At 41.2% G+C, this 72,089-nt stretch overlaps 1 protein-coding gene across 3 annotated transcripts; it reads left to right on the top strand.

Annotated features, from left to right (window-relative positions):
* The first annotated feature begins 22,694 nt into the window (after nt 1-22,694).
* On the top strand, nt 22,695-69,638 carry chl1b (cell adhesion molecule L1-like b). 3 transcript variants are annotated; one of them, XM_047025538.1, is made up of 30 exons: nt 22,695-22,969; nt 50,061-50,264; nt 50,853-50,870; nt 51,302-51,410; nt 51,677-51,867; nt 52,440-52,562; nt 52,717-52,887; nt 53,147-53,185; nt 53,365-53,476; nt 53,561-53,742; nt 53,978-54,109; nt 54,226-54,366; nt 55,212-55,323; nt 55,577-55,743; nt 55,842-56,007; nt 56,118-56,242; nt 56,616-56,717; nt 57,019-57,216; nt 57,412-57,482; nt 58,196-58,240; nt 58,304-58,415; nt 59,742-59,857; nt 60,087-60,291; nt 60,451-60,573; nt 61,539-61,718; nt 65,273-65,386; nt 65,638-65,799; nt 66,179-66,310; nt 67,044-67,116; nt 68,457-69,638. In XM_047025538.1, exons 2-30 carry the CDS (start codon nt 50,132-50,134, stop codon nt 68,659-68,661), a joined length of 3,759 nt encoding a protein of 1,252 aa, XP_046881494.1. In that variant the 5' UTR covers nt 22,695-22,969; nt 50,061-50,131; the 3' UTR covers nt 68,662-69,638. The 3 variants fall into 3 exon arrangements, with proteins under 3 accessions (XP_046881494.1, XP_046881493.1, XP_046881495.1); XM_047025537.1 differs by lacking the exon at nt 50,853-50,870 and having other exon boundaries at nt 58,196-58,415; XM_047025539.1 differs by lacking the exons at nt 50,853-50,870; nt 65,273-65,386 and having other exon boundaries at nt 58,196-58,415.
* Nucleotides 69,639-72,089: the final 2,451 nt, after the last annotated feature.

Genomic DNA, 72,089 nt, shown 5'->3' with positions numbered 1-72,089 from the left:
CCTCAACTGTGTATTTGTAGAAAGCAATATTTTGAAACTTTCGCCTCCGGCATACAGACTATTGATTTTAACACAGAACCACAAAATGCTTCTCATAAATATTAGACAGATTTTATTCCAAAAGTAAAAGCAAATCAAGATAAAATTGATTATGTTAAATTATCTATTGAATAAAGACAAAGCATCACTTTCAAGAGTGAATAAAACATTAAATATGGCAGAAATGTTAAGTTATGTTTTTTTTTTTTACTGACAGTCTATACATTGCACTGTCTCTTAAGTGAGCTCAGAATATGTTGTGTATAACTTCTATCCAGACCAAACCCATTTTTGACATTGAATTTCTTTTCTAGGGAGAAGACATTGGCTCAGATCCTCTGATACCAGTATGTTAGTTGAGCCAGTCTGATACCACACTGTAATGAAAACATGTTGCGGTGGGTCTCATGTCTGTACAGTGACAGCCAGGTTCAACACAGTCCTTCCTCCAGGGACACGACACCAATCATCCCTTATAGTACACCACTTGTAGCCCTCTTTATTCACCTATGCATCTCCTCCAGCCGCCCGGGACCCCGCACTTGCCTATTTATTTAAATGTGATAAATATTTAATTTGTGAACGTGTTGCAGAAGATCACACAAGCACTCACAAAGGACCCTCAGTTGAATATGCAATGCTGTGATAAATATTTTAGCATTCCATTTCAGCAGCCCCCATATGACTTGAAATGCGCCTCAAGCTGATCCTTGCAAGAATTAAACTTGTTTTCCTTGCAATATTTATTCTATAAAACAATAAGTGCCTTGAAGGATTGTTGCTTTCAAGAGGTGACTGTGCTTGATACTGTCCATCCCGAACGCTGAGATGGATGCAATGACAGGCTATCCCCTCTCTTTTCTCTTACACTCTCTTTTGTTCTTTCTTTTGCTCTCTTTTTCTTTCTCTCGGCTCAAGTGAGCAATTCAAAATTTAACACATTCACTTTACAATTTTTGCAACTGTACTGCAACGGCTCACATATACAGAACATCTCAATACATTGCCTCACATTCCATTCCAAGATCCCTATTTCAGATGTACTTGCTTGTATACTTACAGACAGTTCATATCGTCCAGTGCTTTTATGTTTACACATCTATTCAAAAGGCCTGTGTTAGTCTACAGCTCTGGCTAATTTTCAAGGACCAATTTCAACCCGCTGCTTAGAAGAATTTCAGAAATACTAACATTTCATTGTAGTGCAATTTTACTCAAATAATAGATGCTATGTGGCGGCAAGTTCCCCATCCAGCTGTGGTGCTCTTCCTTGTATGAGGGAATTCATCAATAAAGCAATTGTTTAAGCTCCCAGCAGGTCCCAGTGCTGTAAAATTTATGAGCAGCAGTACAAACAGACAGTGGATGGATCGAAAAGGGTCCCGGAGGCTGCCGGAAGAGAGTCCTTAGCAATAACAACACAATCAATCACACCTCACTCACGTCACACAACCCCAGCAGTGCATTCAAAACATATTCCCACATTCACATGTTCACAGGTCCATCATTATATCTCCACATGTTGGCAGTGGGTTCCAATTTTGGGGGGATGGGACACATCCCTTTTAATATCAACACATCAAGGAGTGTCTAATGATTAATTGATCGTAATTAGAATGTTCGAAGGTAGTGTTTGTCCTTGTTGTTGATGTTAGTAGCTGAATCATTTGTTCATCTTACCTTCCACCTTGTATGTTAAATGTATCAGTATTGTATTCTACAAGTTCATTAGAGAGACCAGAAGTGAGACCATTTTAACAATGAACAGATGATTTTCTGATTGAAGTCCAATAGATAAACCAAACAATTTAATTTTAGAACATTTTAAGGTAAGCAAATAAACCCACAGTGGTTGATTGTTTGACAATTTCATAAGTATTAATTTAGTCTTTGAACTCAACATGAGAGTTGTCTTTTCCTAATTCTTCATTCCAATGATTTAGACAGCATCCAGCTATCCTCTGTATGGTACTTTGAGACTGTGCAGGTCTTTCTTTGAACACATTACAAAGCACATTAGATTAGTGTTTAATCAAATTAACTCAGATTGGTCATTCTGTGCAGTTGGAATGGTTTTGGGGCTCTCTCTATCCACAGTGTCATGCTTGGAGTACCACATGGAAAGCAGATTTGCCTCTGGCATGCTCATAGCACCAGCCAGGGGTCTGCTCGTTATTCTCTCCACGCTGAAAACCCCATCCAGCCCTGAATGAGGTTGGAAAGGATCAGTGGGGTTGGACAGCAGCCTCAGTCTGTAAGGCTGTGGACAGACAGGCGTTGGATCTATGCTCCTATACTGTACTTACAGTGGGAGGAGAAACAGAGAGACAACTGGTCCATTCTAAAAGGATAGCAACTTAGAAAGGCTTGAGCACATAGCTCAAGGTGTACAGTACAGTGTGCTAAAATGCTGTCAGGAGAACATGATCAAAAACAGGGTGACAGAGAAAAGTTCACATGAACTTGAATACTTTTGATCCATAGGAAATACTAAAGTTTCTACCAGTCACTCAGTTGTAACCCCACCATCCTACTTTATTGGAGAGCAAGCAGAGTAAGTCATAATGGTGAAATCGGGCTAAACGTGTATTCTGTTTAATTTGTAATTTTATCAAAAGTCTCTCAAAAGTATTTAAATAGTGTTGTGTAAGGAATTTAAAACCTTAAACTTGAATCCCTCTTACTGTTACGAATGTTCTTAAGTAGTCAGCAAACACTGCAAAAAAGAATAACATATTTTGTAAACAAAAGCAATTTGCACTCATAGACTTTGTTCTTTATGCTTTTAAAAGCATAGAGTGGGTCTGTAACCCAAAGATCTCATTAAAAAAGTATAACCCCTGAGAATTGACAGCACTTTAAGCTGCATAAAGGCAGAAAAAGGCAGTGTAGGTATTCTGATTTGTACATTTTTCTCCAGATATTTTTAGAAATATTAGGTTTAATGCTAAATGAACAATAGAAAAAACTGTTCTTTACAATCTAGCGTGTGTCCACATAACTCACTGTTTTGTGGCAACTCTGCAAATTACACTTTACTCAATATTTTTCTGTTTACATATGCGTAGTTCACTCGCTGTCAGGGCAGCCATAAATAATGAGAAACGGGAATTGAAGTTCTCTCTTGCAATTAGTCATTTCCTTTCCTGATCTAATTTGGCTTAGTTCAAATAGTGTATCTCTGATTCCACTGTATCTGTCTCTAAAGGTCAAATGTGTTTTCGTTCTATTTCAGAGAAGAACACTTTCACAGACCAATCACAGACCAAGAGCTGTTTTCTTTTTCACATATTCACATGATGAAGTAGCATACAGCTCAGTTACAATTCAAGCTTTAGTGTTATCACATATGTTCAGTATCTGCTGGATCATGTACCACACTAGAGTCCTACCTGGGGAGTCAAACAAACAAATTGACAGAGGATATGGAAGAAGCAGCATTGTTAATCAATACATGGTTGGCACTTACAAATGATTAACAAATGCTTTATGAATGAATTATACAGTTGAATTAAATGACTACTTTAATTCATTAAAATATTTTCTGAGCTTTTTGTGAGAGCCATTATCTTTTCTTCACTGTTATTGTTGGTACAGTATATAAGACCATCATGGTGGATTATTCACTTTAGCTGGCTCCCGAAGCAGACCAAAAACATTGTTTTTTTATTGGTAGTAACCTATACAGTGGTCAACTGAATAACTTCAATAAGTTCAATAAAATCTAAAAGTAGACCGACCAAAAACTAATTGTAAACCTGAAACCAGAATGATATAATTTGAGTCAATTTGACAATTACTACAGATTTCTTATGCATAAAGTAATTCCAACAAAAAAGCCTAATTACTAATCAGTCGATGGAGATGATACACAATAATATTACACATGTTGTTGCACCCTTAACATTTAACATTTCAGAGAAGTGGCTCTCTTTTTGGCTATGTCGTTGTAATGATCAGTGATTTGACCAGTGTTTGAATTAATAACAAGACAGAAAAAAAACACAAATTATCATCCAATAAAAGTTGTATCTGCTTGGTCACTCATTATTCATCTATAATCATAGTATAGACATACTTTACTTACTTTTCTATTATTATGTACCTTAGACCAGCATGTGTCAATCTCCTTCCAACTATTGTATTCCCATACACTTGCACTTGTCTCCTCTCCATTTATTACATTATCTTTGAGCTTCTGAACTAGTGTCCTCTTCCTCATCAGTGCTTTCTTGTTTGAAGTCTGGATCACATTCAACAACGTCCTATATTTCAGACACTACCTCCTCTTTTTGACATTCACTATGCACTGTGAGATAATAATAAAAAATAAAATAGTAGTAAAAAAAATAAAATAAAAAATACAAATGTGTTTTATTGTAATCAGATCAGAAAAACTTGAAGGTGTGTGTCGCTCATCTGAACTTGAAAACAGGTTAAATTTCACCAGAACACAATATGACTATCTTCTTGGCTGGTTTGTTTCACTTCATTTACATGACATTTACATGTATGCATTTAGCAGACGCTTTTATCCAAAGCGACTTCCAAGAGAGAGCTTTACAAAAGAGCACTTACGTAATGTTATTTCCCTGTAACCGGGTAGCCCTAGTCCTAGCCCCAGGAGCTCTAGGTAACTCACAGCTGGCGCTCATTCCTTAATGAGGCCCGAGATAGTTTAAGTAGGAGTAGTACTGGAGGCAATTGTTTGCTGTGTGGGTAACCTAATGCTTAGGGCATCAGTTCCCAGGATTCAGCGGGATATTGACGGTGATCAAGTGAGTGGCAGGGTCTAAACGCAACAGCAGTCGGTACGTCTTGATTGGCTATTTATATTATTACTAATACATTGTATCTATTACTAATACATTGCATTTTCTACTATATAGGGGTTTAGAGCCAACTTCACTGTTTTTCCCACATTTTGGTTTATCTTTTGTTTTCAAGTTGTTTGGTTTGATGTGCTTTGGTTGTGGTGCTTTGGGTTGCCGTGAATTATTTTCATAATGTATTATTAATACCTTTTGATTTTACTATTGTGTATACAAAAACTTTGTATATTTTTGATACCACTGCCTCTGTACAGTTCATTTGATTGGACAGGACACAAGTCTTGGGTATAGTATTTCCAACTAAGGGTCTCTCACCCCATCTGTGAGAGTGGCGTAGTCGAAGCACCCCGCCACAGCCCATAACATCCACCACCAGTAATTTACACCAGCAAACACTTGCTTCACAAAAAGACGTTACATCTCGGAGTCATGGCCTGTAGATGAGCAGCAATCAACAGTTAAAGACTAAAATAGCAGTTTCCAGGGTGTGAGATGTAATATAGGCGACTGTATTAACACAGCACATTTGTTATACTGTAAAAAAAAAAAAAAACTCAATTAGTGTCCTGAATTGTCATAAGAAAAGGCACAAATGCTTATAAATTAGAAAGGTCTATATTGAGGTCTAGAAAGTAAAGTAAAGTAAGTAAAAAAAAAAAAAAACAGAGGCATCTTTTGAAAATAAAGTCAGTAACAGCAGAGAGAGTGTGATGTAGGGATCAGGTGACAATTGAACCTTTCTATGATACTTTTGTCATTACCACTGGTAGCAAGTAAATAGAGAATAACATGGGTCTCATTGTATTTCTCTTGAAAGCTCAACACATTTTTTTAATAGCCTGAATATAGCCTAGGAATATATATATATATATAGCCTATATATATATAGCCTAGGAATTTTGTTACCAATGTGGACGCATGACAAAGTGTTTACTGGTAATCAATCTCAGCAAAGTAAGACTGCCCACAGTATAGTGCTCAAAAATAGTATTTGACAACAGGTAGTAGAAGAAGCAATAACCAGGCTCACTGATTTGAAACAGACCTGGACAGGATATTTTGAGCTAACAAAATAGTGATCCAGCACAATTGAGTCCTCAATGCATCCCCTACATTACTATATACAGTATACAGAAATGGAAAATGTTTCACTTCAGATAGGAATATCATCACATTTTCTAAATAGACATACAGCATGCAGTGTATGTACAAAACATAAGTAAAGCTATCTTGACGAAGTTAAGATTAAACAATGTCTGACCAAGTGCTTCCTTATGCTCTGCCATAAAGTTAGAATGGGATGCCCAATCTCTAAACTGGGATTGACAAAATCATACATTAAGGTTTCATGAACTATTATGTAACAACATTGCAAAACCTATAGTTAAATCCATTTTGACACTGTACGTGGAATTTGCTTGGTAATTAAACAGTATTTCAAGTTTGTGGAAAATGTTGTTACATAAGTGTAAGACGGCAAGTAATTGTGGAGGGTTGTATGGTAAAGGGTAAGTGGGTAGAATGTTGTGTCACATTACAGTAACAAGACCGACGTTGCAATCCACTGAACGCTGATAAGCCCAACCACCCCCATACCAAGTTTCACTTGCGTACAAAAGTTTATTGCTAAACCTTCAAAAGGTTGTACATCATGTACATCAGTTCCTATGGGAGTCAGATGGCTAAGCGGTTAGGGAATCGGACTAGTAATCTGAAGGTTGCCAGATCGATTCCCGGCCGTGGCAAATGACGTTGTGTCCTTGGGCAAGGCACTTCACGCTACTTGCCTCGGGGGAATGTCCCTGTACTTACTGTAATTTGCTCTGGATAAGAGCGTCTGCAAAATGACTAAATGTAAATGTAACTGCTGTTACCAGAGAGTAGGGATTGCTCTGTAGTAACATGGTAGCTACTGTAAACTCAACGTAGAGTTGCCCTGAAATGTTTACAGTAATGTACTTTTAGCTACTTGTCTTGTGAGACTAGGTGTATAAGTAGTGAATGATTAACGGTGCGCAGTTATTGATTTACTGTTGTAAAGTGATGGTTGAGCACCATTCAACCTCAGTGTCCTGCTGTCAATGTCTCCCTAATCATATTATCTTGTAGGTTTGTTGAAAATTGTTTAGGATTACAAGTGAAGGCCTCCAGGGACACATGAGTGTGAAAGTAATGATTGCCCCACTACACATGATCCATTGAAGTATACTGTACATTGCAGTACGGTAGTTTACTGTGTATACTGTACGTTGCAGTAGCTGATATATTGTAAAGTGAGATCAGTTGGCAATTCCTCTAAATAATGCATGTGGTGAGACAAGGTAGATGTCCTAACTATTATAATTATTGTATTGTAAGTACAAATACGGATGGGATGAAAGTTTAAGCTGGGTTATTGTCCCACTTGAGAAATGATTTCATCATACAAACAATAGCTAAGTCTTTTGAGCAGTCCAAACACAACAAAGCCAAATAGTCCTCATTGGATGAGACAAGTTTGACCTCTCATGAGCAATTTTCATTCAGATCACTTCAAACATTGTTCATTTCTAAAATGCTAGACTGAACACAAGCTATAGCTGAGTCAATCGTGGTATCTTTTTAAAATCCACATCCACATCACTTACTAGGGGTAGACATGTACAGTTTCTAGACAATTTTTGATCTATAGGCTACATATGCTTTAATACTTTATTGTGTTATTCACAATGCACTGGCTGGTTGGGTGGTCAACTCACCAAATCAAATTCAAGATTTAAATTAAAGTATTAATGTATGACAGACAATATCACAATATACTTTTTTGTTGAGGAATTCTGCTCTTCCTCCTCAATTTCTCCCAGGCTGTCAAGCATCATTTTTCAAACATTGTCTGTGATACATTATGTCCAAAGGGTTTCATTTTTCACAAGCAGGAAGGTGAAAGTGATCATCAATCAGGTTGGAACAGATCAAACCCTTTATCTAAATCTGTCCCCTGTGCTGACCTGCTGTGACAACAGCCTTTCCTCTAGGCCCATCACACTTTAGGCAAAATGAAGGATGACAAACAGATGTTTTCTCTTTGTTGATAATATCCAGGGCTGTGAGGCAAAAGAAAAAACTCTGAACAGTCCCTTGTTAGCTACTGCATGAGTCATCACACCTAACCCTCCCCCCTCCCCCCTACATCCACACACAGAGAAGGAAGTTAACAATATCTTCTAGACAATGTGGTCTATTGTAACAAAAACAATCACATGTTTGTATATTTGTTGGCAAAGTTTAGTTGCTTTACTTTTATTAGAAATGGTGGAGAAATTTCCTCTCTGAAGTAATCCTGTTTCATACATATTTCAACATAATTATTTCAGAAGCTCCAGGATGGATCTTTACATTCAAATGTATGGACTAATTATGTACAGTGTGCTTTGTTTCTCTTTACCCTGATTCTGTTTAAGTGCCAATACTGGATGGTTGAACAATGAAGACCTCAGCCTTCGGTTCAAACAAATGTGAAGTATCATATATTATGCAGTGGTTACTGGGCTTCTACAGCTGTTAAACATCACCCTGGACAGAGAGACTGCCACCAAATTAATATAAAATCTGCCTTCCATTATGAATGAGGGCCAGGTGTGCCTCATTAAATGTGGGCCCACTGTCAAGAGAACCTCCTACACACACACACACCCACACACACACAACCTGCAGCCTGTCGAATACGTGTGCTGCTGCCCTTGAACTGCTGGTGACAGGAACTGGCAGGGAAAGGTCTCACTGGAACTCATAATATAGTAGCATTGCTCTCATTTACAGCAAACTAAAAGTAGCAAATTCTGTCAACAAGATTAATTATTTATATGACATTGATGTTATCGCATTTAGCTGTGAAGATATATATATATATGTATTGTATATATTTTTTGAATGTTCATAATGTTGGCCTGCACTGTATATGCCAAATGAACCCTATTCCTCCATCCTGAGACTCTTGGAGAGAAGAAACGTCCCAAGTTCATAGATTTCGTAAATGCAAGAAAGTGATCACATTTTCCAACTTCCAACAGGGGAGTCAGGTCGCTCTTGGAGAGAAGAAACGTCCCAAGTTCATAGATTTCGTAAATGCAAGAAAGTGATCACATTTTCCAACTTCCAACAGGGGAGTCAGGTCGCTGAGCGGTGAGGGAGTCGGGCTAGTAATCTAAAGGTCGCCAGTTTGATTCCCGGCCACACCATGACGTCGTGTCCTTGGGCAAGGCACTTCACCCTACTTGCCTCAGGGGGAATGTCCCTGTACTTACTGTAAGTCGCTCTGGATAAGAGCGTCTGCTAAATGACTAAATGTAAATGTAACTCAGTACGTCATACTATACAACCCTATTTGGTTCTGCAGTATAATTTTAATTGTGGCGTAAATCCGTGGCATGGAGTGCAACAGGACATATTGTACATTGCCTGTCTCTCCATCTGGAAGTTTTGATTCCACTTCCGAGACCCGTTGAGATAGAAGCCAGATGAGGATGATTCAAAGCCCAGCCGGTTGATTCCACTGGAGCGACCGACAGAGCCCAGGGAGCGTGGTGCTCAGACTGTACTCCATCTGGTGTCCTGGAGGACCCACTTCAGAGGGCTGGCGAGGGAGCAGTGTGGCCAGACCCGGCCCATCTCATTCTCTCTTTCTTGGGTCCAACTGAGGTGCCCATCTGACCCCTCCCTGGCAATGTGCCAGCAACTCTGCTGGGACTGCGGCTGAAAATAACCCACCTATTTATCATGAAAGATGCTAGCTGTGTGTGCTGCCTAGTAGGCACTTCTTTCAACTTTCATTCATTTTCAGATGGATCAATTCCTTAAATTCATTCCTGGGTTTAAATGTATTCACTATTTTAAAGTTCTGTCTTGAGAAGCAGTGGACTCCTGTCAGAGAACTGTTAACTCACTGAAGATACTTACTGAAACTACAAAGCCATCTTGTACTTCAACCTATACTGTCCTCTGTTTGCTGTCTATCATACAAATCTCTTGCTGATAAGTTACAGTATATTGTAACTTAGAAGTAGTTTCACTCTGAAGGCCTGGAGTTGTTACAGTGAAATCACTGGTCAAGGTGTCAAGGTCACCTGAGTAGAATGTCTGCTGGGATCCTTCTCAAGTACTCTGAGGGAACACCAGTGAAGATAAGTGCAGCCCCTACCAAACATACATGGTCATCTTGAAACATCAACTGAATTAAAAATCTCTACAAGGATAAATCACAAGAAAGTGCCATTCATGTGCCATTAAGAGGTTTTAAGTCTTATAGTCACAAAGTCCTATTCATGGAGACTGATTAAGTGTCTCAGAATAGCATTAGCTAATTTCCTGTTCTCTTGTGTGTTCTTGTAAACCTGCATCCATTCAATTAGCTCCAACATAATGAGAAGCATTTTAATGATACTGTTATAAGAGTCGGGTCTCATCTTTTAGTCTATCATATTTGAAATGGCTTTTCTACAGTATTCACTATATTATGCGGTGGTGCATATTCCATGCCACTCTATTTCATTTTTTCATAATTTCATTGATTGGCTGATATTTAAAGCCTCTGAGTGGGTAGCCAAATCAATGTGCCTAGAAGGAACTCAATCAGAGAGAATGCAGATGGATATCAGAATTGTCTTACTTTTGTCTCCTTAATACTTCATCAAACAGTCCGAGGTTGTCATTGTGATATTAATGTAATAGTTGTCTGTACATCTGTAAAGGGTCACATTCTGGACGTAGATTATAGGCTTTGATTATCGATGCTCTGGCAAATGTCCGAAATATTTTACAATGTTATGGCGTACTACATAATGTCATAAGATAAGAAATCTGAGAAAGTAAGTGGGTTCCTCATGCCTCATCGTGGCTGGCCTGCCTCATGCTTTATAACCGTGCCAAGGAATTCTACTGCCACAATAAATCAAAATCTCTTGGCCAGTAATTATTACCTCTAGTCTCCTAGAGGTCTGGGGATTTCAAACCTCAACTTATTCTCATTGGGCTTTGGAGTTGTGGTCATTCCATACAACAGACCCCTTCTGAAAGGCAAGTGACTGGAGAGCAAGCCTGTCAGCTTAATTGGTGTGTTTGCTGACCACATCACTCACTGCTAGCTTGCTGCAAATGAGTTCCAGGGAGCAGCTCAAGGACGAAGGGCTTGACACATTGCTATGTGTACGCAACCAAGATCAGAAAAACATATTGTCTGGGGATAATAACGATGAACGCCCTCCTGAAATATCATCAGAGGGGCCAAAATGACTGCTTTTCACAGGATAAGGCTTTGCTTTTTAAAATCTATCTATCCATCTATCCATCCATCTATCCATCCATTCATCCATTCATCCATTCATCCATCCATCCATCCATTCATCCATCCATCCTCCATCCATCCTGTACCTTTAAGCATACTGCTGTAACAAAATCCTCTATGTGCAATTTTACATTCCACACCTTGAATTTGAAAACCAGAGTTGAGGTGGCTTCAAACATTTCAACATCAATGAGTGGAACTGTATCTCCACAAGCACCTCTCGTCTATTCTCTTTGTATTTCAGGCCTGACGAAGCCCAGCTAGAAGGAAGCTGCTGAAAACCCCTGGACAGGGAGTACTGTGAACACCAGAAGAAGCCTTCCACCAGGCCCAGAAGACCACATTGACTGTATTCACAATGTCTAACATGATGAACTTGAACTATGTAAAAAATGCAGGCATTCACTACATTACAGTATTTTGATAATTTTCCATGTATGAATGTTACATGAAAAAAATATAAGAGTAAAGAAAAAATAGTTGATGGTCTTAACAGCTCCTTTTTCTTTGAAAGGGTATACACACAGAATCACATATTTCAAGAATTATATTCTCATGCCTGGCATTAATTCAGAAGCATAACTCACCAGCTGTGGGATGAAGGACTCTTGTCTGAGGTCTCAGATAAGGGTGTTATGTGATTTGTTGTGATGTTATATAAGGGCACAGAAGAGCCATGTACAGTAGCTCCTACAGTGCCTCTTCACACTTGTTGCTCTGATAATTGCCTTTTGCATTGTAATCAGATTGCACCTGCATCCCATTGGCAAGAGACACTGGCAGTTTTTCAGGGTCCTTCTCGGGACAGGGGAGAGCTGTAAATAGTGTAATATTTCTCTCAGGGGAGAAGTGAAGCATTGTTATATTCTCACGCACAATCTGGGGGCATCACAACACTATTGCTCACATGTAAAAATGAATGCCTGTCCAGGACTCTTCGTTTTACAGTACTTTTATCTTGGGACAGGTTATTCAGTGATACATGTTTTCTCAAGGGAAGGCGTATATTTTTTGCTCTGTAGCAAAGGCAGGAGAGTACCAAATGTGGTTGCCCCTTTTATAAAAGCCTCCTATGTCCACAAATACACAACAATACTGTCAGTTCCTCCATCTGCTCGTCTGGATACACTCCACTTCCAAAGCAGACGCTCTGTTTGAGGAGAATTCTTATTGTTGTGTCAAGATGCTCTTGAATGACCTGAGCTGAAATTTGTCAGCAGCATAGCCCCTTGTCTTAGCTCATGTATAGTAGAGCCTTGGCACAACAAAACCTGTTGGTATATGCTCTCTTAAAGCATTTCCAGAATCAGTGAAATGATGGTCTCTGTATTAAATGGAGGTCTTTCTCAAATCTGACACCTGCTTTACATGTACATGCCTCACATCTTTGGAATCATGTTCAGTCTGTTCCAATTCAAAAGTCCAATGCCACTGTCAACAGTGGCTTCTTTGAATAGGAGACACAGCAGCCAGTACTGTTTGGTGTACAGTATAGTTTCAATGACAGTGGACCAGCACTTCCAGCACAGCCATCACATCCAGGATTACTAAAAACAACAACCAAAAACAACACACATAAGTTATTTGAGAAGTTCACACTGTTTGACTGTGGGCAACAGGAAGATAATTAATGTCAGAACAGTGCAGTGGTACAAACAGGCTTTGGGTTCCTCTTAGGTTGACATGGTCACAATGCACCAGCGGGCATCAAAGCCCCTTCCAGGGGTTCAGTGGAGACACATTCCACCAGACTGCACCGCAGAGCCCCTTGACTGGCCCTCTAATGAGGTGGGGGACTGTCAGCAGCAGTCCCCGGCATTCCCCCAGCAAGCCTGGGCCACGCTCCCTACCCGCACCCCTTGCTCCCTCGAGGCCTGCCAGCCGCATCACACTGACTGACTGCACAGATTAATCAAACAAGGCTTTTTGCTGCTTGCTTTTCCTTTTTAAAGACCAGAGGTCCCAACAAGTCCTTCTGACGGTCTCTATAATTGGAAGTCATGTTAGCAAGGATAAAGCGGAACACAGCACACACACTTGGATATTGCCTTCAAAGAGATACAGTTGCACAGTTTGTGTGGTCAGAGATGTTAGCAGATCAAGGGTATGCTGTGTTACCGTACTGCATCAACAGATGTCTTCTACAAGGCTGCAGAAACCTAGTTAAGGACACATCACATGATTACAATAATTCTGCTCCAATGCAGAAATGGCTGCTGTTGTATAGGAATAACATGAAAATGGAACATCTGTGTCTTGTCCTTGCTTTGACATGTTTCCCCTAATGTCGCTCGGAATCGTTTCAGCCATTTTGGACATTATCCATCCCTCTTGCTAAAGGGGTGTCTGAGTAAAAAGTGAGCAAAGTTTCTTATCTTCCTATTGATGACCCACATGCCCTAGTGATTGCAGTAAAAGTACTCAATATGGGCAGAAGAGTGCAATGCATGCTGGGTCCTTCCCTACAGAGAAATGGATGCCAAATTGGAGGGCTGCTGGCAGATGGTGCGGGGTGTGAGACCGCTCTGGCATTGGTGCATAGCGTGAGATGGTGCTGGTGTGAGTAGCTGTGGGGTAGAGAGTAGAGCAGTTCCTCTTCTTTATACGGATTAGTGTTAGTGCTGAGTGTTTGTGCATGCTGTAGTTTCATGTATATGTCTATGACACCAGTTCACTGCATGCTTGAGACAGGGTCAGGCATCAACATCCTCAGGGAAGAATGTTAAATGCAGCATTTTCCCTCTAATAAGAACCCAAACAGTCAGCATACTGTATGGGTTATGCTCTATTTCTCCCCGCAGACTGTGCTATGTGTCAGATATTTATACTGGGATGAATTACTAAGAAGTCACTGACCAAGGCTATTTAAATAGGATTGCACTAGAAAGTAGGCTCCTGAATGCTATTGCACTGGGATGGTATACAGTACGCTGGGATGATACTGTGGGACTTCATTAATATCAGTCCCAGTCCCATAACTCTTTACGATGCACTGTATTTTTTATACATCCTGAAATGCACTTGAACAACTGTATCTTTACTAGGGCAATTAAGGACAAGAACCTTGCTCAAGGGCATGAAACCACTCTCTCCTGGGACTCCAACTCACCAGCGTTAAATCACCAGGCCGTTGCCCCAATGTAATATACCCTGCTGACTAAGTAAAAAAAAAAGAGCTTTAATTATACATTCAAGAGAAATTGGTGAGTCCAATAATGGTTAGACCCCAACGGCAAGGAGACTTCAAAGTGAACAGGAGTTGTTGTGTGGACTCAATTGGTCTTGTAAACAAATCTGCCACTGGTGAAAAACCCAAAAGAATGCTCTTGTCAATCAGTCAATGGCTGCAGTATATGATCATTATTTGCTTTTGAAGTCTAATATTATTACCATTTAGCCGTGGTAAATTTCAAATGTACCATGGCTACACAATCATGAACAGTCTATGTGAAGATAATGATGTGATACACATACCATCTGCACCCAATCATTCTTGAGGTTCAGTTGGATGAAATTGGAACAAATTACCATAAATTGCAGGACATACATTATTATTATTTAATCATAGTACGACTGTACATGAGAACAGCTTTGCAAGACTGTGAAATTGTGTTTTAGAGGTAAGGAACACAAGGGAACACAGTATTGGCAAATGGGTAACTGGATGTGCATATAAAAATGTGGTCACCAAAGAAGTTTCAGTTGCAGGATTAGGTTGAAGCCTTTCCTTCCTCATGCCTTTTAATATTTTTGTAAATCCTGTACTGCTAATGTAAATATAGTTGATAAGGTTGGTTTTACACCTATGTGGTGACACTTACACTTCAAGCATAGCCTTCCTGAAGACACCAAAGCAAAAACGTTGTCACTGTAGAATTAAGTCACATGATGTAGAAACAAATGTGTCCTGAAGAGGACAGTGTACTCAAAAGCAAAAAACGAAATTTGTTTTGGACTTTTAAGTTGACAGTTACATTTTCTACCAAGGGAGGGCAGCAGAAGCTAATCTTTAAATGAAAGTGTCTGGCACCTGTACAGGAACGGAGCTGAGACTTCAGGAGCTTCTTTCAACATCTTTGGTATTTTCCAATGTTCCAATGTTGTCTTCTTAATCCCAATTCATGTCATCATATTGTTGTTCACTTTTAACTTTATGGGGAAAATATACATAATGCTGTGCACACTTCCTACAGTAGTCTGCATCACATACATGTTTTTTGAGGGGCAAGATCCACACAAAATCATCATCCACAATACAGGAAGAGACAAAGGCAAAAGAAGAGAGAAAGAGAAGAGCGAAACAAGGAAATTGTGAGCGAATCATAGAGAATAGAGCCAAACAGAGAGAGAAAGAAAGAAAGAGAGAGAGACAGAGACAGAGACAGAGAGAGAGAGAGAGAGAGAGAGAGAGAGAGAGAGAGAGAGAGAGAGAGAGAGAGAGAGAGAGAGAGAGAGAGAGAGAGAGAGAGAGAGAGAGAGAGAGAGAGAGAAAGAAAGAAAGAAAGAAAGAAAAGTCCTTCATCACAGTTTCATCTAAACACAAAGAGGCGAGACAGAAACTCGATTACTGGGAAATGGAACTGCGTCGTCAGTGTGACAGTGACAGTGTGGGGGCTGTGACTCCCAGATGATACCATCAAAGTCCTCTTTTATTTGTCTTGATGAGGAAGAGATGCAGCATCCTCAGAGCCCCCGGGGGCACACTGATGTCATCTGCCTGTCACCCACTAGGACTGGAAACGCTTCTGCTGCTCTCAGTCCCACTGACATGAATTAGGGCTGTTGCTGAATTCATCAGGTCTCACAATGAAACTGGTCATGGCAGTAATAACAGACAGAATATATTAGCATCAGTGGGCCTACTCCAGTCACACAATTACATCTCCAAATAGCACTCAAAGTAGGTATTTCTACCTCTTCTTGCTTGAAACGTAGTTTGCTTGGTTTTATCAGTACGGGCTCTCATTATTGTAGGTTGGAAGCCTATTGTTTGCTCTATAATGAAAACGTTGCTGGCTGGGAACACCCCACCCTTATTCCCTGAAGACAAGAGACATGCATGACATGAAGTAAGCAGCTTCCTTCCAGGAGTATTTTTGGAAGCACATGCAAATCATATACACCAGGGCCACACACAGCATTGATGTGTTTGTGTGTGTACTGTAAGTGTATGTGTGTCTGTGTGCGCATGTGCAAGCGTGTTTGTGGGGGGAAGGGCTGCTATTGGGTGAGCGGGTGTGGTGTGGGCGTGGATGGAGGATTTCTTTTGAACATTTATATCAGAGTACTTTGTATCGAGGAGACAGATTTATCAGCAGGCCTTTGTGATGGTGCTCTGCCTCCATCTCCTGCACCTACAGAAGGAATGGAGACCAACACATGTGGTCCATCCAGATTATACTTCATTTGAGATGTACAATGGACCCATTATAGCCTTCTGGACGACGCCCGAATCCACTGCATTCACAGTGGTGACAGGTTGCCAAAGCAAATGGTTAACTGCTGATTGTTTGTTGAAGAACACTATAGAATAAGTAATCCATGTATGCATTTCAGACAAGTGCTTTAACATATACGTCTGGAGAAAAAAAATCACAATTCAGCTGTGTATCACTGTTTGCTGGACAATGATATGCAGCTAGCTTGTTAATTGACTTCCTGCATTCCACCTATGCAACATCTCCATGGCAACTGCGGCAGACTCCTTTCACACACGCTCCGAAAGAAAATAGTAGTTTAGTAACACTCATTCATGCTCACATCATTTAGTCTCTAAATAATGCATCCACGCTTACTTTTGAACATAATTTACATCAGAATTTTTTAAAAGTATGGCATTATTGTTGGTTTTAGACACTAATCAAAATCACCATGCATTTTATGTGAAGATATAAACATATAATGATAGGAATGGGTTATGACTACACATGGAGAATTGACAATAATGACACTCATCCACCACACAGAATGGCTGATGGTTAGAGAGTAATAATAATAAGAGGGAGACAGAAACAGAGAGAGTTAGAAAGGAAGGGGGATAAGGGTTGGGAGGGTTCGGGATTCAGTCTGGAGAAAGAGACTGGAGTCTGGAGACAGAGACCGAGATGGGGAGGGGGAGCACTGGGAGGAACAGGAAGGGTAGATGCTGGGTGTCAGAGTACAGCTCTACCCTGACACTAACATGGCCCTCTCTGTTCTCTGTCACTGTGACATCATCCGGTCCTGGATCACTTCTGCTCCTGTGGGAGGCCCTCAGAATCCCCCTCACTCACTAACACACTGACCCCACAGATCATGTGTCTGCATCAGGGCTGGGGAAACAAGATAGCTTGTCTGCTTGGAAAACACTGGAAACAAGCTGCTGTAATTGTACAAGAACATGCTGCTTGAGACCACCATTGCCAAACAAACCTGATTGGTTTTTGGACTGCCAAACTTATTGTTACACAACCCTACTAATCTGCTCTACTTGGAATTCCACCAGTGGTTTATTTGTCTCTACTACTAACCCCCAAATGTCATAAATGTTAGTCATACTGTTTTATTGTGACACTTGATCACATGCAATGCCAGCCAATTACTGAGATAATTTCGACACCAATCAAAAATGTCACCTGTTATTTCATAAATGTCATGGTCTGAGTGACTCTCTGCATGATTTTAGTGCATCTCTCTTGTGAGGTCAATATTATTGCTAGATTTGCTTTGATAATAACAAATGTGATATACTACTGGCCAAATATGTGAAAGCTTTGCTCTCATATGTATGAGGCCTATTCGTTTTTTGGATAAAAGTTTGCTATTAGGTAAGATATGGCCTGACTACTGAAAAAACAAAAAAGTTTCTGTGCAATGTCGAAGCGAGGGCGGAATACATCCTTTTGACCGGGCCCGTAGAAATGATACGACTATTATGAGGGGCTGAATGTGCTTCCATCACAACATGCACACTTAATGTTCAGCTGTCTAAAGCCCCATAAAGAAGGCAAGTCTGTGATTCAGACTCAGAGCAGGAGTTAGTCTTCTCTGCTTGCAAGCATAATAAAGACCTATGTTGTGATGCAAACATTCTTTTGTTTTCCTCTAACTTTGTCTGAATTCAATAAGTGTGGAGATAACCTCCATCGAACTCTTGACTGGAGTCATAGTTTAATAATCTTGTAAAGCTCAATGATTTTATTCTTGGATATTGAACACGTAACCAACAGACAATCTGGCCCATAGCTCAACCTGCCTAGTAAAAAAAAAAACACAATAGGACATAATCTTGGGTATGTCTGTTTTACAGTGTCCCTACAGTAGCATGGTGAGGAACAGGTGAAAACGTAATGTTGATCTGCTTAAGTCAAGGGTCAAGCATGAAGAGAGACAATATAAAGGATTATTTCTATTGATTCCTCTTTTTACTTTTTAATTGGCCCCAGGGCTTATGCTTTTGATTAGATTGGATTCTGACTATAAGAGTATTGATTTAGGTAGACTCCTCTAAATCCACTCTCCTGCTTATTACTGATCTCTGCTTGCATCCCCTGTGGGCTCTGTTTGCCCCGTTATCAAACATGTGCTCTGCTCCTCAAGACTCCCCAAACCATTTGATTGAAAGTGACAAAATAACACCCCTGCTGTCCCGCGGGCCCAATTCTATTACCCCCTTATACAAATCTCCTGGGAGTCAACAACGCAAGGCATTCTGGGATTGAGCCTCCCGTCTGGTACATGCCTGTCTTTGCTCCTTAAACCTAATCTTGGGAATAAAGCAGGACATTACAGGAGGAGCACATAGCAGCCAAAGGGCTGTGAAGAGTATGAAGAGTGAGGGTGAACCCTCTCTGGTGATGAAGCTGTTGAATGACATCCTCCTACAAGACTAAGCCTTTCATATCAAAATGTTGGTTTCTTGGAACAGCCATTCACACAATAATGAGCTCCAATGTACAACATCACTCAACCTGATTACTGTGTGTGCTAGTGACGTCTTGGCTGTATTCACACAGATCAGATATGACCATGCCTACCAACCAATCTGGCTGAGCATGAGGGGAAAGGCAATTATTTGCATGATCACACAGTCATTGTGTTGCATCCATCCATTGAGAAATTTAATTATAGTATGGTAAATTCTCTCAGCGCAGAAAGAGGGAGGACTGTCTGCTGTCCACTTTGATGCAGACCTCCAGCTCTCTCACTGAAAATGTCACACACAGCACATTCCATCCAGTTTAGCAGCGTGTGGCCACAGCTGTGATAGCCTTGCTACTGATACGTGATGACAACCTGTAACAAGAAGACGGTCACCTCAGCTTAAGGTGTTAAGAGAGATAACCGTTTTATGTTCTCAATGGGGCATCCACTGCTCCCGAGCCCAAAGTCTAAGGACAAGGCATCGGCTGTAAGAACAGAGAGCGTTTACAGGGGCACATGGAGTGTCCTAAAATGAATCAAAACCAACCCCATACGTTCATCGTTGTGATCACGCTTGGCAACTCCCTGCAAAAATATTTCTCAACGGTGCATAATGAACACACTGATAAATGCAAAATATTAGATGAATAAAGACAGGAAATTGAGACATAATATTGCTCCCATTGTTACATTGTTGGCAGTCTCTTGACATACTTTTTCTTCATCACCTTCTGGTTTAATTTCCTCTAACTTAGATTGCCATGGAAACCCTAAATGAGCTTTCCTACTACGTGCTCCCTCCTGCCCCTCACCCAGCCACCAGCAAATCTTCCAGCCTTTACTGTGAGAGAAGATGCGGCTGATTCGACTCATTAGGAGTAAATGGATCCTCGAAGGCGTGTGATGGAGCTACAGTGCCAGTGATGCCGGCTTGTTCTCTTGGGACCACGCCTACGCATAGTGCCGTGTCTGCCGGAGTAAAACGCCCTCTTGCAGCCTGCTCCTGATATTAATTACAAATGGAAGACAAGGTACCAGAGGGCATCCAGCTCATCCCGATCTGATTCTGGGTGCATGGGGAGGGAGGGAGGGAGGGTGGGTGGGTGTGGGGGTTCATTTGAACACTGAGTAGCTACAGATGGTAGACCCATTCTGATGCAGGCACATGCATACAGTATCCTACAGGGGTAATCGAAGTAGAATGTAAGGTGCTAATGTCTGAATTTATCCACATATTATGAATGCACCTTGTGTATGGTTTCCATTAGCGTGTGTATGTGTGCATGTGATATGTGTGTGCTTGCTTTTGTGAGTAAGTACTGCATGTGTGTTTGTGTGAGTGTATGTAAATCAGTGTTACACACTTGGGTGACATTCTGTTAATGTTCTCTGTTAAAGAAAGATTTGATTATATGGAAGGAAACCAACTGAAAATTATTACATTCAGATCATTGGTTTTAAAGATAGTTGTTTTCAGTTGTTTTCATGCATTCAAACCTTTTTGTTTAGTAATTTCATGAATTGTATATTTGAACAACTGTCACAATTTGGTGGATCCTTATTATTTGATAAAGTAGCATTGCCCTACTTCACAGTGATGCTACTGTTTTGTCACTTACCATTTTTGCGAGAACTCCCATAGCACCCTTTTTTATTTTGCCTGATTCATCAGAGAGCTTCTATGTCTCTCCCTCTAACATCAAACGTGTTTGAGTGAAAGATTAGGGAAACCCTCTGAGAAGGGTTACTGAACCAGACCAATGGACCTCTGTTCCATAAGAGTGCTTACCACTCCTTCCAAAGTGATAAATGGCAGGTAGCAACAATGTAATTACCATGCAAACCCAAAGCATTTGACATTACAACATAGCAAAAGCAATGTTGTAGTAACAGAGTTTTGCGTTAGGGCACACATTTGCATTGCATGACGGGTTTTCTTTGAATGAGGTGTGTGGTTTATTCAATTAAATTGTCTACCCTTTTAAGTGAAATCATGCTCTGTTTAAATTAGTTACATAAAAGCAAACACAAGTATTTACTATATCCAGTGTAGCTGTGAAATTTATGTAAAATCTTCCAATAATTAAATACAATCTGGATAAGAATAACACCATGGAATTCTTCTGGCACCCCAATCTGTCTTCATTTTTGATGAAAGCTCTGGGCTGACTGGTATAGGAGCAGCAGGCAGAAAACAGCCTGCATATTTACTTCCAGCTCATTTATTCTCATTATACAGCCCTTTCGACGTCAATGAGGGGTTTTCCATCCCACTGAGATACCCTCTGAGTAAGAGAGAGAGCGAGAGAGACACACACGCAAGAAGGAAACACTGCTATAGGGAGTGTACATTGATTCATTCTTGCTCTGCTTGTGAACTTTGACACCTTTGACAGAGGTTCCGACTGTTTGCAAACCCCACTCTGACAGTACCAGCTCATTCTTTTCCTTTTGCTCAGTATCCATAGGAAATGTGTACTTCTGTCTAACAATGAGGCCTTGCTGAGCTCTGGAAGTTTGGCAAGTTACAGAGCAGGTGCAGAATATTATATTACTATATCTCAAATCTTAACAGCTTCTTTTCTCACAAATTAGGTTGGCGTGAACAGGATCTGGAGTAACAGGAACCGTGTTCTTCCGTTGGTAGGATGTACCGAGCAACGTTGGGATGTCCTTCATATGCTTTCAGATATTGTGTCAGACAGGTGATCTTGGACAAACAAATCAAATTACATTTGATGGAGCACTCTTGGTAAGGTAGAGTGTCTCATAAAAGATCAGATTACTTTAACTGCTGGGTAAAGGGCATCTTGTGATCGCAGTTAAATCAGATTAATACCTTAAATCAGATTAGTTTTGACTCTACACAGAATCATTTCCTCCTTCACACGTGGAGGTTCCCTTCGAAGTGTCACTCAAATATACAGATAAGGGGAATCCAAAGGCATAGAATAAATCTAATCTGATTGAAGTTGAACATATTTTGTGACATAAGGAATTTTATGTTCTATATTTCCCCCTTTATTTGAGACTCAGAGCAGGAGTTAGTCTTCTCTGCATCTGTTTTCCATTTAGAGTTCAACATGTAGAACTGCAGTTGACAGGTGTCTTCATTAGGAAATGTATGCCCATTTATATGGTTTAAGGTTGAGGGCTAATTTGATTTCTTGTTGACCTTCCCCAACCTGCACGCTGATCCGGAGGCGTAGTCTGCTTTAATGATGTTGCTGTCTAAGGTGCTGAAATAGCCTTTTTATTTTTGTTTTGTAGTCTGCTCCAGACAAGAAGGTAATGATATGCCAACTATGACTGTTTGATTTATATTGCGGGAATTAATCCCAGCTGTTGACCTAAAAATAAATCCATATTTAATGTAAAGTTTTTTGTTTGTCCACAACGCCTACTTAATATTATTAAGCATTAATAATATGACTGTAAAATCACTGTTCTGGACTTGGATGAACATGTTTGAATCATTAATGCAAAATATGGTATATAATCACTAATTGCAAAGCGTCCAACTAGCGGAGTTTGCAGGCACCCCCTCCCCCTTCTAGAACCTGCCCGTTCTGTGAGCGGAATAATGTTCCTGTCATTGAGGGTGTTTTAACCCGGTCACAACGTTGAGAAGTTGTGCAGGGTTTTTCTTCGTTGCCATGGATTTCTAAAACCTATTGACTGCGTTAGGGTCCTTTCTCTAAACGTCTTTGTAGAGGAAACCCCATTACTTTTTTACAGGCGGGAACGATAGCATCCAAAGGGGAGGCATATTGTCGTGTCATTTGGTCCGACCAATTGCGCACGTTTTGATTCAGAAGCTCTCGCGCATCTAACATTTAACTTCTGTTGAACTGCTCCAACGATGAACAGCCTTTAGGTGAGTGCCTTTTTATAGCATTTCAGGTTCATGCAATTACTGAACACGATTGACGTTATTTTCGTCCGTGTTTGTCCATTGATGTTGATTTAGTGATACTTGCTCCAAGTTGGCTAGCATCAGTAGTCTTCTTTGGCTTTGATTGGTGGCTTCATTGAGAAACCTGTAAATGTCTGAAACAAACCGAATTTGAATAATACGTTCTTTGGCTAATACATTGCTGTTTCTGTCGGATTCGTCTGTAGGTTATTGTTGGAGCCAATAAACATTGTGTTCATCTAATTGGTTTAATCACTTAGATAAATGTTTTACTAATTGCATACATGTATAATGTTGCATAGCAACACTTCATGCTGCTCATTCAATACCGACTGATGATTTCACACTATCTGAGAAATGCAGGGATGACTTTGTCAGCCCACATTATTTAATGATAACTACAAGACATTACGACAGAATGCATTCATGTAGATGTGAGAAACTTGAACCCTTCAGTTATATGGGCCTTCTGTCTATGTTTTTGGCATTTGTAATGTTGTGGGACACTTAATGTCATGCTTTTTCCATTGATAATTAACAACTCCAGGCCAATGTTATCTACAATCCAATTGTATCTGTCTGGATTCACATGTTCATAAATCAGAAAAATATCTATTTGGGCTTGATTTGTGCTAGAAACTAATACTTTCGCAACTGCTTAACACAAACACAATTATCATGGAAAATTACTTATACAGTATTTTACATTAAGTAGTTATTTGGGTAATATGACAGAAAGGGCTGCTAATGGCACAGTAGTGTAGTGGTAAATTGGTGCTGTTCAAAAACATATTTTCTGAAAACCTCTGGACAAATGTTAGTATTTTTTTAAACACAAAATTACCTTTATTTATATCTCATGCATTGATCTTGATGATAATGCAACTTTTCTTCATTGAGAGTGGCATGATGAGAGTATGATTACTGTTTTCACTGTAAAACATGTGCTTAAAATCACATTAGAAAGAACAGATTGCTGTTTTGGTATCTAAGAGCATTTACACAAAGCAATTGATTTGGAGATACGAACCTCTGTAATTATCTGTGTGGTTTTTGTGATTCTAAATATACCAACGTACTGTATCTAATAAATCCCACACTGCTTTCTTTCAGTATTCTCTCAGTGTGAATAAATAGATTACTATTACAAATTCTAAGCAGTGAATATAGCAAACTGAGAATTTCTCCCATTTGGAGAGAGTTAGTCCCCCCACCCCTGGCCCCTCCCCTTCTTGTTTTGGTATTTCACCACAGAGGACATCTTTGGGGTGTTTGATCTGTTTGTGGTGTCTCACAGGAACATGTAACAGGTCTCACACTTTGTTTCCTTTGTTTAGATACTTTTTGGTTTCTGGTTAATTTGCCCCACATTTCCTTCCAGTACACAGTACCTGAGCACCCACCATGGGACATCAATTAGAGGGACCTTGTGAAGGTCAAACATCTATTTCTGGACATATCTCAAGTAAAGTCCCCAGGCATAAGAAATGCAGTTCATTTTTTATCCAGAGATTAGTGCACATCCAATAGCGTTTATTTTGAACTCAGTGGCATAGTTTTAACACCTACTAGGATCTATGTAATACTGTACCACACAGAGTTATCATACCAAACCAGGTAGGCTGTGGCCATCTCATTCACATTCTTAGTTAAATCTAGTCTTTTATGGCACTTGTCACCGTGAGTCGTCCCAATCCTCTCTGTATTCAGGGCACTGGTGCTTTGTGCCCAGAAGTAGGTCGAATACTTCTCACCAAACAACTTGAATGAGATCCAGAAAGGAAACAAGCAAGGGTCCAGCATCTCTTTGCATGAACTTCTCACCACTAAACATGCAGCTACAACTTAAATGATTTAATGGACATTTTACCTATTTCTCCTTTTGATGGTTTACATAATAATATGCCAGATATAAAGTTAAATTTACATCCAGGCAGAAAATAGTAGTATGGATTCTATAAAATGGTCAAGCTCTGGATATAGACGGACTTCAGTGATGCCAAAAGTACTGTGTTCATCAGCTGTACCTCTTTAGACCCAAATGACGTTCAACCAAGCCCAACTTCTGCACTGTCTATCCCACATAAACACCCAGATTCAGTCAGTCATACAAACTCACATTAAGAACACCTGCGCCAGAACCTTTTCAGCATCTATTTCTCATTTCCATTCTGAACAAGCAATGCCTTCTGAGGCAGAATGGTTTTAAAAACTGCAGAGAAACACATTAGATGACTGTGCATGCATTTTGTTGTGAATGGAGACTACAATATTACAACAAAAGACTACAATATTAAAACAAAATTACGCTGCATTCGAAAATCATTATGATACAGTATGGTGTGTACAAGCTTGACAACAAATTAGTATACAAATACAGTATATAGGGAACTACGGTGAGATGGTAGCGAGAGAGAAATAAAGAGGAAACGCAAGATAGAGAGCACCATCAATGATACAGATTACACAGATCATTGTTGGAGATTAAATATGAGTATTGAATAAAAGAGCTGGGATGAATTGCTGCATAGATCTAATTGGCCATTTATGATGTCTTATCCCCCTCATCTATTTTATAAAACACCGGTGATACATAGCAGATATTAATCCTGAGGACCCTCTTAGGGCTGGGTCCAAACTGGGTGCTGTGAACTGGGATCAGTTAAACTAGATAGACACAGGGGTACTAACTCTTTCTTATGCACATGCCATACAGTACCGATTCAAGACTGTCTGCATCATACTGCAGACAAGCAGGTGTGCAGCCTAGCAAGTACCCAGGCCTAATTGAACTTCAACTCAGGCTCCAGTGGTACAAGCAATTACAGTGACGACTTCAGCTCCCCTTGCTGCAGGCAGTGTTCAGAATGTTGCAGCCCTACCCGAGCCCTCCTCTTTCATGTTTACTGGGGGTGACAGGATGCAGGCGCAACCTAGACTGTATGTTCTGGAAATGTGTTTGGTTTCATGAAATATTAATTTATCTACAGTAAAATCTTGCTGGTTCTCTGGCAATGTGTGTCTGCCTTTTTATGATACCTGAGACTCAGAGGAGAGATAGCATAGGGAATTATCTTGTCTGCTCAGCCTTGGGGGGAGGTGCTAAAGATGTAATGATATGAGCTCCTGATCTTCGGGAATTCACCAACGCTATTGTATTAGCAGGGCCACTGGGTGAACATGATCAATGGCTGTACGGACAATTAATCTGAAGTTAATACTGAAGGACAAACCTGCAATGAGGTCAATGTTATCACACATGTTCAGTGGTTCCTTTACCCTGGAGCATTCCTATGGTATGGAGCTTGGAGGCTATTTTCTCTCCCCCATTCTCTCCCCCGTTCTCGCTCTCTCTCTCTCTCTCTCTCTTCCTGTCTCTCTCTCTTCCTGTCTCTCTCCCTGTCTGTCTGTCTTGCTTCTCTGTGTTGTTTCTCTTTCTCCCGCTAGTTGACAAGGTCTCATATACACTTAAGTGCTTAAGGCAGTGGCTTGGGCTGTAATTCTGTTTTTCTCTCAGTTGCTCCTACTACAGGATACACCATTGCAAAGAAGTAAACTGCTGTTTGTCAGAGCACTGCTCGTATTCCCAACCAGATTGTTTTTGCTTGTGGCTACAGGTCATCAGCTTGTCACCTTTGCAGTTGTCATGTGTCATTGGACAGTTTGTAAATGTCCATGCAGAGACCTTTCTATTGTATCTACCTGTGGCAAGGCAAGTTTATTTGTATGTGTGGAACTCTTCTATGTGGCTTACTCATTGCCTTATGTCATTTGTATATGATGCTTGCTGTAAAATAAATCATGTTTAATTTGATTAAATAAATATGTGTACCACAGTTGTACTATTTCATACACTTATATTCTTTATGAAATAGACAGATCAAATCAACCATATCCGGTTTATAACGAGATAGTATGAAATTATTGAAGTCTTTTGAATTAGCAAAAAACAACAACATTGTTGGACTGTAAAAGGCTGAGGCACTCAAGCTGCTGCATGCCTGTTTACATGTAAAGCCTTTGTTTACAGGATGTGTTTTGAATATCCACAAGATAATCTAATACATATGTTAAACAACCTTTAATGAAAGGCAAATGTAACCATCATTTTCTCAATACTTCTACAAGACTCGACAGTTTTAGTGCAGAGAGAGCCAGACACTATGTTCATGCATGAAAATCAGTGGAAAAGGCTGTCTTCAATTGCAGTACAAATATAGTGCGAGACTGCAAATATTTCAATTGCTGTCTCTGTTCAGGATTACTCATGAATATATTGGGCACACTGAACAAAGAGCAAAGACATAAAAATGACAAATGTTGTGAATGAAAAAGGACATCCCAATGTCTTTGGCTTTGTGTCCTTGTTGAGAGAATTGTGTTGGGGTAGCATGGGCAAGCTTGCAGTGAGACCCTGGGGACATGGAGTTGAAGGGCAGAAAGGATGAAGGAGAACACGTGGGTTGAAAGATTGGACAGGAAATGGACAGGATATGAGAAATTGGGTTGTGATACAGTTTGGTGAAATGATAAGAATTGTTCGAATTTTAACCGTCAACCTGCGTGTATATAATGTGTGTATAGTATGTATGTCATAAATGGTCGTACAATTAGAATGCAGTAAGAGCACTGTAATGAGATCCAAATGTGTCCCACTAGTCTGTATGGAAATATGTTCTCATTGTATAAGTAAACATAATGGCACAGCTGAATTAAACAGGGGTCAACAACATACATTCAAAAAGAGTGTAAACTAGCATAAACACCTGGTGTTCCAATGCTACCACCAAACTCTCTCCCTCTGTTCGCCATTTGGCAGCTCACCATGACAAAATGTTGCTCCTATTGTTTGGAATGAGATATACCCCTAATAAAGCCCCAGCAGAGCCTGTAGATGTCAGAGTGTAAAATGTGCAGCTATGATGGAGTCTGCTGTGAAGGAAGGGTCGCCTCCCCCAGAGGCTTCCTCAGAGACCTCATTACCCACCACAGGGCCCGCTGGGTGGGTGCTCTCAGCACACATCTGAAATTCAGGAGCTGGTGGAGCTCCATGGAGAAGCTTTGGGTGTGTTCGTGCCAGCTACCGAGTGCTCAGCATAGTAAGAGCCTGTTTACCGCCCTGCCACGCCTAGAGTCAAACACCACTATCCCCAAATGGAGGATCAACGCACAGACCGACCATGATTAGAATAATGAAACAAGGCGGCGTGCTGAGTGGTGGGGTTGCCAAGAGTACTTGCACACGAGGAGGAGCTATCAATAGCATAATCCTATTTAGGTTTTACGGTGTAACAATCACAGAGGGCTGTTTATCCTTTGCTGTTGTAACATTTGTTTAATGTAACTGTAGAACAAAACAAATGAGTTAATCCCTTTATGTCAAAATGAATGAGTAATTTCAGGGATTCTCAATTAACATCGCTGATTTACCAGCTGGTAAAAAAAGTGTCTCACAATTAGTAAAATATTTCAGTACAAAAGCCATTAGTCAGCCTACAAATTGAAATAGTCTGCCCTAGAACTTTCTCTTGAACAGATGTCAGAATGTTTGATAGGAGTTTGAAAGTCTTTGTGCCTGTCCTTGGCATTCTTGGGGGTCTGTACAGACAGCCAAAAGCTCAGCGATAGTCTATTTCTTAATGTTCTCGCCCCTAGACAGAGCAAATGTTGAGTCAAATCCTTGCCAAGATTGTTAATACACATAATAATTAATCAGCTTGGGGGGGACCTTCCCTGCCCATGTCTAGTCATCTGACCCAATGAACACCAGGAAGAGTCATGTACACATTCTGACCCCCTTTTCATAAATACCAAAGCCCTTTGTTTATATCTAGTGAATTGTAGTAATTGGAAAGTACGATACCTTGCACAAGTTAAAAGGTTCACCCCCCAAAAAATACAAGGGAGTATCATTTGTGAGGTTAGGGTTTATTGGAGCTAAGGTATTGTGCGTTTACTGCTTTTTCAGTTACAAATGTACACACAACAAAGCATGAAGAAGCTAATCAGTGCAGTGTAGATTGCTATTAATACCTGTTTGACTCACAAGAGACACAGTAGTCCTAGAGATACATAATTCACTTCAGATATGGGTTGTAATTTTAATATGTAAAACAGATATAACCTATATTGTTGTTTAGAAGAAATACTGAATATGTGCCTCTGAAATAGGAAGGGTTGAGAACATGGAATGTCATGAAGATTATAAAATACATAAAAATGCTAAAGCTGAAGAACAAACTATGAATTTGTATGAATGAAACTGAAAGTTTCAATTAGATTTGTACTATTGTCTCAAAACAGAACTATTTTAAATATCACAATAATGGAGAGAATATCCCCGTCATATCACCCACCCACTCTGGTCTTTAACGTAGGCCGGCTACAAGACTTTAGGCATTGGCTTCGAAAAACAAAAGATGATCAATAAAGGTGATCTAATAAAGAATCCAGCTTTGAGATGTAGGCTTATAGGCCAGGACATGCTCCCACCAGTCTTTAGTGGGAAGACTGTGCCTGATTGGATGGACAATCTGTGCACTGTGTTTTTCCATTGACCCTGCCAGTCGCCTGTGGTGTCTCTCAGAGCCAAGACAGTGTGTCATTTTCCGGTGAAAGCAGCCGGGGATGCCTTCTGTTGCATGACTCACCTCAAACACCACAGCTAATTGGGATACTGCAGCACTGCAGCTATTGGGTGTCTGTCTCAAATGACAGTCTTCTCCCTGGACTTGATTATTTACAGCACTCACTTGTTTCAGATGCCAGACAGCGTGTTTCAAATGTATTTGAATGAAACGTTTGCTGAGAAAGAGCTAAATAAAGTGTGTTGTGTATAGTACTGGATAATAGTCTCCAGTATATTGATACACTACTTTGAATACACTACATGGTCAGTCTACCAGATCTTTTGTTTTCAAGTGATTTTAGATCAAACTTCATGTAATACACATTGTGCCTCCCCAATAATAATCTCAACACTCAGTTTGAGTTAGTCACACATAATAGCCTTTCTTGCCTGTCTTCTCCTCATGCATTAAAGTTGAAACATTGACAACATGTTTTATGGATTAACTTACATTTACATTTAGTCATTTAGCAGACGCTCTTATCCAGAGCGACTTACAGTAAGTACAGGGACATTCCCCCGAGGCAAGTAGGGTGAAGTGCCTTGCCCAAGGACACAACGTCATTTGGCTCAGCCGGGAATCGAACTGGCGACCTTCTGATTACTAGCCCTATTCTCCACTGCTCAGCCACCTGACTCCCTACTTGCCATCACTTGTCACATGACAACAATAATTGCACCTCTTTGGAATTGTCTGAGCATTTTGGACAAAGGAAACAATGCAGGTGCTTTCTTTCTCTGTTAGAGGACTCCTGTCTGTTGATGTCAATATAATTGGGAAGCGGGGGATGGGGGGGACATGATGTTCATCACATGACAGGCTTGACAGAATATGTAACCTCAAAAACACCATTGACATTCTGGACCTTGGGACTGACAACCCCCACATGCACTTTACTTCTGCATTTTACTTCTTGTCGGCTCAAACTAATTATCTGAGTCTTCAGTCTGTCTTGCTTGGAAAGTATTTTATACCTTAGAAAATCCACCTGCTATAGGCTACAGCTGAGCTACACGTTCCATTGGCAACTGGTGACTCTAGGGATATGAGATAAAACAGTGTGCAAGGTGCCTCTGGCCCTGGAATGAGGCCCTTCACAAATCTGTCCACAAGTGCTTCTTTTAGACGTCCCCAGGGGCTACTGCTTCTTCCTGCTGAACACACTTTTTATGACTGCAAATCTGCAACCCTGGTTTACCTCACCTGATGTTTAAGTGTTTAGAGTGTGTCTGTAACAACTCCCCTGCTTCCCTGCAGCAGCAGGAGGCGTGTGTTCACCGTGCCCTTGTTTCCTGTCCAGGTCACCAGGCCGTGGCCCAGCCAGAGAGAGTGTGGGGTCGCTGGCAGGTCCCCTCCTGCTGCTCCGTATCTAATGTCATTACGGACCCACAGGGCCTCCTTCAGTATCTTCCTTATGTATGCCTCTGAGACAGAAAAAACAATCACCACTCTCTACCCCGTTACCCTCTACCACCTGTGGCGTGAGTGGGGTCTTGGGTCCAGGATTTAAGTGTGCCAGCACACCCATTAACCCTCCACATTATCCTACCTCTTCATGCCAGTGTAGGAGGGGAACTCGAGCAAACTCTTCCCCATTCATTAGGGAATAGTCTACATTCCTTAGAGTGAACATGGACATGGTTTGCTGGCCGGCAGAAAGCTTTCATTCCGATTGTGCTTCTAAACAGTGACTACACTGTTTCCCTCCATACATCACCCTAAGGGTCCAACCCCCTTTTTGACCAAATTTACCCCTCCTTGGCAATGGTCTCCACCATTCAAAACATGAAGTAAACAACCTTTCATTCCAACCTCACAAGCCCCACATGACCTTATTAGACAATCACTTCCGGAGTTGAATTTTTAACCACTGTCAGGACAGAAGTATTCAATTACAAAATTAGACTTTTCTGGCAGACTGAGCTAAAAACTGGGCAACCTCCTATAAGCAGTACTCAGAAGATAAATCCAACAAATTCCTCAGACAATGATAATAGTGTCACAGAATTGTCAGTGGAATCACGTCTACCTGTCCCTGGGCTGTGAAGTGCGAATGGTACCCAGCAAGCCAAGCACTAGCATCACGCACTAGTGGGGGAGGGGGATTCCATTATTTTGGTCAGCCAGGAAGATCCATCAGTGTTCAGACAGGCACCAAGGGGGATTTGTTTTCCCCCACAAGAGCAGCAAATAATATCAAAATGGTTTTCCTCCACAGAGCGCCTTATGGGTACCACTTCCTGCTGAGGGAGTAAGACAGATCTGAAAGATGCCATGCCTCTCTGTCACTTTCACTAGATTTGAGTGAGGGTTAAGACAGAGGTTGGCTATTCCAGTTTGTAGCTTTGATTTCTTCCATTTGTGGTATTCAGATTGCAGACATCAATTGGCGGCCTGTAGATTGGTCTATTTTGTATATATCTGACCATTTTCAATTTGGCCATATATGCAAATGTGTCTGTTTGATAAATGCTGAATTATTTCCTTTTGCTTACATTGTATATGTATATGAACATTTCACATCAATAAGATTCCTATTGTCATAGTATTATCTATGTTTATACCTACTGTATGTATATATACATATATATATTATGAACAGCAAGCTGTTTTCAGACAAAATATTGCTGCATGATATTAAAACAAAATCCACACTAAAGCAAAAAAAAAAAATAACTTGGTCACCGCTCAGCTTCAGTGCTTGGCTGCACCAGAGTGATGATATTGTGGACCGAGTGTGTCCTTCCTGTTGGGCCAGGGAATGAGGAGAGACAGGCTCATCAGCAGCAGAGAGCCCAGGGGGGGTGGGAACCCCCTGTCAGCCTGGAGACCGCTGAAGCTTGCAGAACCCTGGAGCCCCTGTGCCTAGATTGCCCAGCGCAGCAAGTCCTCAGCCATCATCATTAGAAGTGGGCGGCCGTGGATGCTAATGGTCGTCCCTGTTCTGCCACCTCGGCATATTCGCTGGCTTCTTCTGAGACCAGTGTGAACATGTGAGTCTATGGCGGCTAGATGAATCCACCACCCTTCTCTGCCCTTTTTAGAGCATGTGTTCAGTGTAAGTGCATCAGAGATAACCATTTCAACCAACCCAAATCTTCAAAGGAAACTAATTGGGCCTTTTGTCATCATTTATCTTCATTTAAGGTCTGGAAAGAAAATGGCGTTGTTTACTGGTTTCAATATTGAGAAGGGGTGGGGGGTGGGGGGCACACAGTGGAGGCAGTGTTTGGCCTGGGGGATGGGGATCTGCTAAGCTAATGGAGGCACTTTCCCTAGACTCCTAATTACAGTACAAGGTTTCAGATACCCACTAGCATCTTTTAATATTGCTGATATTTCAGAGTAGAATAAAAGGAATGTTACTGTACCGAAAGTCTTCATAGTTCACTTGAATGCGGGTACATCACAATCATTAATCATGATACTGTTGAATGCAATGTTTGAAGTCAATATGTGGTCATGACTTGGACCATTCATCAATTCAGTCATAAGGTGGTAAATGTCCATAGTCTTTTTTCCAATTACTAGCTACTTTATAGGCAGTCATAACCTGTAGAGTAAGTGGACACTGTCAACTCTGCGGTAGTGCAATAGATTTTTAGTCGTCCAAATTCTGTTTGCTGAAGAGCCTGCAGTCATTGTATTTCCCTTTTAAAGCACGCTTATTCTCTCCTCCAAATGTACACTTCACCAATCAATAACCTCTCAGAGTAATTTAACACTGTCCGCCCCGGAGAGCTTGAGGTCAATTCACTCTATACCATCAAGGTACTTGGTCAATGTGGGTTAACATTGTCCAACCGGTTGTTCTTGGTATTGAAAGGGCTTGTTTACCATTGTAAGAGCATGAAAGGAACACAGTTTCTAGTGCCTTGATGTTGCTCTCATTTATTTTGAATAGCTCAAAGGAGACGGAGGTAGTTCTACCAGAGGCAACTGTGTTAGAAACATGTGGGAAGGGTTTCCACTAGGATTTTCTGCAAGTTAATTTGGAACTCCCATCTGACAGTGTATGAATCATCTCTGTCTGTCTTGAAGCCAATTCCTATCTGTCACATGAGGTATCATTAATAATGATTAGCCGGTGGCTGTTTGCTGTCCTACCTGATGCAGATCAATAGTCATATTCTACAAGATCAATGCACAGCCTGGTCATGCAGAGCAGGGGGTCTGATCTCTGCTGCGGGCCCATTGGCTTTTTAATGACACTTCTTTGATTCCTTACCAGTGATTATGTCTAATCTTATTAAAAGATGAGCTATGTTGTAGAGGTTGTCTTTACCCTTGGGTGTGCAGGCTACCAGGAGGCTAGCTTAATTTGTTCCTGCTTTGTTCTTGCTTGTCCAGTTGTATACTCCTCTCTACTTTGGCCTGTGGTATCTCTTTGTTCACATAAATGTACGTGCAATTCAATTTCAAGTCAAGAATATTTTTGTAAGAATATTATAATGTTATTGAGAAGGTAGGATCAAACGAGGGTTTGGGTAGTTTTGTATTCTGAAAATATCATACTGAGATGGCATACCTCTGCCAAATGCTCAGACTTTTATCAATGTCCGACTTTCATCTCATACATTTAAAGGCCATCTGTATCGTTGTTTAATCTTCTTATAGCTTGACTGAGCCATGCCAGAGCAACCTCTGCCAACATGCGCATGGAACAGGTCCAAAAGTAAATGGATCAAGCTGCTTTTACAGGCTCTCAGGGAAATCTAGTTCAGTTTGGTTTTGATCAATTCTGTTTTTCAATAACCTCATTCTGGATGGCTGGTCCTGTTTCCACTGACACTGTTGGGCACCTCTACTGATGCTCAATGAGAATCACCCACTTCGAGCTTGATACACCACAGTACAGCATGCCTGCTATTATCACCAATCAGAATCCTCTGCAGCATTTGCATGCATTATGCATGATGTAATAATACAAAAGGTACCGTATTTTACCCATGAAAGTGTGGCCGTGCTGGGATGAAAGGAAGGAGGACAGACAGATACAGGCTGGCCCTGATCTGACCAGGGCTCCTGCTGTGTCCTCAGCCTGAACTGGAACCGAATATCAATAGAAGCTGCGTTAGTGGAGCTAAGAGTGATGCTGTCAATTACTATTCTCTTAAAAAACATTACAGTTGAATCTGTGAATGTATTTGGCTCAACAGCATTTTACATTCTTTGAAAATTAAAGAAGCAAGCCTTGTTGAAGTCTAAATACAGTACTGTGTCCCACACAACCTTTAAAGATTAAATCTTTCTTGATCATGTTTTGTTTTTGTTCTCTCTCTGTACGAGTGCTACAATGGAACATGAATGAATCATAGTATACTCATGTATTGACTGATTCAATGTTTTGTGGAATTAATCTTCAAGATGAGACTGGAATTTATAAAGCAATAGGTGTATATACTTTAGGAGTGAATAGCTGTGAAAAAAATGTTTTAGCACTTGTATTTCTGGTCATAATGTAAAGAGAATACTTCTCATTTCCATGGAACTTCAGTTAAACTCCAAGAGAACTTCTCTAACCAATGAGAGGAGTGCGTAAATTACTGATAAAAAAAAAAAAGATCTCCAAGGAAAACGTACATTTACTGTCCAACTTTCTCCCTTGCAATCCCAACTCGAATATGTCCAAAACAGAGCAATCCCTAAACCTCCCTTTAATAGAGTCTTTCAGGGAGGCACAGGAAGAGGAACAAACGCCTCTATTCAGCTGCTTCCAAAATGCTAATGCCTCTGGCTCTTAACACGTTTATTGGGGTTCCCATGTCACGACATGGCACAGTCTGTCCTAATGGTGGGCTGCTGCAAGGCTCTTTGCCTCGTGAAACCCCCACACAAACATATTCTAGAACATGAGAAATGAGACTATAATGACACTGGTTTCCTGTTAAAATGTCTGTTTCATTCATACATTTGCACGGAAGCATCAAGTACAGACAACATTGAGCCTTCACTCAGTCCAATATTCACCTAAGCCTCACTTCTGTAGAATGATGAGAATTGCTTGGTCCATGACATTTCAAATCTCATCGAGAAGTTATTGATGTTGTGGGGACACGTTGCTATAACAACTCACCCATTTCCATGTGCCTGGGGAACTTCCTTGTGGTTGGAGGCAGAACAAAGGCATTGTGGGGCCAATAAAACAGGTGCTGTTGTTGTGACCCAAGGCAATTCCAGGGGATGACATTTTATTCCAGTGTCCCCTCTGTTTTAAAGGCAGGAGCACCAGGTTGTCTAGAGGAGAGGCACTGTGTAAACTAAGTGAAGGAGAAGCAGGGGACAGAGAAAGAGAAAGTAATTATTTCCTAATCTGCATGGGTTCCGGAAGGCAGCAGCTGCCTGAGTGCCTCACCACCTATGTACCAATCTCCAAGAAAAAGCCCATCGCACTGTTACTTTACTTCTAAAGGCTCACATCCTTCTGTTATACTATACTTTCTCAGTTGAATTACTGTAGGTTACATGTAACACCAAGAAGCATGTTTAATATGACCTCCAGTATATTAAATGTAACACTTTATTAGTTCATCTTTATTTTAACATAATCTTGCATTGGAATACTTTTAAACGGCTTAGGCAAAGTATTGAAGTGTTCAAGGAAGAGCTGAATCCCTGATGACAATATTGATGTGTGTATTGATCAGGTGCACGTTAAACATCACTCTACATGGAATGTATTCTACAGAGTGAAACTTGTCATCAGTGCCATTTGGGAGGCAAGCTCGGCTTGTCTCCTGGCACTTTTCAAAAATGTCTGTCCTCAGCAATCCTGTATCCTTTTATCTTAAACAACATAGCTCAATTTCAGAATGACAATCCATCAGGGTATTTCTGAATGATAAGTTACATAAAGCATGTGTCAAAGGTTGAATTAGGTATTTTCATTCATTGAATCTAAGAGTTCCAAGCTCTCCATATTAGCATTCATGAATTTTCATGAGAATAGTCGAGGGACCTAACCTATTTTTTGCGTTAATATCTTTTATGAGTCGCAAGAACAAGTGTTAACTAAACTGGGGGGTGAAAATATTTCTTGCTTGCTCCTTTTTGGTGTGCCATTTTGTTAGTTTGCATCAATTGAGAACTGTAGTACCAATGGTGTCAGAGCCTACTACCTCTGACACAATGTAAAGACTGTTCTTTAAAGTATACTTCAGGCAACTTGAGGTTAAAGGCGGAGTCCAATTTAATATTTGCACATGCAACCACAATTCCGTGCCATTGATATTGTCACAACAACAAAGATTGTCTAGATTTTTAGTCGTACATAGTGACAAAGAACATACTTTATTCAGTCTGGTTTTGTATGATCTTCCTTTATAAGACCATATGATGGAAAACTCCATTCATCTTTTTAGTCCGTTAGTCTTAGCATACACATCAAAGGATTTTTTGTTGTTGTGATGTTTCTAGAACAATGACCCGTTGTGGAGACCATGCTTTCTCTCCAATATCCAACTGTCCTGCACTGTCCTGTACCATGATAACCCAGCTGCTTACAGTTAACACAGAGGAATTGGTATCAACCCAGGGAGGGGCATTATCTTGGTCGGTACAATCTTCCTCTAAATAAGCCCCTGAACCATTCCCAAAGATCCATTTCTCAACAAATCTCATACACTGCCTCAATTTCATTAAACTAACTACAGTACTTTCTTTAAGAAGCATGAGTACTTTGCCTATATACCATCAATGCTGAGCTCACTCTACAGATGGCATATCACCACTAATGAGACCCCTACTGGCTCTATGCAGCCCCTTTCTCTCCCCAACTCATGATGACCCATGGTAGTTTCGATTTTATGATTGAGATAATTCAATTATACACCACTTATCTTATATTCTACACCAGGGTAAAAGAGTTAAATGCTTTTGCAATGTCTGTCGGGTAACATTTAGATGGCCCCTCAAGAATCTACACCAGAGGTTTCCTGCAGCCCAACCACTTAATCTCTCTTGAGACCTCAAATTACTTGCTTGTTGCTCATATGAAGGGCAGACCTTTACCAAACACTTACCTTTCTGCCACCCTGTCATTGAGACTCAAGAGCGTGGAAGACATTACACACAACTGCTTAGTATACCGTACAGCTGCCTCCTACACGTGCCTTCCAAATGTTACAGTATGTCAGAAGTTATTTCTGATTCCCGAATCAATAGTTGGAAAAAAATGTTTTTTTAAATGGTAGAAAATCCATGGATTGTTCAGATATGAATGCTGTAGTCCCAGTACAACTGAACGGTTTGTTTATTTAGCAATTGATAAATTATGCATTTTGCTTTTGTTTCAACTGCAATTGACTACAAGATACTACAGTATTATGTTGTGAGTGGCACATTGTCTCCCTTACAAGTGGAAAATTGCCATCAAAGTTTATGACATAAACTTCAAAAACATAATTTGAATCATTTTCAAATCAAATACAGACCTCTGTGAATGGAAGAAGTGAAGTGGTAAATTCTACTATGTGACTTTTAGAGCAGCAAACAGCAAAAAGTTTCACCCACACACAGACAACAAAAAGCAACACTATTCTCTCTCTAGGCGGGGTGTTTGATGTGAGCTTGACAAAGGCAGCTCTCTAAAAGCCCTATTCACTGGGTTCTTTAATGCTCCGTGTGCCTTTCAAGTTTCCAAAAGATAACTTTCCGAGTGTGCGCAGTGTTTCAGTGAAGTAGACGTTTGTTTCATTGATGTGAGGGCGCTTTCAAGTGTAACAGACTCTCAGAGACTGAGACATTAGAGATCTTTTTAATAATTAGATTTTGAGAGATATTCAACATGTCTCACGACATCAGATGTCTGTCTGGTTTAAGAAACCTTTTTGTTGTTCAAAGAATTCTGACAATTAATTTCTAATGTTATATAGGCTAGTGTGATTACGGTTGTGTATAATCAGCCTTGTTCCATTTATGTTTCGGACAGTTTCACCACAAACACTGTAGCTGAGCTTTTTCTGTAGGTGGTTATTTGATATTGGACATACAATGGCCACTAAGGAAATAGACACACGTTTAATAGACCATAGGGGTTCTGACCACCAGATGTGTCCTGCAGGTGCTGTTTAATACTCCTCCATAAATCTCTTTGATACCATGTTCACTGTTGTTACTGCATCCATGGGTATTGCAGGTCATTTTAGAAGGTAATGGGAAACTTTCAAACTGCGCCTGCTGATGTGTTATTTTCTCAACAAAACCCAAAGGAAACTTGTTGTTGAGTTGAATGATTGTCTGTTTTGAATGTCTCAAATCCAGCATTCTTTCCCCAAGAATATTCATGATAAAAATATATTGCAACTATAAGCCCTCTTGGTGAGGCCAGAAGGGACATTAGAATGCTAATGCAGTTTCCTGCTCCACCTAATAGAACTCTGCCTTCGGGCTCCTCTGCCTGACGTGAGCTAATTGGCCATGGGAAAAGGTAAGGCTGCACAATGAGAACCAAACCACCACGCCTTTCTCACCACGGCTGGGGACCCATGTGTATAGGCGACTATACCGTTTTTGTTCTACACATAGTTGCTGTATGTTCTCACAAATGCACACTACTACTCCATTTAATATGAAGAAAATATCAATTGTTCACAGGTTCTCAATCTCACTGAATTGGCCAAATATATATAGATATTATCTTTTACAAAATGACATCAAATTGAATCCCTTGATCCAGTAAACAAAAGCAACAGACCCTGAAGTTGCCTTTGCATTGCTTTATCCCAATGGAAGCGTTTACGGTTGCTGCTAGGGGGGTGGTTGTGCAGCAGACCTATTGACCTGCATGCCAGTGTGAAGACACAGACACATCCTCGATCCCACACACACAGATCTTTAATTCCCTCCAAATACTGGTCTGCCTTCTCTCTTTGAGGTGTGCGTCCATGTGAGACAGATCCCTGAGACATATTCCACTGCAGGATTAGGGGTGCAGCTCTGCAGACGGCCTTGCCTCTGTGATCGCAGACTGACGGCAGACAGCACGCACCATACAAGGCCTCAGATCCTTACTACTTATCATAAGTGTTTTTTACTGAATTAGCTGCTGTCTTTCCCTTAATAGGACCAGAAGAGAAAGTCTGTTTTCTGGGAATAATTAATTTAGCTTGTTGGCTAAATCCGATGTGAGAACAATGGTAGCTGCTGGCTGAATGGATAGTGCCTGGAGTGGTTTATGATAGACCTCTTCTATCTGACAGGTGGCCCGCTGCTGGCTGACTGCTGGCTGACTGCTGGCTGTTGGCTGCTAGGAGATGGTGGAGATGATGATCTGCTCTACTCCCTGCCAGCAGGATCTTACCATTAAATTACAATTGAATCGCTCATTGTGTGTGTGTGTGTGTGTGTGATTATGTGAGTAGCCCTCCAACCATTTGGAATGCTGTTTGTTCTGGGTGGGTATGCTCTTCAGGTTGAGCTCAGTTGCTATGCCAACACATTTGAATGAAAGACAGCACAGTTATTTTAATGAATCGGTCTTTGGACATCTGTTTGCCCCAGAATTCTATGTCAACTGTGTATGCCCCCCACACATCACAGGACTTGAAACCCGCTCCTTTGTGTAAAGTGACCTTGTGGGGGGAATGTCTTATTGATTCCAGGGGTAAAATGATTAAAATGGGTTTCTAAGTGGACACTTCATCGGAACTTGTCGACAAGACTACTGTGAGTGGAGATAAGAAATGACAGAGAGACAACTCCTCATTGTCAAGGTTTCAGACAGCCATACCTGCTTAAAATAAGGTGACATAGAATGATCCTTTTACTTATTTGAAAATATTTGGTTGTATTTGTATTGAAGTCTACACTCTGTCTGGATATCCTGCTTACGTAATCATTGACCAGACTACAGAATTACTCATCCTGCAGTTCTGATGTAGGCCCATGTGGAACAGATGTAGTTAGCACAAGGTGTTCAGTAGGTGTGCTAATCAGGAGGCATGATCCCTTAATCACTGGCATGATGACTGGGCACACCATCTGGGAGCTTTGGATGTCTGGTTTTTGAGAGAGAGTTCTCTCTGCCACAGGACATGGCCCCCTCTCAGAGCCGCAGACGTTACAAAGTACCACTCCCCTACCACTGAATTTCCCTACCTTAGGATCCACCTGGAACCATTTAATATGCTTACAATTGATGGCTTTCTGCTGCACCATTATTTTTGTATGAAACAAATTGTAGAAAATGTAATTTAGAGCCTGGGCATAGTTGTTATGCACAATATGTACCCTGTTGAGTGGCCGACCTCCCTTGGATGGTGCTTGATTTATCTGGTGCTAGTTTTATGTATCAGACATTCTTTTTAGAGGGTTGTGCTGAAAATGTCACCTATAAACCTGGATCTGGAAACAATTGAGAGAGACCATTAAAGTGTCAGGGATAATGGAGAATTGCATATCAACACGGCCAATTAAATTGTTGGAATTTCATCTGCTTTTTATTTGCTGGTAGAGTTCGCCTACTGTACAGTACCCAGCAGAAATCCTGCAATTAAGGGCTCTGGATCAGGGTAAGTTCAAACAGAGGTGCATGTTGATTGTGATGGAATACTCTAACCATGACCAAAAACACCTGAGAGATTCTTGTTCAGAAGAGCGGGGTCAAGTACAGCACCACTGTCAAGAGTCCGCAATGCATAACCTCTGAAAGTATTCCACCAACACTGAAGTGTTCAATGTGGTGATACACCAGGCCCTTGTCACCATGGCAACACACAATATGGATTGAGTACTGCACATTCTGTGGAGATGTAGTGGCCTTCCTTTTTATGTGTTACATTCACAAAAATGCATTTGATATTAGTACATTTATTACTGCTCTTTATGCAAATTTCAGGTTTTGCGCTTATCGGACGTTTTGGACTAAATGACTTGCAGTTCAGTTTGGGTAGGAAATGGGCCGCCTGCCTGAAGTTCAATTAAAAGCCTCACACTGTGTACAGTCTGCATGTCTGCCAACTGTGTGATCTAGTCTGAATTAGCCTTAGTGCTGCCTCAGCAGCCACCACTCTTCCCCCACTCAGGTTGTCCTCCATTGACCCAGCCTACCTTACCTTCCGTCCAAGCTTTGAAGTTCGAGCTAATGCCTGAGCATACATCTCTCTGACAGGACATGAGGAGATGCTCAGAGCTCAGCACTGAGGTCAAAGTGGGGTGGTTCTCTGCTGGTGAATATACCAGCTCTTCTTTCTGTCCTCTGCCTTTAGGACACCGCTCGGCGATTGGGATGTGTAGCTCTAATGCTGTTTATTTTCTGTTCCATGCTGCCTGAGGGAACCTGGTAGTGAATCGGTTTACAGTAAATGAATACCACTGACTTGATAAGGTTATGAGACCTTGATCCCATACTGGTCAGATAGCTCTTGGAAATTGCTGTTTGGAACAGATAAAGAGAATCTTTTCACAGTGTGTTGTAAATGAAAGTGTAAACATTTTCTGTAACCGATATCAGTTTTGTGTCGAATGTCACCTTGGTCAGGTGTGTGAAACAAGAAACCTCAAGCAATATCATAGTGATTCAAGCACAGATCTAACATTGTCAGGCTTTGGAATTATGACCCAACAAAATAAAATGTGACAGACAGTAAATCAAAGTTTGAGTTGATTGACTCAGCTTTAGATGCTATTCATTTACCATGACATTCTCCCAGTTGGCTCCATGGCACTTTTACAAATGACTCCAAGTGTAAATAAATGTTTGCTTTTGCACCCCTCTGTAAGTCATGTCTAATTCATTGGGGCGGGAGGGGGGCATGGTTGTGTGAGTGAGCTGAAGAGGTGGAGAGCGAGGGGAAGAGGCAGTTCCCGGGGCAGTGCCCAGGACAATGTCAGGTTTGTTGGGCTTGAGTGCGTGAACACTAAGCTTTTCGGAACTGGCAGCTTGCCCCCGGTACCTACCCGTCATTCTGGCCTTCAGAGCCGCCCAGCTCCAAGCAGTAAGCATTTGTGTAAAGTTCATAAGGCTTCCCTCTGTTTGTGTGGCCATAATGGCAGCTTCATCCTGCTGCTGCTCAAAGAGAGTGCTCATGGGCTTTGAGGGTCTGGCGCTGGCTCCACAGAGCATGTAAGGGTTCTCAGTGTCTGACTTTGGCAATCTGCTTTCATTATCTAAAGGCAAATGTCAGACAGTCCCTAGCAGCACATCTCCACTATTACAGCCTTTCAGAAATGGGGGACTTTTTAGTGGTCACATCTATTGTGGATGTCTCTTGTAATGTCCTGCTAATATGGTTATTGAATGTCACAGAGGATGAAATTAATGTTGCCTCAGAATGTCATGCATATGAATTAATTAATTATGATCACATGTTAATGATAATATTATAGCCCCCATATATTGGATAGTGTGATTTATTAAATGGACATTGATCCCAGTTGGTGGAATTTGAAATATGTGTGTTTAAAAAGAAAACCATCTCATTCCCACTGTTTCCCAGCTGTCAGCATTTGCAAGGCATAAGTGCTAATAACCTTGCATAGGCCTGAACACAAATGCCACAACGTTAAAGACTCCATTCCTTTGGTTGGTTTTGCAGCGGTTTTACGACCTGCATCAGCATAATTCAAGCATGACCCTTATACCCTCCCCCTTTTCATTTTCTGCCTTTCTCCTCGTTAAAGCCCAAGACACAGACCTGAGTCCACACCATACATCATCCAGACTGGGGTGCACTCTCCCCTCCCCCCTGTGTCGTGGGAGAGAGGCTGAGCTTTTTGTTGGTCTGTGGAAGGCTTTTATCGACAGTCTCAGCACTCTCTGCTTCCCCCTGACAGGTCACACAGGCTCCACTTGCCCCATCTGGGCAGTCTTGGAGTCGCCAATTTGTGTCAGTAACCTGCTCTCAAAATCGGTCGCTCTCAAAACCCCAGTTTTGATTAACATGAGACTGGCTCTTCAGGTCAAATAAACAAAAACATTGGCAATGGATTATCAAGTTCTAATAGGTCATAGGACAAAACCTGTTCACAGATGTACTGTTTACTGAATGCTACTAGCACATCCCTGACTTCTCTAATACTTAAATACAATCTACAGCAGCATTAGGAATTAAGGAGCTTGTCCCTCATTTACAAAGAGGATTGCTGTGTTTTACACTGCAGGAGCATGCACTCAGCAGATCCTCCTCAGTCTATGGGTGATTTATATCCTCCTGTTTCCCACCTACTGCTTACTGTGTGCGTGCATCTGTGTTGTCTAACATTATAAATAGCACTTAAGGAGTCTTCAGGTGCAGCAAACGTGTGGCCGGACACTGAGATGGAACTTGCATTCCTCCACTTTTCCTCTTTCCTTTGTACACACCCAGTGAATAGCCTTTAGATTGGGCTTTGTGGGAATGATTGTCAGTGGCTTAATGAGCTTCTTTGCCAAGCTAGAGGCTTTGGCAACATATGTGTCTACAGTGCCTCTCTCTCTCGATCTCAAGCTTGTGTGATTCAGGATCCTGCATGAACAGACGCATCCAGTGCAGTCCCCTGGATTTTCCCCAGGACAGAAAGTTTGCCATTTATACTCTAATCTTCAATTGGATTTTATTGCCTGGAGAAGGAATGGTTGTTCTCACAAGGGACCAGAGCTGAGAATGAAGTTAAATCTTGTAAGTATGGTGTCTTGTCTTGGGATCTGCCTGTACGCTCTGAACAGTGACAGTTATCTCAGCTTGTTTTGGTCTTTGCACGTGCAGGAGACAAGCTGAGAGGCATTAAATAGGATCTCAAGAGCGGAAAGGAGCCACATTGTCTGGATTTACATGTTGAATCTTTACAATGGGTATCCTTATTTTAGATGTTTTACTCTCAGTCTACACTTTGTACTTCTGTGAAACAGATATATATAAACAATTATTCATAATAATCACACATATGTCACACAGTAATGTGAGGAAAACGCCTATACCGGTAGGTAGCTCTTTCAAATCACCACATACAAAAAGGGATGTTGCCTTATTTATCAAATATTGTAATAGCTTATTTACAACAAAAAAATGCTCACCCCATTCCGATTTCTGTCATGTTGACCCTCCCATCAACCCCATAAACTGACAGAGTTAAGTCAGGAATGAGCCACATATCCGACAGCTGTGTCAAACAGCTCGGCCTGAGGATGGTGTCCAGATGTCCTGCTGTACATCACAGGAAATACTACATAGATTTATCCATAATATGATGATATGACAAATGGATGCATACAACATATAACCAATGAATCAGAGAGGCGAGTGTTACTGCATGAGAAGAGTAAGAGGAACAAATGAAAGGAATGTAATTTCAGTTTTATTTCTCGCACAATCCAGTACAATTAAGCACTCTATCTCTTTTCTCTCAATCTGTTTCTCTCTCTCTCCCACATTGATATATACATGTGTGTATATATCTATAAATACCAAGTCAATATATCTATATATCACGTCCATATATTTATTTCACCATATATATGATATATAGATATATCTAATTTTGTGAGAGGCATCGAAAATCCAGAGTTCTGGGAGGTAGTAAATTGCTTCAGAGTTTGATGGAGGAAGGGATTAGGAGCATAAATCCCATCCATCATGTCCTTCTGTGGCACAGTTGCATCCTGGGAAATTGCCAACATCAGTCAGATGGAGTGAATGAACGTGGTGAAGACCTTGCTGCATTGGTTCACACAAAATAATATCCCTGTCTCCACAGTCCAGGCTCTGAATACTCTGCTGCTGTGAGGTTCTCAGACTAATATGATTATTGTCCTGGGCATGGAGCACCCCTCTGGTACTCAGAGCTTCAAAGAGATGTGAGCTGAGCAGAAATGAAAGGGCTTCACGTTTTTTTTTTCTTTAGACAGGTGCACACACCTTTTCAACGCTAAAACATGATAAAACCACATCTTATAGTTATGACAGACTCCTCACATCACACATCCCTTTTCGTCCCTGCTCTAAAATGCAGACTACAAGTTGTGCGTACATTGTAATTACATTGTGTGATATGCTCTGGTGCTTTCTCAAAATTACACTGGCATGTCATCCAACACGTAAATTATGCATTGCTATTTTTATGAAGCAATTTACCATATCTTTGTAATGAAGAGAAATTGAGATTTTGTTTGAAAAAGAGATGGCAGCAGGACTTTCCCTTCACCGTTTGTGTCCCTGCTGCTCTTTAATATGCTCAGCAGGCCTACATATTTCACTGAAACAAACACAGCTTACAGCATTGATCCAAACAAATGAAGGACTCATTAAAATGAGAGAAACCTTCACTTGTTTTAATCATGAAAGACTCATTCAACTGAGATTACAGTATATCCAGGTATGGAAAATGAACAGACAAAAGGAACCCTGGAAAGACAAGCTCTCTTCCTGTTGTTTTCCAATTTCTTGGCTTTCTTTATCTACAGTTGATTTATCTGATTTTCTTTTTGTCATGTGTAAACCAGATGAGCTAAACCATTAGCACATGTTTGGCCAAACAATTGCTATAATGACTGTGTTACAATAATGATAAAAGACCAGACTATAAATAAACAAACGCTCTATAAATAAATAAAAGCTGTTCCACCGTAATTTATGGTGCTCTGAAAAGCGATCCTCATTCCTCGACAGTCATAGAAGATGTAGTGTCACTGTAGGATGTGTCCCACACTCTCAGTGGTCACCCCAGTTTATGTGGGGTCAGGAAGGTCGTTCTTCATCTCTCCACTTGGGACTGAGGTCATAGACCCTGTAGTCATCTGTGAAACCACCACACATTGGTGTAAAGCCATGCCTCATTCCTTTACACTTCAGACCCCCCTCATTTCCACAACCCAGAACCCCATCCTCCAACCCTGTGCCACAGCAGCATTCCCAGTCTTAGTCTCTGAGTCCCATTCCCCAAACCTGGTCCTGCATAGGCTCCTGAAATATTCATGGTGAGATAATTGAACTGTCATGCATGCTAAAGTGGAGTGAAAGTGAGCCAATTCTCTTAGATAAGCTTATTATTAAATATTACTCTGACTTCCTAATCTTATTAAGGGTCCTGTTTCTGTTTTGTTCTAGTTACTAACATTTTAATAATGCATTCATAAGCATGGGGAATAATTATTTATCTACCTTTTTTTGCTTGTGTTCTGTCCACAATAAAAGGACATCTTAGTACATGCCTTCTATTTTCCATGGAAAATTTCTACGGTCTTTAAGTGTGTAGTCGTGGTTTAAAATGACAAAAATGAGTATATTTTTCATTATTTTTTGTTAACAAAATGGGCAATTGGCCATTGTACAGTTAGTAAAAGCCTAGATAAAACAAAACAGTTATGTTCTAAATACTGGCAGCAGAAATGTGCTATAAGCTAATTGCTATAGCTAAAGTAAAAAAACATCCTGTTGTTTCAATTGTCCTTCATCATTCTACTGTGAATCATTATCAGGATTGCGAGAGGAATGTGGAGCTGCTGTCTTCAGTCACAGCCGGTTAGTGAACAGAATATTTTAATCCAGTTTAACAATTTGAGGATCTGCTTAATCCCATTACAGGCTAGCGCATAAAACTACAGTAGTGGCACACTCTCCTGTCTGTAGTGCTGCACTGCTTTGCATGTGAAAGAGACAGACAGGCCGACAGAGCGGCATAGGAACTTTGAATGGTATAACTGTGTAGGGGGCATCTCATGTTTCAATTAATCATTCCATTGCAGTGAATGCCTTCGAAAGATTGTGTGAAGTAAAAACATTTTGGTTCAGAAAAGTCTGTACATAATAAATCAAGGAATGGATCTGGGTCAAAATGTCATGCAATGCTTGATGGCAAAAAAATCTAATCAATGGGTAGAGTATATACCAAAAGGAAAACTATCCCTCTAATGTCTCCTTTCAAAGGGTGATATGCAGAGTTGAGTAAGTGGCTGTCTTTATTTCAGACTGGAAACTGTGTGGTGAAACGGGGACTCTTAAGTCAGACAAACCAACAGGTGGAGAGCACGATGCAAAAACTCATTAGCTCAGTCTGCCAGCTACATCTCTTCAGTTATCAGTAACGTGTCACAATCATTCTACATGATCATTGTTTTGTAGATCTTGTCAGCAGGTCCTGTGAATGGGGAGCAGTGAGATAGAGGATTGTGTCTGTCAGTCAGTCAATCACTCGGAGTGGATTTTAACCATGGCTTCAGATTGTACACGGTCCAGATTGATTCTGAAGCCCTCCGCCATTCCTTCCTCCGCCCCTTCAACCTACAACTTCTGTCCTCTGAGCATTGGCTAAGGCAGGTCAGAGTTCATATTGTTCTTCCCACGACAAGCAGCTTTTAACGTCCTGCCAGCTTCATCAGTCTCAGGCTATAGAGATTGTTGCTGAAGGAGAGGATTAAGAACAGCCTGCAGTCTTAAACAAGGCTACCCTTGAGCCCACACTGTTGTGGAAGGCCAACATCATCTCTTGCACCAGTTTAACCCAGTGTTTTAAGGTTCTCCCTCAACCAGATGGCCAAAATGGTTCTCGCTAAATGCTCAACAAGGCGGAGAACAAATTAAATCAGATGGCATGTGTTCAAGCACAGTTTGAATGAAACATAATCCATCTAAGTGGTGTTAAATTGAAAAAGGCTTTGGACTGACACCGTTGGGTAAAAAAAGCACATTGTCTTTAAGAGATTCTAAAAACCTTACAATACTGGCCAATTAGCCCAGGGTCCTACCTTTAGCCCAGGGTCTTTACCTCTGCTTCAAGTAACACAAATCACATTTATGAGAAATAGGGGAATGGGAACAGCAAATCACACATCCGGCATTTTTGGACGCTCAGGGATCATGAATTGAAAAGGAAGTTGGTGGTCTTTTATTGTGATGAAGAGGGAATCAGCCGTTTGGAAGCTCTGTTTCAGTTGCTCTGCCAGTGACATCAGTAGGTCACTCAATGGGTCAAAACAACCAGTATTGAGTCACAAAGGCCCCAGACAGAGTTAATTCCATTAGCATGAGGCACAGAGGAAGGGTTCAGAGTGTACGCCTATCAGAAAACAGAAGGCTGCAAAGAAATCGACTCATTCACTCCTCGGTCAATTATTCAATTTATTCTCATGAACTGGCCTTTGACCTCAGTGTTTCCTATCGAGTTTGTTAAATGAGAGAGACAATAAAAAATGGGAAGAGAAATTAAAAATTACGCAAGTAAATAAACTGCTGTTTCTGTGAAATGCTCTCTTGCTGGACATGGTCATCTACAGGGTTTGGTTTACTGCTGTTGTAATATAAAAGCTTACTGTAACAGGGCACAAATCCCTTTTTGGGGCTTTAATTGGATGAAACATTCCTAAGAAAAGACACAAGCGCCAACCTGTTGTAATTACTGGATTTGTATGCTTGTGATGATAAGTGTTAAACTACTGTATTCAAATTCCCAGTGTGCTCTCTGCAGACTCCCTGCTGACTTTGAGCTCTACAGTTTGGCCAGTAACTTTTTCCTTTTAAGCATTTACACACTATTGCATGTTTATGCTTGTGGTCTACTGCTCCATGTTTAACTAATTAGATCCAGGAATAAAGTGACCTAATGAGCTGGGCCGTAGCCAACATGATGGAGGCTAATGAACTCACACCCCAGAGATTCGACAACAGAGGCTTGAGGGTAACAATTCCATAGAGGTGAAAATATTCCTGTATAGACACAATCTCAACCCCACCCCCCCCCAGCCTTCTTCTCTGGCCAGATCCCGCTCATTATAGCCTGAACCCTTGGTCTGTTAGGTGGAAAATGACCCTGTGCGTTGCACTGTTCTGTACTGTTCTGGCTGCCAGACACAGACAGGTTACTCTGTACATTGTGCACAGAATGTGGTATTTATGTCTCCCTGACAGCCATATTTCTAGCTATCACATAAATATGGCTCTGTTGTTTATCTCTGAATATTCAGAAAGGAGCCCACAGACACATGAACAGCAACAACAGTCTCATGACAGAATCTGCTGCATAATATCTTAATGATGTAAATCTTTGGCTCTTTGGCTTTGTGGTATGAATTCCTAATTGTTTCACTTGAATCTGGAACATCTGTCGAGCATTAATATATCCACAGGCAGACTCACATATTTATTTATTTATATTTCTTGTTGTACTGTGCATGGAAATACTGTCTTTGTTCCACACTCCAACAGACATTAAACAAGAAAACAATTTGTGTCCCAGGGGAAAGGAGGATGTAAGGCTTTATTATGTATATTTGTTGTCAGAATGGCATTTGAAGCAAAAGAAAAGCACAAAATGTGGTCCCTGTTGATGTGAGAGAGTGCTGTGCTGGAAACGTATGGTGTGCCTATGCCTGGCTGAGCGCCGCTCTCAGTCACGAGGGCTTTGTTGTGTGTGGGGTTGCCTGACTTGACTGACTGCCTGACTGTCTGCCTATCTGTCTGCCTGCACATGGGTGAATTTATGGGAGACCTGATGTGCCGTCTGTGCTCCTACAGGTCCCGCCCATTTCGGATGACATTGGATTGAACTGAGGAGTTTGAAGAAAGCCACTCTTGTCACTTCCTCCATGAACTCTGAGATTGTTGTCAGCCGTGCAGCCATGAGGCTCCAGATGAGGCCAGGATTGGCTTTCCTGCTGGGCGTGGTCGCCTGTATCAGTGCCTTTCACCTTGCCACTGCCATTGATATCCCATTGGAAGGTAAGTTACAGTCTGTCCTCAACAGTCTGTACTGAACTGGAACTTGGTATGACAGTGAGTTGACTTTTGCGTTATACGTTATCTGTAATGGTTATTAAATGGTTAACAAGTCGGTGATCATCAAAGTGATCTGCTGATGTTTAGATCAAATATTATTAGGATCAAAAGTTCCATGGAAGGTAGTATTGTCACTGTTAGTTCATTGTCACCAAATCAACACTCATTGCTGTTTATTAGGAGGAATGTTAACAGTATTTAACCTGTTTTCTTGTGTTAAAGCTGTGTATTCTACAGTTTCCTTGGAAACGGCAATCGTGTTTGGTTTTTCTCTGATTTCGAAATTTCTCTTAAGGGCCTTGTCGTAAAAGAACAGTTTAAACAAGTTGATGAAAATGTGATGTGACGTACAAAGTAATACTGGACTAAATACTAAATAACCTTTTAGAAAGCTTTTGTTGTCCTGCATTTGCTTTAGTGAACACAAATACACCATGTAATGTTAACATTTATTCAGAAGAAGGATTACATTAGCTAAACTACTGTCTGTGTTTTTGTTTTGTGCTTTCCTCGCTGCCATGGATTTGGTAGTTTTAGGTCATGTAAACAGTAAGTTTGCTATGGATGACTATCTGCCAGCTAGCTTTAGTGACGTCCCCAACTCTCCACTCATCACTTCTAATCTCTCAGCTCAGTGTTCAGCACAAAAGCTTTGCTGCATCCTCATGTTAAGGATTTGTATATCATGTCATATTTCGTACTCCAGTCTTTCATAAACCTGAAATATCATCTCGGAAAAACGGCATATGGCATTTAAACTACTTCATGGATCCCTAAATTACTGACCATCGATAACCCATCTGCTCTTGCTCACTTTAACACATTTACAATGGTGACATACATTAGTGAGAGATGCTAATAAAGACAGATGATCCCATACCATCTTGTTGAGTGTGAAACATGTACAACAACAACGTGTGCTACAAGTAGTCCTATGGCTAGGTTGGATCTCAGAGCCTTGTCCCTTGTGTGTTGCCCAGTTGAACAGCTGCCCACCATCACAGAGCAGTCTCCGAGCTCTCGCATCGCGTTCCCCTTCGACGAGAGCTTCTCCATGACGTGTGAAGCCAAAGGGAACCCCGAGCCAGAGTGAGTAGTGATAAGGCCACAATGGTGTCTCCAACAGATGGGAGAGACAAGCCTAGCTCCGGAGAGCTCGTTAGCACTCTAACAGACAACTAGCACCACCACTCTGGCACGAAACACTACTGTTTGTGTTTTATTCCATGGTATAAAATGCTGAATCTTTCAGCCAAGCTTCAAAAACGTAACATGCTCTCCTCTTAGCAGATTCTAACAAGACGTTTGCATGGTTTGTTTTCCATCGCAAGCTGACAAAACTGTTGCTCTCTTAGATTTCGATGGACGAAGAACGGACTGGACTTTGAGCCCTTCCTGGATCCGAGACTGGTGAAAAAGGAGGACTCTGGGACATTTGTGATTCCCAACAGTGGGAACCTCACAGACTACCAGGGGATCTATCGCTGTTACGCCTCCAACAAACTAGGGACTGCCATATCGCAGGAGATTGAGTTCATTGTGCCCTGTGAGTAACACAGCTCTCCTGTCCCGGTGGTGCTCTATTACAGTTCTCTCAAAGTGATTCAGGGCTTGGAATCCAGTGTAATGACTGTGCCTCTCCATTGTGAGCCTTTCATTGTATTGGCCGTGGCAGAAATTGAACCTTCAGTGTATTCCACCCACAGTTGCCTCATATCAATGCCCAAAAGCTACAAGAAAAGCCCTGAGTGTGATCTAGCCTCTCAATCATTGCCCTGAGTATATATATATATACTTTTGTTGTTGTTGCACAGTCTATAAATCTTGAAAGAAATCACAACAAGTAGAATTGTGAGTTTGTTTGTGCCTTTACCGATCTGTCATAGTTCACAGTAGTTCAGCCATCACTGAACAGAGTTGACATCCATTTCTTCCTGCAAACCAAAATCTGAAAAATGTTCTGTAGGATATGTTTCAGTGGTTGCTGCAGATAAATGCCATCACCAACTAACATAGCCAACACAAAACACATTCACATTATTTCACTGCCACCTGCTGGAAAAGAAAGTAGCTACATTAAATATGTGACTCCGTTTTTCTCATTCTGCCTTTTGCCAGATGTTCCAAAGTTTCCAAAAGAGAAGATTGACCCCCTAGTGGTTGAGGAGGGTCAGCCTTTCGTTCTCGAGTGTAACCCCCCCAGCGGGATTCCACCCCTACAGATTTACTGGATGACTATCGGTCAGTAACAAATCATAAACCCCATGTAAAGAATATCCCAGTAAAGTATTCCTTTTTGTGGTAAGGTCTTCCACTGTATTTCAGGGTGGTAGCTCATATGACTCATAGAAAGATGAATGAGTTTGACTTTGCCACTTCCATTCCTGTCCTGCAGGTCTACAGCACATAGAGCAGGATGACCGGGTGTCCATGGGCCTAAACGGAGACCTGTTCTTTTCCAATGCCCTAATCAAGGACAGCCGCAGGGATTACTGCTGCTACGCTGCCTTTCCTAAGATACGGACCATAGTGCAGAAGACGGCCATGTCTGTCATCGTCAAGAGTAGTAGGTTTCAACTTAACCCTCTTAACCAGGGAAACCATCTGACCTCCATCTGATACCCATTCCCATTGTTGATCATTTGAGTCAGGAAAGTGTCAGTTTCCTGACAGTGCATTTGGGATGATGGAAATCCTGCAATTCTTTAATGGCATTTACAAAGTTAGATTTTCTACGTTATTTTTGTTTTTTATGTTTTTTGTTGTTCTTCTTAAAATTCATTAGGAATACATATATCTTGTTTTCATGTTCATCTTCATTTCAGCCAAGTCTAACAGTGACACAGGTGACAGTCCTGGTCCAGGTGAGTTGGCTTTCATAGCAGAGCCCTGACTGGCATGTTTGCTACTGTACATGTACTGGATATGGTTTCTGTTTCAGATTGTAAAATTCAGACGCATTGTTTTTTCCAATGTATTTTTCAATGTTGGTTTGACAACAAGCACAAGCACTGATTGGACTGTCTGTTTTCCATTCTACAAGCCAATTCTATCCTGGAGCGAAAACCTAGTCTTCTGACACCCTCTAGTGTCAAGACAAAGGTACAGCTGGTCAAAGGCGAGGAGCTTCTGTTGGAGTGTATTGCAGAGGGGTTGTAAGTACAGTTCCCTCTCAGTCTCATACCTCATATGGTATTACATGATGTGACAACTAAGCCCATGTGTCATTTCTTTACTAGTCCTACCCCCAAGGTTGAATGGGTAAAGATGGGCCACAAACTTCCTGACAAAGCCACAGTGGAGAATCATGGGAAACTGCTGTCTATACCTGTTGTGGATGATGAGGACAGTGGGAAGTACAGGTGCAAGGCCAAGAATACCTACGGAGAGGTTGATCACTTTTTTGATGTCACAGTTGAAGGTAAGTATCCACACAGTAATGCACAGTCAAGAAAATAATTGCTGCACTATAATGGTACTTTCAGTACAATGGTATACAGAAAGCTTGGTAACTAAGAGGACCATTTTGCGTGAGTGACAATAATAGCATTGTCTTGTTTGCATCTTGATTTTTAGCTAAATTACAACTCAAAACAAGATCTCAACATGTTTCATTTAGTGGTTTTTGAGACTGTCCTTGCTGTTGATCTCCCCAGAACCTCCTCGCTGGGTGTTTCAGCCAGAGAGTCAACTCAGTATGATAGGCTCCGATGTGCTTATCAAATGCTCAGCCTCTGGCATTCCTCAGCCCACTATCACATGGAGGGTGAATGGACTTCCCCTGGAAGGTGAGCCGAACTACAGTGTTTTACATACAGTACCTATCTGTGGTAGAACCGATGGACAAACATGATTTGAATTGAAGTAACTCCACTAATCTTGTTCATTTTCCAATTGGTCGCAGAGGTTCCTGCATCAAACAGAAAGGAATTTGATGACACAATTTTCTTAAAAAATGCCAAAGAGTTCGACAGTGCTGTTTATCAGTGTGAAGCCTCCAATACACATGGGACCATTCTGGCTAACGCTAACATCATGATCATGAGTAAGTGTATTGTACTGTTTATTAGGTCTCTTACGGTCTACTCTCATTGCCACTGTATTCCCAGTCAGAGTAAGAATATTGACCTAAGATTTGATCAAGAATGCAAGCAGGTTACCAAGCAATGGTCTTGGGCTGTATTTCCTTGTGTCCATCCATCCATCCCTCTATCCATCATCATCCGCTTATCAAGAGTCGGCCTGGCGCCTACCCGGTGTTCCAAGGGTGTGGTGATAAGCCCAGCTAGCTACTCTTCCTCTGGGTCACCCAACAGTTCCAAGCTATGTACATGCTGTGTTTTAATTTAATTCAGATCTTGGTGCCACAAAACAACCATGTGTTGCTTTTAGAAGTGCAGATAAAAAAATGTATATATACTCGGCTATTCAGAAGTGTCTGGAAATTATTTGTGACACCAGAGTGCAGAGTAAGAAAAGAAAAAGACAAGAAAACTGGGGCTTTTCTGAATGCTAATTCCCAGCTGCTCCTTTTGTTATTAATTGCATTTTGGTTTCTTTGTCTAAAGATAGAACACCTTTTCTAAGATAGATGTCCTTTGTTCAGTTGTTTTTCATTTTGACAAATTTCTATTTTTGACAAACTGACAGTCCAGCCATTCTCACACAAAGAGGGACAATTAACAATGAAGGAGGGCAGGAATAATGTCATGCTTTACCCACACCTACATCATTAACACCTGCACTGTCATTTAATTGGCATTCTGAGTCTCAGTCCCACACTGGCGTGTCTACTCTCTGACTGTCGGTTCAGGTTGTCATATTGCGCCCACTGCCCAGTGTAGCAGTTCAAAATGCTTGGTTTCGATGTCTCTCTATCTCCCCTCACAGACATGCCTCCTATGATGTTGACTGAGGAAGGGCAGGAGTACGCCTCTGTGGAAGGGAAGGGTGTAATTATGCACTGCAAGGTGTTCGGCTCTCCCCCTCCGACTGTAACTTGGTGAGTGCTGAACACACGGTAAACAACACAAGGCTCCCCAGTCTCTGCCTACCCTTCACGCCTATACTCTTACTCACCAACATGGGGCAGTATACCTCAATCTCTCATACTTCTAAAACTTCATGTACCAAATCCCTCTGCTAGAGTAGCTGTAACATTTCACTGTACATGCTTGATCGTTGGTGCACTAGGTTTTGTATGATGTTAAAGGGAACTAAAGGGAAGACTTCTGTTAATGACTAACGTTTCCCAGGGACAAGGATGATGCTACAGTCTCTGTGGAGGGACCACGGTTTACAGTTCATGAAAATGGATCATTGGAAATATACAATGTGGAGAAGGAGGACCAGGGCCAGTATACATGCTACACTAAAAACACAGAGGGATCGTCTGCTATCGATGCCGTACTGGATGTGAAAGGTATACTGTTGAGACAAGGGACCACAATGTGCTTTACTTCAAATGTGTGGGCAAATGTACTGTGTAACTACTGCAGTCTTGTTTTTCATTTATCTAAGATCCCACTAGAATCGTAGAGACCCCAGAAGACTTGCAGATCTTAATAGGAACCACAGCCCAGCTCTCATGCCTGGCAGAGTATGACAAGTCCTTTAGAGGCGACTTTGAAATCCTGTGGGAAAAAGATGATACAGAGATAGCCTCAAACCACACAGAGAATTCTGGGTAAGAGACATCCTTTTATTGTGGTTTCACTGAACTTATATCCAGCTATAAAGTTCACTTACCTTCACATTTCCCAGATCAATACTTTGTCTCTGTCTCTTTGTCGATAGGTACTTTATAGAAGATGGAATACTGCAGATTATCAATGTTAGCCACAAGGACCAGGGCATGTACACATGTGTGGCCAGGACACCACTGGACCAAGACTCTGCCTCTGCTCTGCTCATTGTGCTGGGTGAGCAAACATGTCACAGACATCATGCCTGCCTGACCAAAAGACCCCAGTACAACAATAATGTATGACACATCACAACATGGATCAATATGTCGAAGTCAGATGCCCCGAGGGCATTATGTTCACAAAGCAGAAAAAGACGACATCGATGAACATCCTCATACTTCTTCAGACCAAAGCCTCATAATAATAAAAATGCCAGACTATTGGCTGAAACCTCTTCAACATTACTTAGATGATGCTTTGTATAACATTAATTCCCTTCTGGACATTATGTGACTTTGCTTTAAAGTCTTTTCACTTGTTCTTCTGACTCCAGAGAATGGTGTGCCTTTATGTGTTACCAAAGCAATATTGTCATGTCGTTTTTTAGATGTCCCTGATGCACCTGAGAACTTGGTGCTGTCTGAACACAAAGAAAGAAGTGTGAAACTGAAGTGGATCCCGGGGGAAGACCACAACAGCTCAACCACAGGTAACAAGGCCATCCACTTACCACTGCAAACACCACAGACAGCTTGAACACAAGCTGTAGCTGCGCAGTGTAATACACCAGGCACAAAAACTGAATTTAAAATGTTAATCCTTGTTACTGTATGTTCATACAGAAATGTTGTTTTACACTCCATATGTTAATTGTTTGTTCCGTAAACCTGCTTCTCTGAGCTCTGCAGGGTCTAAGAAGTGTACTGCACAGCTGGCTCTTCAATAAACATCCCGTTGGCAGAAGCTCTGGTAATTTGAGGACTTGTCCGTGTGTCTCGTCCTGTCAACAGAGTTCATTATAGAATATGAGGAGAACCAGTGGGAGCCAGGGAACTGGAAAGAGCTTCTTAGGGTTCCTGGAAATCACGGCTTGGCCATCCTAAAACTTCACGGCCATGTCGACTATCGTTTCCGTGTGTCTGGAGTGAACGCCGTAGGGCGGGGACGTCCCAGTGAGCCCACTGAGAGATACAGAACCCCTCCAGCAGGTGTGATCTTGTCTTGTTCATCCTAACCTCCAGGCCACTTGAGCAGTCGCCACTGTCGCTCGTAGAACATTCAAACCTTAGAGATATAGCCATTGAAACTGCTCTCGTTGAAAATCGAAACTATATTGTTGATATTACAGAGACGATTTCTTTCACTTCCAATTGCGCCAAAATCTATATTTCTTGCCTCCACAGCTCCTGACAAGAACCCTGAAAATATCAAAATTGAAGGTCATTTGCCAAATGAAATGGTTATCAACTGGGAGGTAAGAATGATGGTGTTGGCCCACTGACTGCTCTGCTGTAGGCTGCCTCAATAGATATTCACAGCATCTACATTTCTTTAAAAGCCACGTAATGTATCTCGTAGTCTAGGGAAACATATTCTATTGTTACAATGATTTTATTTGCATTAATCAACAATCATTTCTAAAATAAAAATGTTCCTTTACAATTTTTGAATTGCTTTAGAAAAGCAATTTTGGGGGAATCACAGTGAATGGGATTTTCAATGACAGACATCCAATGGGGCGCTTTGATTAGAAAGTGAAAAAGGAAGGTCAAAGAATAGAGGTTGTTTCACAAGTATAGTAATAAATCCAGTTTCATTGTAAAAAGATGAATCTGTCCCACACTCATTATCTTCCTACCCTGCCATGGTAATGTAGCTAGAGCTTTCCGATTTATGAGCTCTCTCATTGTTAATGATTTGCTTTTGTGGATAATGGTATCTTATTCTATTTCTCATTGTCATACCATTGTAGGGGCAGCACCATGTCTCTCTGTGTCTGATGACTAAGCCTCTCAGAGGATTGCCTCTGTACAAATCAATGTATACAGTACCATTGTCTTACCACTATGTTAAACAAAATGCTGACTCATTTCCAAGACTGGATTTGTGTTCATGTTTTACACAAATCGGTTCACTGGTTCAGATCCAGACATGACATCATATTTGTTGTCCTTTTTCCTTTTACAGCCATTGTTACCAATTGAGCACAATGGCCCTGGTCTGGAGTATAAGGTGAGCTACAAACGACAGGATGAGGAGGACTGGCAGGAACACATGGTGAAGAGACACTCCTATGTGGTGATGGACACTCCCACCTTCATACCCTTCGAGATCAAGATTCAGGCCAAGAACCACCAAGGCTGGGGACCAGAGCCCAAAGTTGTGACAGGCTACTCAGGAGAAGACTGTGAGTGGCTGAACCGTGTTCTGTTAAGACTAGGAGGACATTTGTGTCACCAGCTGTGACTACATTGTTTCCATAACATTTCTGCTTTTGCTTAAAAAGTTTAGAACAGAAATCACCTTGTAAGTATAAAAAAAGAATCTAGCCTATGCCACTGTGCCATAACACTTCTGTGTCAGTTGAGTCAAAAGAAGCCTTAAGCAATCACCTCCTGAACAGGTGAGATACCTTTGTTAGTCCTGACCACGCTCACCTCCTACAGAATAGTTTCTAAAGAAACCAGATTATCCCACTTTGTTGTCCTGTTCCATTCGATGTAGTTATTATCCAGTTATGCTGTCAGACAGTGTCAAAAAGGGCATGTACTCTCAGCAACATCTCCTTTTTGTATTTATTTTTCTTCAGCTTTCTTTTGGAGTTGCCCTCTGGATGTTACTTCAGGTCTTGACTCCCTTTCTTCTCCTCCCTCCTCCTTCCTCATCCTTCTCCACACTCAAACCCACTGTGGATAGATACAGTACAACACTAGCTTCTCCTTTTTCATAGTGTACACTCCCTTTAGCCCTGGGTTTTTGATAGTGTTTACTTGTATGTTCAAGATACTGAACTACTAGCCTGGGAACCAGATGAATCTGTGAGCTCATGTGTATTTGCTCTGGCAGATTGGTCTGGCCACCCTCCCATTCAAACATATTCCCTCCCGGTATGAAAAGTGCCGGGACAATCACAACCGTTTATGTAATATGGGGCAGGTTTAATATGATGACTGCACATAGGAGTGCCATTGAGGCAGGCGTAAAAACCCAAGATTACGTTTCATTGCTCTGATTGGTTGTTAGTCTCCAATTCAATCCAATTGTATCCAGATGCATTCTAGTGGGTGCCCCTTCACAAAACCCCTTGGAAATCTAAAATGGAACTTCTAAGTGGTTCCAGAGTAATACGCTTTTGCAAATTGGTCTGGCGATGCTAGTGGGACTCATTGTCCAGTATATTAGTGATTGTAGTATGTTTGTTCCTTGTTACTAGCTTTGTCATGTTTGTAGCATAAGCAATGAAATCCTTAACTCTTGGAATGTTACCACTGTGAATGTCTCCTATTATTGTGAACAACAGTATTATAGTGATGCTCCTGAATACCATATATGATCTTAAACTCTGTAATGTACCGTGTTATTCTGCAAGACTCACCTCACAGTATCCAGTTGATTGATGAACTTTGGGTGCTGAGACAATAAGCATTGATAGCTGTATAGGCATTGATTCATTGTGTGTGTGCACGTGTGTGTGTGTGTGTGCATGTGCGTGTGTGTTTGTTTACCTCTGCAGTCCCCTCGGCAGCCCCTGATGATGTAGCTGTGGAGGTGATGAACAACTCCGTAGTCAAGGTCAGCTGGACACGTGTTCACAAGGACAAGCTGCATGGACATCTGGGAGGCTACCGGGTAATTCCTCACAGCAACCCCTTTGGCTTTAGACACAGTTTAAAGGGAGTGACCCTCACATGGCTCTATCTGGTGGCCTGCTCACCCCTCTCTGTCTCTTAACCTCTGGCAGCTCAATGTCCTCCTGCACAGGCCACTAGTGAAAACACAATAAGTCATTTCATCGTCTTCCATTTGAATCCCTGATGTGTTCACTGTACACAGTGTCTCCTCATGTGCCGCGCTGTAGGTGAACTGGTGGCGCCTGCGCAGTCTGCTGGAAACCAAGATGAGCCACGGAGACAAAAGCACTCTCACGTTTCCTGGAGACAGGAGCCATGGCGTTGTAGCCGGGCTCACACCCTTCTCTGAGTACAGCCTCATTGTCATGACCTTCAATGGGCGGGGCAACGGGCCAGGCAGCCATCCCGTCAACTTTAAAACCCCGGAGGGAGGTGAGGCGGTGAGGGGCAGGTGGGGGAGGGGAGTGGGGGAGTCTGAGAGGAGAGAGAAACCCCATGCAGCATATTGATTTAGAATCCACAACAGAAGAACAATCTAGGCTTCAGCATCCCACTGCTTACTACAGCGTTCTGTTTTGTTCTTTGTTTCAGTTCCAGGGAACAACATGATTTTTAAGGTTGCCGATGCTCAAAAGCACACAGTCTCCCTTGTGTGGTCACCTCCATTAGAACCCAATGGGATTCTCACAGGATATCTCCTCGAGTATCAGCTAAGTATGTCTCTCTCTCTCTCTTTCTCTCTCACTCTGAATTTCGCCGTAGTCACCCACATGGTCCCTCCTAGCAGTTAGACTGGTGATGCCCTGGTCATGCCTTGTGGAGATATTGATGTGATAGTGTAACCCACAATGATCCCTTGGTGAAAATAGGAAACCATTTCTTGTTTTAGTAGGAGTGGGGGTCAGCGTTGGGTCAGAGCCTGTGTAAGGGAAATGTGTTAGGGAGAAAAACACTGACCTGTGTCATGGTGTGGCTTTAGCAGCAAGGACACAGGCCACTGTGTCACAGCCTCTTAAGGTCTGCTGTAAGTGGCCCCATCCTGTCTAGTGGGGACTTCATCACCCTGACCTAGAATTCTGCAGGGGATTGCCAACAGACAACATTTCCATTCATGTGTCTCAATGTCCTCAAACAATACCCCTGATTAGGCTAATCTCAAAGTTTCAACAACAGCCTTTCAGGCTTTGCTTACTAATTGAGTTTGATTTCACTGCTGCACAATAAGGCTGAGTGTCATGCTGTATTTTTGAAGAGGCGACGTTTTCATTGTGCCAGCGTGATAAAGCTGATAGACCCTTTGAAGTGGGGGGTTTGAAGTCCCCTTGAAGGAAGTCATGTGTGTAATGTTGAGGATAATGCAGCCAGCTGTCAGTGTGGCGCCAGGAGCAGCCAAGGAATTTAAACGCTGCTGAACAGCTGTTCAAGGGCTTAGCCAGGTTTCACACAGGTCTTGCTAAGTTAATATTTCACAGGTTCCACAGTTCTCCACTGAAACATTGACCGTCAGATTCATCACCAGGGAGGACTCAACAGTACATGGCTTGAGTGGGCTAAAACCCACTTGCATGCAAATTCGACATTTATGCAAAGAGAGTGTATCCATCAAATTGGCCTTCAGATTAGATAGTTCCCTGTGGTCTCATAGTCCAAGATGTAATCTGGTTTGTTTATTTGTTTAGTCAATGACACGGAGGAGGTGGGGAACCTGCTGGCAGTGGACATCAACAATCCTGAAATCAATAAGTGGGTCCTCCATGACCTGGAGCCAGTCAGTAGGTACAAGTTGTACCTGCGCTCCTGCACCAGAGTGGGCTGTGGACCTGCCATCAGCGACGAGTGTACAACCACCCCGGAAGCACGTAAGTCATACAGGGGAGACTTCAAAGGGGACAGAATCAGGACATGGATTCAGGTTGTGGGGGTAATGGAGGGCTTTGGGTGGGGTGGCAGGCTATAATCATATAAGATGCTTGAAAAGAATACTATATAGGCTCTGACTGCCAAGCTTCTCATATCTCCATTGGAATAATTATTTTAGGTGAACAATACCATAAGGGTGAGAAAGAAGGTTTCATCTGTCACTGTCATGAAAGAGCAAGTGGTTATTGATCTGAGGGAGAAAGTACTATGAAACAATCAGCCGAGGGAGAGAGTTGTCTTGAGCGTAAGGAACTGTAGATTTTCATATTGACTTGTGTAATCATATAGAAATTGGCAAGCTGTAAGCCATTGTGAAATGTTGGATATATGTTCAGCATAATGGACTACACATAATTACACGAATGTATTATGCTATTTTTCTACTCTGATGGAAATCTAAAAACAAAACTCGAATTCTCTTTAAACAGTAGCTTTCTAGAGTCAGAATTATAGTTATAAAGATGGTTTGACAGCTGTTATCTTGTTTTTTTCTTTAGTACAGTGAAAACTATATAAAACCTAATTTTTTGAAGCCCTGAAATTGGCTTTGATTCAATAGGACTCTTTTTTGACACGGCTGTGGTTCATTGAAGTGAATTCTGACATTCTGGATATTTCAGATACAGAGTAATGTCACAAAACTTTCATTCTTTTTGACACAGTAGTGTATGCGTGCCTTCGATATGCTTTGCAGTGCCATGTCATGTTCCAAGGCTTCCTGTAATGCAACTGAAAACAGTGCGCCTGCTGTGGGATTCACATTCTTGCATTCATGTGTAATGATACATTTTGTGTTTTGTGTGATGTTTACATTGCCCAACAGCTGTCCATGTCTGCCTGGCAATGCATTTCTGTTTCTTTTCTACCTCTCTCTCACCAGCCTCAGAAACGGCTTCCTCTGTCAGCTTCAGTATGTAGATTTCTGTTACTGTAGAGTTGCAGATGTTGCAATTACTCTTACTGTAGATGAATAGCCTACTAAATCCATCAATGCCTTCACGTATATCCCAATAATAAGCAGGTTGCTGTACATGCAGATTTCTTGACAGTGCCATCCATTAACTCTTGCTTCTCTTTGGATATACCTGTTGGTACGTTGTGATGTAGACATGTCAGTTTAACTCTCATTAGCTTTGGGTGCATGTATGTAATTTGATAGTTTGACAAATGTGCTACAACAGACCTAGCTTGCATTATCGAAACGGCCTCAGGCATGAAGCGCACTACTAAGGTCTCCCATGATTGAGCCACATCACACAAGTCTTCATAAATAAGATGAAATGCAGATCCTCGCCTCATCAGTGGATAATTGCCCTTGTCTGTTGTTTGCCCTTGCCAGAAGAAGTGAGCATGCTGATGCCTCTTTTCATTAGCAAATGTCAACACCTTTTTTAGATAAAGTTTTGTGGTTTCCTCTGCAATAACAATGATAATGAGCAGCCTAATTATAAATGCATTTTAGTCCTCGCTCATTAGTGCATCTCTAAATGAATATTGACTTTTGTTCTGACAGCAGGCTTGGTGCCAGGTGGGCAAGACAGACATAGAGATCAGATGGAGTGTAATATCCAGTAGTTTCCAACATTTATCTAGTGAAGTGTTATTAAAGGTGCAGACAAATTGACAAAGCCTTGTGCGGCTATAATTTAGTCACACTACACAGTACACATTAAAGTGTAGTTTTTACATTTAATTACAATCAATCAGATGTATTTGAGGATGGTATCTCCATTGTAACAACTCTGACTATGTATTACATAGTTGTAGACTAATAGTATTCCTTGCCCTATACTGTAGAAGCTAACAGTAGCCCACAGCGACTGGTTGCAGGCAGCATGTGTTCTAACCACCTTACCTTCTCACTAGAGACTAGCCCCCTTTTCCTCACTCAAAAAATGGTAATCACAAGATCTGTCTCTTTTTCCAGGCCAGTCTTCCACTCCCTCACCTTCAAGCACTTCAGTGTCCCATGTGACCAATTCCACTCGTTCCAACATAGGTATAAAGGATACATCCAACTGCACAGACAGGATACCACCAATCGTCTTTTTATTTCTGTTCTATTTTAAAATATGAAAAACAATCTTCTGTGTTTTGTAGAGTTAGATGACAACAAATACTTCACCAAATGGAACATTGGGGAATTCACTAAAATGGATCTAATCTATACTACTAGCCATCGGTGTGAACAGCATGTGTTGTAGTTCGACCAGGACAAATATGTCTAATTGTCAAGGATTGATTTGTTGGGGCCCAGCCCTCCTGTACACAACCGAGTATTGACCAAGCAGTCACCTGACATTTCCACCTAACCTTCAACTGGGTAAACAATAGTGCGGTGGGACAATGTCCATAGCCACATTTGAGCTGAGGGAGAAGTCCATTTTGAGTAGAGTGAAGAAGGTGTGAGCTCTTACAGGGAGGGTGATATTTAAGGGATACTGAGATAAGTGGGTAAGTAGAAGCTGTTGAAAGCATAGATCAGAATATTTCAATGTTCCGGTCTCTCCTTTTTAAGTGCTCCCTGACTTTGAAGAGCCATCTTTCAGGACGTGTGGCAGGGCATGCACTCCCTGCTGTGGTAGCAGATGCTTTCTGCAGCGTTTAATACCAGGTTGAATGGCACAGTGACATACACGCCAGCCAGCCTTGGTATATTTTTGGACTGGTTCTGTGACACTTCAAGTCATCATACCAACCCAATGACAGGAATTACCATAGTTACAGAGTCATACATCAGCATTAGCTGGAGATTGTCATTTGTACTCTGAGGGATGGGCAGGACAGACCCAGGTGTCCTTGTGTACGGAATTATCACCTGAGCAAATAATGCACCTGAGCTGGAAACACAGTTGAAGATTTGCATGTTTGCCAGAGGGAAATGAAATGGATTGTATTTTGTTGGCCAGATTGAACAACAGCTGTCAACATCCCTTCTTTAGCCGTTGTAATTGTGTACATGATCAGCATACCCAACCCAATTCTCGATGACAGTTCAGTGGGATTATTTGATCATAGTCTAATGTGTCTCTTTAGTGTGCAATTACACATGTAGAGGTATTAATCTCAAAAACACCTACAGTGTACATTATATATGAAAATAGTTAAAACAGAAGAGACTCTGTAGTACATCTTAGCAGAGGAGTAAGGTTCTATGTTGTGGTTGTGTTTGTTTTTCTGTGGATGCATGTTTATCTGTAGATTTTAATTTACTTTTGGAGGCTGCACGTCTTCCATTTCCATATCAACAATTTTAAAAGGAATAGTTTCACCATTTCTGTCAAGCATTACTGATGTCCTCATCCCATGCCACAAGTATGCTACGGGGAAAAAATCACATTCACAGCAGGACACGTGCATACAAGAGACAAATGGATAGCCCTTTCATTAATACATTAGTACTGAAACAATGACCACACTCAATCTTATAATGTCTATATCTGTCCTTTACTAACCCTTTTTCTGTCATTTTTCTCCTCCATTTGTCTGTCAGTGCCTGCTCTGTTAAATATTAGCTCTTCGGTTAGTGACATCTTAGCAAATATCAGCTGGATTCCTGCGAGTGAACACAAGGATTCTGAGTTATATATTGCATATATGAACAACCGTAAGCTTACATCCCTTCTCTGTTCATTGACATTTATTTTTTAGTACCTGTAGCTTGAAGGCTATATTGAAATCCTTTTTGGCATGTAACAACATCTGTAACAACATATGTAATAACATCTGTATCAACGTCTGTGGTCGTGTGCTGTGTCAGTCTTATATATGTGTTAGATTAGTGTCATCAGTTTTCATAATACACGTCTGTGTATGTGCTCATGAGTACTAATCCTACCCGATTGTGCACCTCTGTAGGTAAAGGTAACTGGAAGGTATCTGAGGCACTTAACACCTCTAAGACTTTCCACATCATTGAAGGGCTCGAACCTGGGACTGAGTACACTGTTCGACTTATGACTAACAACTGGGTTGATAATTCTAGTATATTTGAAGATGTTATCAAGACCAGGGCTAAAGGTGAGAAGGGATACCAAAGATCTCACACTAAAACAGACTCACAGGAGCAGCAGCTATGGTTACTTAGTAGTAAGCAGAAACAACATTGTCCTTGAAGGAGGCTCAAGGTACCATGCATGGTCCTATCAGTGTCAATAGGATTAGATTTTCTCTGTTTACTTGCTGGGAGGAATTACATTTGAACAGCTTCTTAAGTTGATTAATTAGACAAGCAGATAAGCTGTTTAATATTAATTTGGGGACATATCCGTTGCAGCATGTCCCTGTACTTCCTCACCTCTGCCTTTGCATCGGTTTGGATTTGTCGATCTAAACGTTCAATCAAGTATCTTTGAAAAGGCCAAGTCAAGTCAAAGTCATTGAGTATTGTTCTCTTCAGGGTTGGCAAGCATCCATGGAGGGATCTCTACCCAGGGCTGGTTTATTGGACTGATGTGTGCTGTCGCTCTCCTCACACTCATTGTGTTGATTGCCTGCTTTGTCAACAGAAATAAAGGAGGGAAGTATTCCGGTAGGTGTCCCTTCTCAAACATCATTGTACACAGCATCTTCTGAATGTTAAGTAGTCATTGCATGTTGGTGGTGTTATATTTATATTTCACTCTGCTTATTATATAGAAAGCATATGTCATTCAGGAATCTCTTGTAGAAGTGCAAAAGTGTATGTATAATAACTAGAACTGACTATTTGAATTCCAAATGTTTACATTTACTAGACTTGTGTATGTGTATTTGCACTCACTGTATATATTCAATGTATGGAGTGCTTGTATTTCCACAAGCAAGCCCTACAAAAAGACATGTTATGGAATATGCTAGCAAAGCGGATGATGAGATATGCTGTATGGTAACTTTCTGTCATTCCTGCCTTTAAAAGAAATGGGGTAATATATTGTACAGTTGCTTTTATTTTTCCAGCTAATTGACTTGCTTGCTTTTGTGCTTTTATTCTTGTCTTGCTAAGAACAAACATGTTTCTTTGTTCTGCTGCTTGAATCCAGTGTTACTCTGCTGTAGCAACACTGCCTCTTCCATTTCACATGTTTACTTTTCACACACAATCACTCAATTTAGACTCAAGCTCAAACCTACTTCACATGTAAACATTGTTGTTGTGGGAAACTGACCAAGACAATGTGGAATTTGTGTTTGTTTCGTTGCTATAACTCTCACTTGTCAGCTTACAAGTAAATTGTAAACTAAATGCTCATTGTAAACTAAATGGTGTCCTTTTCTCTGAGCAGTAAAGGAGAAAGAAGACCTTCATCCAGATGTGGAATCCCAGGGGATGAATGATGACACATTCTGTGAATACAGGTAAACCAAACCGCAAGCCGTTTTCATGATGACTCACACATCAATGCACAATAATCCTGTTATCCTGCCTTTCATTGTTTTATATGACCTTACATAACTATGTCTCTGCATTTCTCCTGATCTGAAAGACAAGCCCACATGCATGAGCTTTTTACGGACCCTCACAGAAATCCCTGTTCAACACATATGATGGGCTGAGTAACTGCCTAATGTATGTGATAAATAGCAACAAGTTCCCTGTTGCAGTTTACACATTACAGTAGTAGTGTCGATGTGGTATTACACTTCATGGTGCATTGTTATTAGGTACAGTGTGGTGGTAGAGCTCATGGAACTGCCTCATTGTTCAGATGTTGTTATTTGTTCCTGGGTGATCGTAAATGATGGCTGCCCAACAAAGTAGGAGGAGGAAACAAATCAGTATAATTGAAAGCAGCTCACCTCAAGGGCAGTAATATATGAGCTCATTTCATTAATCCTCCAGTGGTACAATTCATAACATACTCCCATGATGCAGCTCTCAGTGTAATACTTCAATCAGCAGAGTCTGCACACCCCAGCTCCATATGGGGCATCTGGAGTCTGGATCCTGGCTCAGAGAGAGTCTCAGTGCCCTCTTCCAGTGCTATGTATGCTCCCCCAAATGAACCCATTTTGGAAACCTTAGAAACACATGATCCAATCAAATCAATTTGGTGCGGCTCACACATTCAAGTCAAATCCATTCTCTGCCACTTTTAATTATCTTAAAACTATTTGTAATAGTTTGTAATTGCTGTCTTTTATGTGATAGCCAGGTTGTACAATTTAAACAATAGACATACGAATATTGCCTATATATATATCTGATTCTGTAGAATCTGATTCTGATTCTGATTTATTGTGTATTTATGTACAGGCATATATATAGTATATTTATATACAGTATACATATTTGGTGATTTACTGCTGACTATGGTGCAGATTATGCATCACAGACCATACCGTATAGTTGTATATACAATTCAGTGCAGTATAGTACAGGGCTGTATGTGCATGATAGGACATCTGTACAGTAAAACCTCTGCATCCCATCTCACTCCGAGCAAGTCTACTGCCATCTACATTCATGCACACGCACTGTTAAGGCAGGGTTGATTGACATACCCCTAACATGCATGTATTACAACATTTGCATATGCTAGTAAGGGGTAAACGATTCATGCCAATCACCGGAGCACATCGTTCTAGCTCTTAATTCTTAAGCCTGTCCTCAACAATGAAGCTCATAGAGTTAAACCATGAGTGAAATAGGGTGATTTTAAATTCCATGTATCTGTGCCATGTTGTGTGCTGTGCAGTGACAATGATGAGAAACCGTTGAAGGGCAGCCAGCACTCTCTGAACGGAGAGATCAAAGCAGGGGACAGTGGGGATAGCATGGCAGACTATGGAGATGAGGAGGGCCAGTTCAATGAGGATGGCTCTTTTATTGGTGAGTATGCTGGACGCAAGGAAAAGAGGATGTCCACTGAGATCAAGGGGACCTGTCAGACCCCAGCATGAGGAAAGGAGCCACCATCCATCCTTAGGACACCACTTTTATCAAACTCTCAGTGGGGAAAGGAAATATAGGAAAAAGAGACATAATCCATACCAAGCACAATTTTGTGTGAAATGTAATGTGTCATTGCCAACTGCACTGCCATTCTCATTTTATAGAGCTATGTTTTATCAAGCTGTAACAAAATGATAATTTCCAAATGTATATATATATTGTATGTGTGTTTTATATTACCGCAGTGCAGTGAAGACCTTTTAGGGCGCTTGCATTTTTTTGGAAATGCAACTACTGTTTGTAATTCACTCAAAAGAAGAAAAAAGACTACTCCCTGTCCACATTGTGCTTCAGTCCAATTACTCATTGTCTTATGATGCCAAGCCTCTTATGGTAAATCATCTTGTAGCAAACAAATGTATGTGAGAAAATGAAGTTTGAACTTTTCAGTTCAAGCCAATATGGTTGACTTTGATTTTATATATGCCAATCATTTATTGAATATGATGTCATATGTACACAATATTTGTTTATTAACTTATTCCTTCATTGGATTTGACACATAACAATACAGCGTCGTAGATACAGGGACAAAAAAGAACACATTCTCATGTATACAGTATATGTAAAGCTAAAAGGCAATTTCTTTTCCTGTATAATGCTGTCAGTCAGAGTATTGCTGTCAGGACCAATGTGCCTCTCTGGAACCAAGTAATACTGTTATATGTATCCACTCATTGGAAAAACAAATTAAAATAGAAGTTTATGTTTTATCAATGTAATTATGGCAGCCTTGTTCTCTGCATATCACCGTACCCATTCTCATTCCAGCAGAACAGTACCATGATATGTTTGTTTGTACACTATACCTTAACATTAACACAGAGATCAACCTGATTGAACTTTTGTACAAATACAGCTATTGCATGTTTAAGAATGTTGATTGGTGTTTTTGATGTCATTAAATTGTTTTACTTTTCGTAAACCTCAGCCTGCAAACATCTTTGCCAACGTATTAAGCTCTGAAGTGATTTCATGACATGATTTAAGAGCTCTCTCTAAATGTCATATTAGAGAAAGTGTTTTAAGGGTTGTAAAAATGTTTTACTTAAACGTGTCACAGCAGGGTCATGCCTGTCTCCAAGGTTGTTAGCAGGCTGTTTTTAACAACCTGCCGCAGGACATGAATATGGGATAACAAGGAGGTGGGCCCAGACAGTGGAAAAAGGATGTGCAATCACATCTGATAAGCAGGCCTGTATAGTGCAGTGGAGAGGACAACTCTTTTTGTAGGACTGGCCTTCCTAAGTCACATGCAGGCCAATGCAATGTCAATGACCAGGTATGTATAATGTACTTTACAACCGAGTCTCACAAAAAAGGATGGGTTAGGCTCCCTTTTATCCATAAGGGCAATGGTATTCCATCAGCATTTGGTTATACAGTAAGCAGCATATCAGTCAAAACTGGGTGGTCCAATTACAGTCCTATTGTCAAAGATGTTCTTTGACATGAAAAAGACTGGTTTATTTTGCTTTAGTACCTATAATGGAGTTCACAGAGGGGGAATACAATAGGCCCTTGTGCTGCCTTAGCCACTGAGCTGAATGGATAGAGAACCTCAATGACTTGAAGCACAAGGTCAAAATTTAAAGGCCCCAATCACATAGGGAGGCTTTTCAGGCAAAGCACCCCTACAGTGTTTCATATAAATCGCCAAGACTGTTATAAATAATGTAAAACTCAGGTCAAAGTCAGCATTTGCCTAGAAGGCCAAGCACTGGAAAAATGGCTGGATTAAGTAGAGAAGAAAAATAGGCGCTACATCTCTATAAATCCTTTTCTGTGTCACCAGTTATAGTGTAGGTTGTTTCACATATCCAGGTCACAGCCTCCAGACTTACTGAACATGTGATTTTCTCCTTATAGAAGATGTTCAATCTACTATGTGACCATTATGACAAAAGTTTTCTTATTTTGTGTCAAATTGCTGACATGATCTGCTATTATGGATCATGGAAACATTATGTGCCTTCAACAGATACCTTATCAAAATAATCTTTCAGGCTGTAAAACAAAGGTCTGCTCTAAAATAAAAAATTAACAACGAACTGAAATTGATTTTTAGAATCAGTCTAAGAAGGACTATAAATACTCACTGGAAATCCTGAATTAGTAGGGCTGTGGCCACTCTATGAATATGGGATTCATTCAGAGGCAAACATTTTAATGCCGGCAATGCCTATGACTCTTTCAAAGCACCAAGGCTTCAGGGACATCTGAGGGAATGATCTCAACATATCACACTGGCTCTGCAAATGAATTGGTCCCCAGGTCCCTGGAGCTGTCAGCAACTCACTTTGTATGAGGGCTTCATTCATCAACACATTTTTGCCTGTGAGCAGCAACTTTGGAGGAAAAAAGAAAAACCTTTTTCACGCTGTCCTATTTTTTTGCATACATCCTGCCAGCACTGGAAATTTCAGGAAACAGTTATAAACATGATGTTAAAGCTCACTGCATTTCCCCGATGATGGAATGCAATTGGCCTGGTGTCTTGAGTCTTTCTGTCCCTCTTATTAGAGGAACACAGTGTAAAGGAGCAAACTCTAGGTTGTACCCTCATCATTCATTTAACACTCATTAGTATTAAAGACATTCTGAAGTTCAAATAAATCCACACACTTCTCCCCACTCTTGTTATCTAACAACTACTCATGTTTCTGTGCACTGATTTTACAGCGGCCCAATCTCTAATAGTAATTTTGAGGTTAATGAAAATTAACACACATTGCACAGCAATGTCAACTGTTGGACACAAGCTCTGAATGGTGTGCAGTCTAATCTATTGTAGTGCAAGAATGGATTGTGGAGTAATTATTTTCAGTGAAGGTTTTAAGTGTTATGACATGTTCCCAGAGTTTCTGGAGAGGGCATAAAGAGGCCATCCCCAGACTGACGTATCTGGCACAGGCTGACGCTGATTTAGGAATGTAGGCTATGGAGGAACACACGGCGGGCCAAAGGTAACAGGGGTCCCAAGGGAGGCGGACAGATGGGGGTAGATCGCACTTCTCAGATGGCTGGAGGCTTCTCTGGAAACCACCCAACAGTGTAGGGTCAGAGACTTGAGCAGAGGCTTCTACAGTTCACACTGAGGATACTCCCTGTTTGACCTGGCATGTCCATTGTCCATTCAACTCTGGCCAAGTGTTCACACTTTTGCACACCTGCCTGCATCTCACCAGCAGCAGAGCACCCATCAGGGACTACCAAGGCCTTCTCACCCAGAGGCCAGATGGCCACACACTGGTTAAGTCTTGGGTATCATAAATTATATAAGTCATGAGAGTGCAGAGCAGATATACACATTTAAAGGTTATACAGAATGATCAGTGATTCTTTTTTTTTTTACCTATGAATGTTTAAACTCAAT

This window comes from Hypomesus transpacificus, chromosome 9 (assembly GCF_021917145.1).
Source record: "Hypomesus transpacificus isolate Combined female chromosome 9, fHypTra1, whole genome shotgun sequence".
Taxonomy (NCBI): Eukaryota; Metazoa; Chordata; class Actinopteri; order Osmeriformes; family Osmeridae; genus Hypomesus; species Hypomesus transpacificus.
This window is presented reverse-complemented; position numbering and strand designations above follow the sequence as displayed.

Bases quoted from the DNA above. Each gene is read 5' to 3' on its own strand.
- chl1b (XM_047025537.1), top strand. From the start codon at position 50,132: ATGAACTCTGAGATTGTTGTCAGCCGTGCAGCCATGAGGCTCCAGATG. The intron at 55,744-55,841 runs GTATACTGTTGA...CATTTATCTAAG, and splicing joins TGCCGTACTGGATGTGAAAG to ATCCCACTAGAATCGTAGAG. The intron at 67,117-68,456 runs GTAAACCAAACC...TGTGCTGTGCAG, and splicing joins GACACATTCTGTGAATACAG to TGACAATGATGAGAAACCGT.